We start from the raw sequence: 60,948 nt of genomic DNA, 5'->3' as shown, positions 1-60,948 counted from the left end.
TAGTGTATAGTGTAGTGTGTAATGTAGTATATAGTGTGGTGTATAATGTAGTGTACAATGTAGTGTATAGTGTAGTGTGTAATGTAGTGTATAGTGTAGTGTATAGTGTATAATGTAGTGTATAATGTAGTGTAGTGTACAATGTAGTGTATAATGTAGTGTACAATGTAGTGTATAATGTAGTGTATAATGTAGTGTATAATGTAGTGTAGTGTACAATGTAGTATATAATGTAGTGTATAATGTAGTGTAGTCATACAAGGGAGTTGACAGTTTTTGCCTTCTATGCAAAATTCGACGGCGACGAAAAACTGCCAACCGACCAATGGGATGGCGGCATTTCGCGCCCTGAAAACGCCGCCTCCGCCCCATTGATCGGCCAAAGTTTTTGTTCTCACCGAAGGAACGTTTCGAAGCGCTCCTCGTAAACAATAAAGATGCTGCTGCTGATGCTGCTGCTTGTGCTGCCGACGATGTTGCTTCTCCCGTGGGCATCTGCGACCGATGCTCAGGAAGGGAATCGTGGCCGAGGTGAGTGAAAGGTTGAAAAACCACGAAGCCGGGTAGGGGGGGGGGGGGTTGTGTTGCGGGGATTGGAGAGCCGAAGCCGGCAGCGCGGCTAGGAAAATCGTAAGGCTTCGTGACAAGGCCTACCCGGTGTTCTCGTTGAAATTGTATTTGTCTAAGTCAATGGGAACCTTTGGTGAAACCAAAAAATAAAGTCGATTGCTTCGGAGATAGCCAAACGTTAAACATCGAAAAAGGAGCAGATTTCAGCTTATTGAATGCGATAAAAAAGACTTAATATTAAAGTTACGGCTAAAGGGTTTTTTTTCCCGTGTGCCATGCGTACGTTTTACGGTTCTTAACTTTCCACACTTGCGCCTGCAACGCGTTTAACATCGTCGCATCGATCCGTTTAATTATTCTTCGATTTTCTGAGGTTTTACTTTAACCCGGGGCGTAAGGCCTCATCGAGCTGCCGAGGTTTAAATCTCCTTTTTACCGCAGCGCAAATGATCGGGCTCAAGGAAGTTGGCTTTTATCATCATCATGTGGAAATGTTTAGCAGTTAAATAAATAAATCTTAAAACGCGTGATGTTGATTGTAAATTTGAGAGAGACCTCTTGCATACCAGGCGAGGTAGTCAACATCTCTCAACTGTGATGATGATGAGAGAGAGACACGCAAACTCCAAATATACAGCAGCAGGCATCGTCAGGGTCGGGATCGAACCCACGACCTCCTGTACACCAGGCGATGTAGTCAACATCTCTCAACTGTGATAATGATGATGAGAGAGAAACACCACCAACTCTAAATATACAGCAACAGCATCGTCAAGGTCGGGATCGAACCCACGACCTCCTGTGTACCAGGCGATGTAGTCAACATCTCTCAACTGTGATGATGATGATGAGAGAGAAACACCACCAACTCTAAATATACAGCAACAGCATCGTCAAGGTCGGGATCGAACCCACGACCTCCTGTACACCAGGCGATGTAGTCAACATCTCTCAACTGTGATAATGATGATGAGAGAGAAACACCACCAACTCTAAATATACAGCAACAGCATCGTCAGGGTCGGGATCGAACCCACGACCTCCTGCATACCAGGCGAGGTAGTCAACATCTCCTAGCCACCGTGATGATGATGATGAGAGAGAAACACCACCAACTCTAAATATACAGCAGCAGGCATCGTCAGGGTCAGAATCGAACCCACGACCTCTTGTACACCAGGCGAGGTAGTTGACATCTCTCAACTGTGGTGATGATGAGAGAGAAACACCGCAAACTACAAATATACAGCAGCAGGCATCGTCATGGATCGAGATCGAACCCATGACTTTCCTGTATACCAGGCGAGGTAGTTAACATCTCGCAACTTTGATGATGAGAGAGAAACACCACCAACTCTAAATCTACAGCAGCAGCAGGCATCGTCAGGGTCGTAATCGAACCCACGACCTCCTGTATACCAGGCGAGGTAGTCAACATCTCGCAACTGTGGTTGCGTGCACCCCCTGGTAAAGAAACCACGGCCCCAGAGGGAGCTCTATAGAGAGAGCCCCTCGGGAGAGATCGATAGGCAATGCGTGTTCGTTGGAAAGGTGCAGGCACACCTCGCTTAACGAGCGAGAAGCGTTCCGCAACAGTAATGAGTGCCATCGGTGGCTAGGAGATGTTAACCACCTCGCCCGGTGTACAAGAGGTCGTGGGTTCGATCCCGACCCTGACGATGCCTGCTGTATATTTGGAGTTTGTGGTGTCTCTCTCTCATCATCATCATCACAGTTGCGAGATGTTGACTACCTCGCCTGGTATACAGGAGGTCGTGGGTTCGATCCCGACCCTTGACGCCTGCGGTATATTTGGAGTTTGCGTGTCTCTCTCTCATCATCATCACGGTGGCTAGGAGATGTTAACCGCCTTGCCCGGTATGCAGGAGGTCGTGGGTTCGATCCCGACCCTGACGATGCCTGTTGTATATTTGGTGTTTGCGGTGTTTCTCTCGTCATCATCACACTTGCGAGATGTTAACTACCTCACCTGGTATGCAGGAGGTCGTAGGTTCGATCCCGACCCTGACGATGCCTGCTGCTGTATATTTGGAGTTTGCGTGTCTCTCTCTCATCATCACGGTGGCTAGGAGATGTTAACTACCTCGCCCGGTGTACAGGAGGTCATGGGTTCGATTCCGACCCTGACGATGCCTGCTGTATATTTGGAGTTTGCGGTGTCTCTCTCTCTCTCTCCATGCTTACATGAATTTTTCTCCTGGCATCGTAAGATCGAAATGTCGTAAGTCGGACCATCGTAACTCGGGGACTACCTGCATATGCTCGACGGCGTGTGCGCTAACTGTCCACCGCAGTTTCCGCTGCTGGACAGCAGTCGGCGCTGTTTCACTACACACGTGTATGTGTGTACTGCGTCTTCTTGGTTCTTTCGGTAAAGTCACGTAGAAGGGAAATAATAAAATAATCAAAATCAAACATAATAAAATAATTCTACGTGACTTTACCGAAAGAACCAAGAAGATGAATCCCTGCAGTCACAAAAGCTTTAAATCGAAAAATATGTACTGTGTGTTGAACTTCTTTCGCACCGTACGTGGCCAAGCGTGCTAATCGGAGGTGCGTGAGAAGGACAACAACAGTCATTACTATTTATATGGTAGAGTTTTCTCCGGTAATCGCGCATGCCTTCCCCCGTGTATTTATTTTACAGAACCTCTGTCAATCCACTGCTGGATGAAAGCCTCCCCCACACCACACTTAATTGTCACTTGACCATTCTTCACCTCGCTGGGCAGTGCGGGTTGGTGAAGGTGAGGAAGCATTGCGGTGCAGTGCAATGTTGTGGTCTTTGCTGCACAGCCGGTCTGCTGACCGCCTGTCCCCACGGTGGCCTGTGACACCGTCTTTGTGTGTATCGTGGCGTGTCCAGGCTCAACCGCCTTGCATGGCTTCTGAGATCTGACCATCGTATCAGGGGCATTCTAGGCTGATGGATTTCTAGTTTTATATAAAAACAAAAAACTATCGCTTGCACGTGGAATGAGGTCAACGATTTGGAAACGTTCTCGAACTTCGAAGCTCCATCACCGGAATGGTGATGGAGCTTTGGTCTTGTGTGGAAAGCCCAAGCATGATCACGCGCGTATCTTTTAAAGTGTCGGATTTGTATGTTCACTGAATCGTGGCTCCGGCACTGTTTGTTAAAGGTTCTTAAATAGGAAAAATGCTGCTTTTCGTTTTACTTCTTGTATGCCAAGATGGAAAACTCATTTGTTTAGAACTGCTTTTTGTGTTTAATTTGTTGTGTCCTCGCCCCCGAACCTTTAGATCGGCACGGTTGGCAGATACGGTGCGAAAGACGTTCAAAATACATACAGTCGTGAGTGTAGTTGTAGTGTAGTAGTGGATGTAGTATAGTAGTGGATGTAGTGTAGTAGTGTAATAGTGAGTGTAGTGTAGTAGTGAGTGTAGTGTAATAGTGTAATAGTGAGTGTGTAGTGTAATAGTGAGTGTAGTAGTGAGTGTAGTTGTAGTGAATGTAGTGGAGTAGTGGATATAGTGTAGTAGTGAGTGGTGTAATAGTGAGTGTAGTTGTAGTATAGTAGTGGATGTAGTGTAGTAGTGAGTGTGGTGTAGTAGTGGATGTAGTGTAGTAGTGAGTGTGGTGTAGTAGTGAGTGTAGTAGTGAATGTAGTATAGTAGTGAGTGTAGTTGTAGTGTAGTAGTGGATGTAGTGTAGTAGTGAGTGTAGTTGTAGTGTAGTAGTGGATGTGTAGTGTAATAGTGAGTGTAGTAGTGAGTGGAGTTGTAGTGTAGTAGTGAGTGTGGTGTAGTAGTGAGTGTGGTGTAGTAGTGAATGTGTAGTAGTGAATGAAGTATAGTAGTGAGTGTGTAGGAGCGAGTAGTGGTGAATGTGTAGTTGTAGTGTAGTAGTGAGTGTAGTAGTGAGTGTAGTTGTAGTGTAGTAGTGGATGTAGTGTAATAGTGAGTGTGGTGTAGTAGTGAGTGTGGTGTAGTAATGAATGTGTAGTGTAGTAGTGAGTGTAGTTGTAGTATAGTAGTGGATGTAGTGTAGTAGTGAGTGTGGTGTAGTAATGAATGTGTAGTAGTGAATGTGTAGTGTAGTAGTGAGTGTGTAGGAGCGAGTAGTGGTGAGTGTGGTGTAGTAGTGAATGTGTAGTGTAGTAGTGAGTGTGTAGGAGCGCGTAGTGGTGAGTGTCTAGTAGATTCAAAACTCGTTTCTTTTAGAGCTGCCCTTTTGTCCTTTTCGCCGCACCTTCCGATCACCACGGTTGGCTACGTAGGGCGCGAAATAAGTTGAACGTACGCACAAAGTTGGCAGCTATGATGTGCAAAAGAATGCCGGTTGTACACGTGGCTTCTCGATCAACCTGTTTTGACACGACACAGAAAGTGAGTCGGTGTTCTCCAACAGATCTGTCGGTTCAGAAGGGTGGGACTCGGAGCCAGGTGAGCCAGACCAAGGCACCTTGGTAATTCCTTAGTCTCCGTTGTTAATGTTTGAGACACATCCAAGCCAAACTAAAGCGTACCTCTTCTTGGTTCTTTCGGTAAAGTCACAATAAAAATATTATGTTTTATTTTAATTATTTTATTATTTCCCTTCTACGTGACTTTACCGAAAGAACCAAGAAGATGAATCCCTGCAGTCACGAAAGCTTTAAATCGAAATTTAAAGCGTACCTGTCAACTCAAACGGTTTGCCCCGTATTCTTGTGCAGGGAAATTGAGTTGTCGGGTCCATACGTCGTACAGCCGTTTCAATGCGGGCAACATTTTTTTTCGTCTATTTTTTGTGTTTCTCCCTTGCGATGGGACTTTGTAGCATGAATGTTGAGATGTATAAGGGCACGGGGTGACCAGTTCCGTCTTAATTGGTCTGTAAAAAATTAACCCGTAAAAAAAAGTTTTTCACTATAATTCCTTTATATGCGTGGCATCGGTTTTATTTTATTATTAATTTCTGTTTTTCTTTAGTAAGAGTTTCATTTTTATCACATTGGTATTTTAAATTAAATATGAAAAAAAATTCTTAAAAAGTGGAAAATTTTGGAAAAACATTTTCACGAAAATAAATTGTCACGCACCACGAGTCTGTGTGCAAAATGTCAGCTCGATTGGATCACGGGAAGTGGGTTACGAAACGACCGAAAGATTTGCACGGTCGTAAGCGCGCAAGCAAGCAAGTGAACTTAATATAAAGGATTTAAAAAGTTATACTAAAGCCTCCTTAGGAATCATTAGGCTGAGTTGTTAATAATGCCAGACTGACACCGTTGTTTAATGTTCGAGATTCAGAGAGCCAGGCTAAGGAGTCGTTAGGATTAATTGATAATTTACAAGGTCCAGAGAGCCAAGCTAAGGGCAGCACCTTTAGGATTAATTGATAATATCCAAGGTAGATATTGGCCTAAGAAAACCTATTACCGTAAACGAATACTATGCTATTAAACACGTGAAAATCATCTCATCGCTTTATCTCCCGTGCATAACGAGTGAACACTCCTCTCTTTTCACTATTAATGCCTTGACGATCGTAATCGCGATAAGGCCCCTTAAGGATTCTTAGCATCCTACATTGACAAACTTTCAATCGGGAAGACCGTGGCACAATTGGGCATCTTAAGGATTCAGAGTTTTATTTTCGTTTTCTGAGGCTCAAGAGAGGCAGATGAACGCACCCCTAAGTGGTCACCCCTCCCTCCCCCTCCCCGGCTCACCGGATGGACCCACGTGCTGACGTTGACGCTGATGTGGCTGTGTCGCCGCAGGATTTGGGGAGCACATCAACTGGCGGCCGTACGATGACGCACTCAAGGAGGCGAAGGCCAGGTGAAGCACACGAACACACGGAGGGTGCTTCCGTGTGCACCGTCACGCGTGTGCGGTTACCAGCGGGACATCCATGCATAGCATGTATGTCCCGCGGTTGGGTGTGTAAGAAGTTCAACATACCATTGGAACCTCATTTGTCAGAAGAAAAAAATATGATAATTGGTTTTTTACCCTTTTATCTGGAAACAAAACTGACACCTTTTTTTACAAGGAGTCATGTTTGCATAGACCACAATACCTGCGGTCGTAATGCAAACAAAACACATAACTCTGATTAATGTGCCCTGTCCTTGAAGTTGATTGGTCCACACCCGAGACAGCTTTCCTTAGAGCCTAGTCTCACATGGGTTGGACCAGATGACACCAAAAGGCGCACAACTCAAAGACAATGCACCATCAGAGTATGAGAGCTCGGGGTAAGCATTTACACCATTGGAACCTCATTTGCCAGTAAAATAATGATAATTGTTTTTTTTACCCTTTTATCTGGAAACAAAACTGACACCTTTTTTTACAATGAGTCATGTTTGCATTGACCACAATACCTGCGGTCGTAATGCAAACAAAACACATAACTCTGATAATGTATGCACTGTCCTTGAAGTTGAGGTCATATTTTTCTTCTGGCAAATGAGGTTCCAATGGTGTAAATTCTTACCCCGAGTTCTCATACTCTGGATGGTGCATTGTCTTTGAGTTGTGCGCCTTTTGGCGTCATCTGGTCCAACACCATGTGAGACTAGGCTCTAAGGAAAGCTGTCTCCGGTGTGGACCAATCAACTTCAAGGACAGTGCATACATTATCAGTTATATTTTGTGTTTGCATTACGACTGCAGGTATTGTGGTCTATGCAAACATGACTCCTTGTAAAAAAAGGTGTCAGTTTTGTTGCCAGATAAAAGGGTAAAAAAAAACAATTATCAAGTTCAACATAGATGCATACATAGCACGGTTGACAATGTACGGTGCGAAAAAAAGTTCAACATACATAGGGGCTGTATTTACACTCACATAGGAACCTGTAACTTACATACTCATGCAGCTCAGCACATGCATAATATTAATAAACGAATGATTAGCTATATGAATATGAAGAAAACCTATTACCCTAAAAGAATACGTAAATATGCTATTAAACACGTGAAAATTATCTGATCACTTTGTCTCTCGTGCATAACGAGTGAATACACTCTCTTTTAATTATTAATGCCTGGCGATCGGAATCGCAATAAGGCCCCTTAAGGATTCTTAGTATCCTACATTGACAAACTTTTACGGTAATAGGCTATATGAATAGCTAATCGATGAATGAATAGCTACAAGAATAATTTTGTCCTTCCCCTGCACCTCCGTTTAGCATGGTTGACTACGTACGGTGTGAAAGAAGTTCAACATCTACACACACACGGTCCAATTACTATTAAAACATTTCTACTGGAAAGTCCTCTATTGGGTTTTTATATCAAGAAACCCGAGCACCCGGAGAAAAACCCACACACTATCCCATCAGAGTGAAACGGATGATATTCACCACACTTGCTACAACGCTGAGCACATGCGTATCACACCGACCATTCGTGATTACTTCCACTGGCTAGCGATAAAACAGAGGGTTGATTTACAAGCTGTGTGCCCTTCGTGTACAAGTGTCTACACCAATCTGTTCCACTCGATCTGATGGACACGTGGTGTGTGTGCTAGTACATCCACTCACCCACCCACTCATCCAGTCATCCACCCACTCATCCAGTCATCCACCCACCCACTCACCCACCCACTCAGCCACCCACACACTCACCCACCCACCCACTCAGCCACCCACCCACTCAGCCACCCACCCACTCAGCCACCCACCCACTCAGCCACCCACCCACTCATCCAGTCATCCACCCATCCACTCACTTACCCACCCACTCAGTCATCCACCCACTCATCCAGTCATCCACTCACCCACCCACTCAGCCACCCACCCACTCAGCCACCCACCCACTCAGCCACCCACCCACTCAGCCACCCACCCACCCACTTATCCAGTCATCCACCCATCCAGTCATCCACCCATCCAGTCATCCACCCACCCACTCAGCCACCCACCCACTCAGCCACCCACCCACTCAGCCACCCACCCACTCAGCCACCCACCCACTCAGCCACCCACCCACTCACCTACCCACCCACTCACCTACTCAGCGGGCTATCGGCGTGGAACTCTTCCCTGCTGCATTATGTTTGAGACTCTTTACAGACGGACATTTAGCCGGTTCAGTAAACCTTTAAACCAGTTCAGTAGAAAATGCACGACAGAGCTGCTTAATGGAGCTTACGATGTATGAACAGTGCACACATGCGACCACCTAGGTGATAAGAGTTGCGCATTTCAACATTCACTTACTTCGATACCCAACCGGAAGGATGTTTTGCAACATTCGTGTGATCCAGCAACCCTCGCCTCCGCAGCGACGGCTTAAAGGCCGCGTGCATAGCCACCACCGCCCGGCATATCGCTCGAAGAGACACCACCATCAAGCAGTCGAAGGGGACAGGAGAATGATGACGTGCGATGTCCCGTATGCAACAGTGTAACATGCGCCCCCCCCCCTCCACCCCTTCTCTCTGACAGCGGACTGCCCATCATGCTCATCGTGCACAAGTCCTGGTGTGGAGCGTGCAAAGGTAACCGCCCGCACGCCTCGCCATTCACCGACATTGGGGCGCCGTGGTGGCTAGGAGATGTTAACTACCTCGCCTGGTACGCAGGAGGTCGTGGGTTCCATCCCGACCCTCGACGCCTGCTGTATATGTGGAGTTTGCGTGTCTCTCTCTCTCTCATCATCATCACGGTGGCTAGGAGATGTTAACTACCTCGCCTGGTGTGCAGGAGGACGTGGGTTCCATCCCGACCCCGACGCCTGCTGCTTTATATGTGGAGTTGGCGTCTCTCTCTCATCATCATGACGGTGGCTAGGAGATGTTAGCTACCTCGCCTGGTGTGCAGGAGGTCGTGGGTTCCATCTCGACCCTGACGCCTGCTGTATATTTGGAGTTTGCATGTCTCTCTCTCATCATCATCACGGTGGCTAGGATATGTTAACTACCTCGCCTGGTGTACAGGAGGTCGTGGGTTTGATCCCGACCCCTGACGCTAGGTTCCAGAGGTGTTTGTTCGTAAGGGGCCGTCCATAAATGACGTCACGCACTTCGGGGGGGGGGGGGGGGGGTCAGACATTTGTGACGATGTGTGACGAGGGGTGGGGGGGGGTTGAGAAATGTGACGTCACATCAAAATGCGCAACTTTAAATAAATATAGACAACACGTTCTACTTAATTAAATAGACTTTGTAATAAATGTTTTCTCCTACAACATCGGAGTGCGGCGCCACATTAAATACGCACTACAATGACAATAGTTTAAAGCAATTTTAAGCATGTTTTATTTTCAAAATGCAAATATGGTTTTGGGGGGGCGGTGGGGGGGGGCAGCGATAACTTTCAACGGCGGTGGCGGCCCAGGCAGAAACGCAACTGTGGGCGGCTTTGGGTCGTAACTATGACGGTTCGTGGGTGGAGGAGCCTCCTGTGCTTTGAGAAGCAGTAAAACCAGATCGGGGACCTCCTTAGGGTTTTGCATAGGGAAGCGATCATTTGGGTTTGTATAGCCCAGGGAATCGGCAAAACCTTCACGGGACTGCCTAATGGCGTTTATTTATCAAGGGACACCCGCCACCTTTCTGCGTATTCTTGAAATATTGACGGGTTTTTTTAAATCCTTTATATTAAGTTCACTTGCTTGCGCGGTTACGACCGTGCAAATCTTTCGGTCGTTTTTTAACCCACTTCCCGTGATCCAATCGAGCTGACATTTTGCACACAGACTCGTTGTGCGTGACAATTTATTTTCGTGAAAAAAAATTCCTAAATTTTACACTTTTTAGGTAAAAAAAAATATATTTAATTACCAATTGCTTAATGGTGGCAGGCAATCACCTGACCCATAGGTGGCAGCCATCTCAAGCCAGAGGACGAGAGGACTCTAGCCGCCACGCATATAAAGGATTTATAGTGAAAAACTTTGTTTTTACGGGTTAATTTTTTTGTTACCGAATTCGAACAAAAAAAATGGCCGTCCTCTTTGTTATTTTGGTTTCCGACCGCTGGTATCGCCTCATTTACATCTGGTTTGCATTTTCCGCCGATTTGTTTTAGCCGGGTCTATTTCCACCCCCTCTCTCACCACCCCTCCCCCCAGAGACCGCTCCTAGTGGCCTGTCCTGTATTTCTGCATGCCTGAAAGCTGTTGCGTGTGTGGTTTTTGTTTTTACTGTGCCGTGAGTCACAATGGCAATTAAAAATTAGTTTAGTCGACGTACAGATGAAGGTTACGCGCGCGCACAAAGACAAAGATCCCCCGTGTAGCCTTAACAGACTGTAGGGGCAAGTGCTGTCACAGCGAGCACCTATGAAGGCCGACACGGCACACGAGGGGGTGGGTGGCCAGCACCACGCCCGGCCGCCTTTATCTCTCCAGTGGCGATGTTTACTACACACCGTTCCAGGTACTCATTTGAGGCCGAGTCGACCTAGGGGAGGCCCAGGACCGGTTCAGATAATCGTCACTGATGGTGTTGGCCGTGAGCGGGAATCGAACTCGTGTCACCAGGTTCGTAGCGCAGCGTAGCGCTACCCGCTACACTACACACCCACGCGTTACGCACGACGCATCAATCTATTGGGGAGCGGTAGTGTCACTGATTGGCTCGCTGCCTCTAGCACCGGTGACGATTGTCTGAAACATCAGCCCCTGTGATCCAGCTGATAATGTCGATGGTGGTGATTATTGCGACGGTGATTATGACGACGCCAATGGTGAGAGCAATTCCAAAAATGATGATGCCATTGATGATGACGATTATTGTGATGCCGTTGGAGATGAATGTCGATGACGATAATGACGATGATAATTACGACGTTGGTGCCGATCACAACGATGTCTGTGGTGCCGATGATAATAATTAATGATGATGAAGATAATGGCAATGAATATATTTAATGCTGGAAGTGTCAATTATTTAGAACTCATACTCTTAGTTCTTTCGGTAAAGTCACGTAGGAAAAAAATGAAATTAAAATTATTAAAAAATAAAATGATAAAATCACGACGTTTCGGAGGCAACACAAGTCTCCGTCATCAGGTGGGACCGTCACAGCCAGATTTGCTGCATTTAATTTTTATTAATTTTAATTTCATTTTTTACCTACGTGACTTTACCGAAAGAACTAAGAGTATGAATCTTTGCAGTCACGAAAGCTTCAAATCTAGAATTATTTAGAACTCCTTTTTGCGTTTAGTTTGTCGTCCTTCCCCCGCACCTCCGATGGGCACGGTCGGCTACGCGCGGTACGAAAGAAGTTCAACGTATCTACAATTCGGCCTGACGATGATGATCTACAATGATTTTGCCGGTGTTATTGACGACGACGTCAATCACGACAGCGATGATGACGATGACGACGACGATGCCACCACCTCTGCTGTGTGCAGCTCTGAAGCCGAAGTTTGCGCTGTCGAAGGAGATCGCCGAGCTGAGCCACAACTTTGTGATGGTGAACGTGGAGGTGAGTTGCTGGGTGGCTGGGACCAGCGCTGTGTCAATGATAACCCTCGGGGGTAGATAAAATCAACCCGTAAAAACAAAGTTTTTCACTATAAATCCTTGATATGCGTGGCATCGGTTTTATTTTATTATTCATTTATGTTTTTCTTGAGTAAGAGTTTCATTTTTATCACATTGGTCTTTGAAATTAAATATGAAAATGTTTTTTTCCTAAAAAGTGGAAAATTATGGAAAAAAATTTTCACGAAAATAAATTGTCACGCACAACGAGTCTGTGCGCAAAATGTCAGCTCGATTGGATCACGGAAAGTGGGTTAAAAAACGACCGAAAGATTTGCACGGTCGTAAGCGCGCAAGCAAGCAAGCGATCTTAATATAAAGGATTTAAAAACGAGTACCACTTTGTGAGCGTCGCACCTCCGCCCTCCACCGTTGTTGGAGGGCGACTGCGTCCAACCGACCCAGTAGCGCCCGTCACGAGCTTCCTCCACAGAGGCCGATCTTGACACCGACAACAGCCACAACAGCCGTCATTCGCCACTTAGTGGCGGTGACGTCACCCGCGGCGCTTGTGCCGGGCTATGTGCACTTTAAGGCCACGTGGCAGAAGGTCACGGGACAAATCTAGGTGCCATGTGTTGACCGACTGAGACGACTGGCAGATGCACCACTTGTGCGTTGTAGCCGCCCGGCCCTCCGCTCGTTGTTGTGAGCATCGCTCCTCCGCCCTCCATTGTTGCTGGAGGGCAAAGACGAGGGACAGAGATCCCCCGTATAGCTGAACAGAATGTTGGGGCAAGTGCTGTTGGCGATCGGCACCTATGCAGGCCGGCACGGCACATAACGACTAACAACGCTGATGTCACCACGGCGCTTGTGCCAGGCCATGTGTACACTTTAAGGCCACGTGAAGTGTGGAACGCCGGCTGGCAGGAGGTCACGGGAACACGCCCAGGTGCCGTGTGTTGACCGACTGAGATGACTGGCCGATGCACCACCTGTGCCCCCCCCCCCCCCTACTACGCCAACTTGCTGTGCTCTGGCCGCTCCGCTCGTTGACTGACGCTGCTTCTTTGCTGCCCCAACCCCCGCGACCCGCCAACCCACCCACCCGCCCACCCACCGTGTGTCGTCCGTGCAGGATGAGGACGAACCAGAGGCACCGGAGTTCAGTCCGGACGGCGGCTACATCCCCCGAATCCTCTTCCTCGGTGAGACGTCGCCCGTCACCACTCCCCACCCCCCCCCTCTCTTCCCCCAGCCACCCGCACCCACTGCTCGTGTTGAAGCTGACGATGATTGGGGGGGGGGGTCTCGGAAGAAGAAAATAAGTTGATAACCCACAACAACAACCGCCGCCATCCGCCACTAACACTCGGCTTCGCCACTTTCCGACGACACGTCTATTCGCGCCACTGCGAGCGCGTTAAACAAGGGACACTCGCCGTACAGACACACGCTGGGCTTTAACACAGGTAGGAACAACAGGTTCCACACTGCCCACCAGGGATTATTTGTCTGTCTGTCTGTCTGTCGTGCGTGTCCGGAATTCCGCCCACCCATGCACCTCCCCACCGAACACCGAGCAACGCCGCGATTGGTTGATGATGTCGGAGAGGGTGGGGGGGGAAGGGTCAACACGCCCACTCACCCGTACCCGATACCTGGCTACCCGTACCCGGCCGAGCATCGGGTAGGGTACGGGTACCTGATTGTGACCTCTGGGATGAAGCCATGTTGCAGGCGCGGGTGGGTTGATTCTAGGAACTTGAATTGTGAGAAGAGACAAGACGTTGGGAAATGAGTGACAAACGGTGACTCACGGCCTACCCATACCCGGCCGCACCAGGGTCGCAAACGGGTACCCGTACCCGTACTCGGCCGGGTACGAGTAGCCGGGTATCAGGTAGGGTACGGGTATCGGGTACCCGGTTGCGACCTCTGCTACCTGCCCACGTGTTCCCTGTTTCGTACGGGGAGAGGCAGTCGGTCAAAGGCAGAGTGGATGATTAGCCAGCAGAGGGCGGCACATACCCACCGACGCTGCCGAGGAAAGAAATAATGTTTGTTTAAGCAAGTGATTCTTAACCTTTACTGCAGCCTTGCACCCAGAGGTCCCAACCGGGTACCCGATACCCTACCCGATACCCGGCTACCCGTACCCGGCCGGGTACGGGTACGGGTAGGCGGTGAGTCACTGGTGAGTAACTGTTTGTCACTCATTTCCCAACGTCTTGTCTCTTCTCACAATTCAAGTTCCTAGAATCAACCCACCCACGCCTGCAACATGGCTTCATCCCAGAGGTCGCAATTGGGTACTCGATACCTGTACCCTACCCGATACCCGGCCGGGTACGGGTAGCCGGGTATCGGGTACGGGTACCCGATTGCGACCCTGGTGCGGCCGGGTACGGGTAAGGAATCAAAACCCGTTTGCGACCTCTGCTTGCACCCCTTTGCTTCTTAATCGTTAAAAAAAAATGTAAATAAATACATCGGTTTGATGACACAAAGTGGTTATCACTTACGTGCCCATGCTTATTTTGTATTTTCGATGCTTTACCTTCTGAATAAATGTGGCCATGTCTCGCACCCCCAGAAAGGGCATCTCGGACCCCCAGGGGGGGGTGTGTGTGTGTGTGTCCCCGGGTTAAGAACCACTGGTCTAAGCCAACAGTTGGAATTCGCAAACCGAGCATTTGGCCACATTTAAGCGCAGAAGAACATTTTTTCACGTCACTCACATCCGTTGCGCGTGCGACTGGGCTTGAGACCGTGACACGACTGCACTTGACGCGCCGGTTCAATCGCAAGCTCGCTCCCGTCGCTCACAAACTATTTCCATCGCTCTCTTACGTAAACTGCTGAATCTCGTAAACTACTCCCGTCGCCCGCTGTGAACTGCTCCATCTCACCCCTTCTTGGTTCTTTCGGTAAAGTCACGTAGAAGGGAAGTAATAAAATAATAAAAATAAAACATGATAAAACAATTCTCACGACGTTTCAGCCACAACGCAAGCAGCCGTCCTCAGGTGAAGACCAGGTCATTCAGACGCTGTCTCCCCGACAGACCTGATCTTCACCTGCGGACGGCTGCTTGCGTTGTGGCCGAAACGTCGTGAGAATTGTTGAACTGCTCCATCTCACCCCTTCTTGGTTCTTTCGGTAAAGTCACGTAGAAGGGAAATAATAAAGTAATAATTATTTCGTCAAGGAGCATAAAGTATCACGTGACCTCCAAATCTTGACAGCGGCTTTTGGCAAGCCGAAAGAACCAAGAATATGAATCCCTGCAGTCATCGAAAGCTTTAAATCGAAATACTAACTTTTTATTCCTTTTTATATTTGACCAGGTAAGGCCCACTTACTTGGTAAAATAGAAATACGGCCACAAATGATAGGCCAATAAAAAGTGGCTTATAGCGTGGAAATTTATATCAGCAGCCAGTTGCTCTGAATGCATGTTGACGCTTAAATGTGGGGGGGAAAACCGGAAGACCAAGAGAAAAACCCATGCGATCAAGGGTCGGAAGAGAACCCACGACCTCCTGCATACCAGGCGAGGTAGTTAACATCTCATAGCCACCGTGATGATGATGAGAGTCGGGATCGAACCCACGACCTCCTCCATACCAGGCGAGGTAGTTAACATCTCATATCCAACGTGATGATGAGAGAGAGAGACACAAACTCCAAATATACAGCAGCAGGCATCGTCAGGGTCGGGATCGAACCCACGACCTCCTGTACACCAGGCGAGGTAGTTAACATCTCGCCGCGGCGCCGTCCAAAGCTCCGGGTTTCACAGCATCCCACGCCTCTTGACTGCCGTGTGGCCGATCAGGCTGAGCGTCTGTGTCTCTCTGTGTCTCTCTGTGTCTCTCTGTGTCTCTCTGTGTCTCTCTGTGTCTCTCTGTGTCTCTCTGTGTCTGCGTGCGTGCGTTGTCTTTGTGCCCTCGCAGACATGGACGGCAAGGTGCACCCGGAGATTATTAACGAGGACGGCAACCCCAAGTACAAGTACTTCTACAGCTCGCCCAGCCAGGGTGAGCGGGCGCCCACACACACACGTACACACACACACACTAACACACACACGTACACACACTAACACACACACGCACTAACCCCCTACATATACACACACACACTAACCCCTACACACACACACTAACACACACACACACACTAACCCCTACACACACAAACACCCTACACACACACACTAACCCCTACACACACACACACTAACCCCTACACACACACACACACTAACCCCTACACATACACGTACACACACACTAACCCCTACACATACACGTACACACACACTAACCCTACATATACACACACACACTAACCCCTACATATACACACACACACTAACCCCTACACACACACACTAACCCCTACACACACACACTAACCCCTACACACACACACACTAACCCCCACACACACACACTAACCCCTACATATACACACACACACTAACCCCTACACACACACACTAACCCTACATACACCACTAACCCCTACACATACACACACTAACCCCTACACACACACACTAACCCCTACACACACACACACTAACCCCTACACACACACACACACTAACCCCTACACACACACACACTAACCCCTACACGTACACACACACACTAACCCCTACACGTACACACACACACTAACCCCTACACGTACACACACGTACACACACACACGTACACACACGTACACACACGTACACACACGTACACACACGTACACACACGTACACACACGTACATAAAGATCCACCACCACCACCCCCGAGAATAGCCTTAGCAGACTGTTGTTGGTGGCAGTGAGCGGGAATCGAACTGGGGTCGCCGGGTTCGTAGCGGAGGCGCGATTATCACCACACTACCGCTCCCACACAAAGACAAAGATCCCCCGTGTAGCCCAAACAGACTGTCGGGGCAAGTGCCGTTAACAAGTAGCGCCTATGAAGGCCGGCACGGTGGCACACGAGGGGGTGGGTGACCAGCACCACACCCGACCACCTTTGTCTCCCTAGTAGCGATGTTTACACACCGCACCAGCTACTCGTTTGAGGCTGAGCCGACCTAGGGGAGGCCTGGGACCAGTTTAGATATTCGTCACTGGCCGTGAGCGCAAATCGAACTCGGGCCGCCGGGTTTTGTTGCACGGCCGCGCTAATCGTAACACGACCGCTCCGCATGTACACACACGCACACACACACACAAGGATAGACAAAGATCTCCCATATAGCCTTAACAGGCTGTAGGGGCAGGTGCTGTTAGCGAGCACCTATGAAGGCCGGAACGGCACACAAGGGGGTGGGTGGCCAGCACCACGCCCGACCGCCTTTGTCACCCCAGTGGCGATGTTTACTAATCGCACCGGGGTACTAATTTAAGGCTGAGTCGATCTAGGGGAGGCCCGGGACCGGTTCAGATAATCGTCACCGGTGTTGGCCATGAGCGGGAATCGAACCCGGGTCGCCGGGTTCATAGCGCAGCGCGTTAACCGCTACACCACCGCTCCCCCAACACGCACACACACGCACGCACACACGCACGCACACACGCACACACGCACAACGCACACACACACACGCACACACACGCACGCACACGCACACACACGCACACACACACACGCACACACACGCACACACACGCACACACGCACACACACACACGCACGCACACACACGCACACACACACACGCACACACACGCACACACACGCACACACGCACACACACACACGCACGCACACACAAGCACGCACACGCACGCACACACACGCACACACACGCACGCACACGCACACGCACACGGACCCATACACCCCGCTCTCTCTCACACACTCGCCCTCGCACACCCGAAGCGACGTCTCGCCTCCCTCCCTCCCTCCCCCCCGCCCTCCCTCCCCCCCGCCCTCCCTCCCTCCCTCCCCCCCGCCCCCAGTGCTGGCATCCATGGCGGAGGCCGAGAAGAAGCTCACGGGCGACGTGACGGGGCGCGACGAGCTCTGACACCAACGCAGCGGAGAGGGGGGCTGAGCCTGCACGCACGCGTACACACGTACACACGTAAACACATACACACGCGTACACCTTCACATATAAACAAACACACACACATACACCTTCACATATAAACACACACACGCGCGTACACACGCGTTCATATATATACACGTATATACACATATATACACATATATACACACACACGTACACACACACGTACACACGCGTACACCTTCACACATAAACTCATGCACAGATGCACACTTGTACACGTACACATCCACATATAAAGCCACACACACACACATAGACATAAACCCATACACACGCACAAATACAAGTACAAAGATCCCCCGTGTAGCCTTAACAGACTGTTGGGGCAAGTGCTGTTAGCGAACACCTCGGAAGGCCGGAACGGCACACGAGGGGGTGAGTGGCCAGCACCACGCCCGACCGCCTTTGTCTCCCTATTGGCGATGTTTACACACACCGCGCACCAGGTAATCATTTGAGGCCGAGTTGACCTAGGGGAGGCCCCGGTTCAGATAATCGTCACCGGTGTTGGCCGCCAGCGGGAATCGAACTCGGGTCGCCGGTTTCGTAGCACAGCGCGTTCACCGCTACACTCCGACGTACACACACACGCACACACGCACACACACATGCACTAGGCATGTAACGATTCATCCCCGCGCCCCCCCCTCCCCCCCCCAAAATATTTCGACAAATCGTCACGATGCAAACTCTTGATCAGATCCCAGATTCTAATCGATATTTCGCTCTGGTCTCGATTCTCACCGTCTTTCATTTGTATCGTTTGTCCTCTCTCTCTCTCGTCCATGCGCCCACCGTGACATGTGCCCCCCCCCCCGTGGCAAATCCACCACCACGGCAATTTGTTTGGACATACTTCACCGCGCCGGTGAACGGAGACGGGCGCTTCCCCGCCCCCCACCCGCCAGAGGTCGCAAACGGGTTTTGATTCCTTACCCGTACCCGGCCGCACCAGGATCGCAATCGGGTACCCGTACCCGATACCCGGCTACCCGTACCCGGCTGGGTAGGGTACGGGTATCGGGTACCCAATTGCGACCTCTGGGATGAAGCCACGTTGCAGGCGCGGGTGGGTTGATTCTAGGAACTTGAATTGTGAGAAGAGACAAGACGTTGGGAAATGAGTGACAAACGGTGACTCACCAGTGACTCACGGCCTACCCGTACCCGTACCCGGCCGGGTACGGGTAGCCGGGTATCGGGTAGGGTACGGGTATCGGGTACCCGGTTGCGACCTCTGCCACCCGCCCATTCCCGGCCGTGAAATTCACGGTGCGTGGATATTGGCACCTCCGATTGGCGGTGCGATGGAGGTTGGGGGTCGAACGTGCGGAGAGCATTTCCCCCTGTGGCACCCATTACGCCGTCAAATAGTCTGCGCGATGTCGTTTAAGATTGGTCGTAAAAAAGATTTGTTAGCGTGACGTGTTTTTAAAAAATATATATTTTTACGATCAAACTTAAATAACGTGCGTATTTCAATGTAAAACTGATTGTATATTTTACGTGTAAATATATACTCGATCTTAGATTGCGTGCAGTGGCGAGCGCACAGAGCTACTATCCCAACCATGTAGCTATTTATATATTTATATATCGATATCCTTATATAAATATATATTTACAGAAATAAATATATAAAAATATACGTTTTCTATATAATTACCTAGATATAAATGTGAGCTATTTTGTATCCATGAATGGCTGCATCGTTACATGCCTAATCACACGCACACACGCACGCACACGCGTAGACCTATAACAAAGACAAAGGAGCCTGCCAACAGCCATACGGACTGCCTGGGGCAAGTGCAGATTAGCGAGCGGCTTTTGTCGAGGCTCTGCACATTGGCCAGCCACACCGCACTAAGCTGCCTATGCCGCTCTTACCGGCTACTCGTTCATTCGGGGCAGCTTTGGGGAAGTTTGGTGGCCGTTCAAAATGATCGCCGGCGTTGTTATCCACGTCCGGGAATCAAACCGAGGGCTATGGGATCGTAACGTCGTGCACTGCACCACCGCTCCTCACGTGATGTACAGCGAGGGAAAAAAATTAACCCGTAAAAACAAAGTTTTTCACTATAAATCCTTTATATGCGTGTTCAATGGGCCACAACCCAGCCCACATTGGTCTTTGAAACGGGCGGCTAGAGTCCTCTCGTCCTCTGGCTTGAGATGGCTGCCACCTATGGGTCAGATGATTGCCTGCCACCATTAAGCAAATGGTAATTAAATATAATTTTTTTTACCTAAAAAGTGTAAAATTTTGGGGAAAATGTTTTCGCGAAAATACATTGTCATGCACAACGAGTCTGTGTGCAAAATGTCAGCTCGATTGGATCACGGGAAGTGGGTTAAAAAACGACCGAAAGATTTGCACGGTTGTAAGCGCGCAAGCAAGCAAACAAGCAAGTGAACTTAATATAAAGGATTTAAAAAGTATTTGATCCCCTGCTGATTTTGTACGTTTGCCCACTGACAATAAAATGATCATTCTATAATTTTCATGGTAGGTTTATTTGAACGGTGAGAGACAGAATAACAGCAAAAAAATCCCGAAAAACGCATGTCAAAAATGTTATAAATTGATTTGCATTTTAATGAGGGAAATAAGTATTTGACCCCTCTGCAAAACATGACTTAGTACTTGGTGGCAAAACCCTTGTTGGCAATCACAGTGGTCAGACGTTTCTTGTAGTTGGACACCAGGTTTGCACACATCTCAGGAGGGATTTTGTCCCACTCTGCAGATCTTCTCCAAGTCATAAAGGTTTCGAGGCTGACGTTTGGCAACTCGAACCTTCAGCTCCCTCCACAGATTTTCTATGGGATTAAGGTCTGGAGACTGGCTAGGCCACTCAAGGACCTTGATGTGCTTCTTCTTGGGCCACTCCTTTGTTGCCTTGGTCGTGTGTTTTGGGTCATTGTCATGCTGGAATACCCATCCACGACCCATTTTCAATGCCCTGGCTGAGGGAAGGAGGTTCTCACCCAAGATTTGACGGTACATGGCCCCGTCCATCGTCCCTTTGATGCGGTGAAGTTGTCCTGTCCCCTTAGCAGAAAAACACCCCCAAAGCATAATGTTTCCACCTCCATGTTTGACGGTGGGGATGGTGTTCTTGGGGTCATAGGCAGCATTCCTCCTCCAAACACGGCGAGTTGAGTTGATGCCAAAGAGCTCCATTTTGGTCTCATCTGACCACAACACTTTCACCCAGTTGTCCTCTAAATAATTCAGATGTCCATTGCCAAACTTCAGACGGGCATGTATATGTGCTTTCTTGAGCAGGGGGACCTTGCGTGCGCTGCAGGATTTCAGTCCTTCACGGCGTAGTGTGTTACCAATTGTTTTCTTGGTGACTATGGTCCCAGCTGCCTTGAGATCATTGACAAGATCCTCCCGTGTAGTTCTGGGCTGATTCCTCACCGTTCTCATGATCATTGCAACTCCACGAGGTGAGATCTTGCATGGAGCCCCAGGCCGAGGGAGATTGATAGTTCTTTTGTGTTTCTTCCATTTGCGAATAATCGCACCAACTGTTGTCACCTTCTCACCAAGCTGCTTGGCGATGGTCTTGTAGCCCATTCCAGCCTTGTGTAGGTCTACAATCTTGTCCCTGACATCCTTGGAGAGCTTTTTGGTCTTGGCCATGGTGGAGAGTTTGGAATCTGATTGATTGATTGCGTCTGTGAACAGGTGTCTTTAATACAGGTAACAAGCTGAGATTAGGAGCACTCCCTTTAAGAGTGTGCTCCTAATCTCAGCTCGTTACCTGTATTAAAGACACCTGGGAGCCAGAAATCTTTCTGATTGAGAGGGGGTCAAATACTTATTTCCCTCATTAAAATGCAAATCAATTTATAACATTTTTGACATGCGTTTTCTGGATTTTTGTTGTTATTCTGTCTCTCACTGTTCAAATAAACCTACCATTAAATTATAGACCGATCATTTCTTTGTCAGTGGGCAAAGTACAAAATCAGCAGGGGATCAAATACTTTTTTTCCCTCATTGTACATCTGCAGAACGTGACGAACCAGTGGCATCTACATCTGCAGAACATAAAGAACCAGTGGCATCTACATCTGCAGAACGTGACGAACCAGTGGCATCTACATCTGCAGAACATGAAGAACCAGTGGCATCTACATCTACATAACGTGAAGAACCAGTGGCATCTACATCTGCAGAACGTGAAGAACTAGTGGCATCTACATCTGCAGAACGTGAAGAACCAGTGGCATCTACATCTACAGAACGTGGAGAACCAGTGGCATCTACATCTGCAGAACGTGACGAACCAGTGGCATCTACATCTGCAGAACGTGACGAACCAGTGGCATCTACATCTGCAGAACATGAAGAACCAGTGGCATCTACATCTGCAGAACGTGACGAACCAGTGGCATCTACATCTGCAGAACATGAAGAACCAGTGGCATCTACATCTACATAACGTGAAGAACCAGTGGCATCTACATCTGCAGAACGTGAAGAACCAGTGGCATCTACATCTGCAAAACGTGAAGAACCAGTGGCATATACATCTGCAGAACGTGGAGAACCAGTGGCATCTACATCTGCAGAGTGTGAAGAACCAGTGGCATCTACATCTGCAGAACGTGAAGAACCAGTGGCATCTACATCTGCAGAACGTGAAGAACCAGTGGCATCTACATCTGCAGAACGTGAAGAACCAGTGGCATCTACATCTGCAGAACGTGAAGAACCAGTGGCATCTACATCTGCAGAATGTGAAGAACCAGTGGCACCTACATCTGCAGAACGTGAAGAACCAGTGGCATCTACATCTGCAGAACGTGAAGAACCAGTGGCATTTAAATCTACAGAACGTGAAGAACCAGTGGCATCAACATCTGCAAAACGTGAAGAACCAGTGGCATCTACATCTGCAGAACGTGAAAAACCAGTGGCACCTACATCTGCAGAACGTGAAGAACCAGTGGCATCTACATCTGCAGAATGTGAAGAACCAGTGGCATCTACATCTACAGAACGTGAAGAACCAGTGGCATCTACATCTGCAGAACGTGAAGAACCAGTGGCGTCTACATCTGCAGAACGTGAAGAACCAGTGGCATCTACATCTACAGAACGTGAAGAACCAGTGGCATCTACATCTGCAGAACGTGAAGAACCAGTGGCACCTACATCTACAGAACGTGAAGAACCAGTGGCATCTACATCTACAGAACGTGAAGAACCAGTGGCATATGCACCTGCAGAACGTTTATTGTAAATGCCGTACAACGTGTTTGAAATCGACGTCTGGAACTTAACTCTTTCATAAGTAAAGGAGTATTTGTGTATATCCAGGAGATAGATGCCAGAGTCGAGGTCAGCCAGCCACTTGAGGACTTCAGGAGAGAGAGAGAGAGTTCGTGTAGATTTGGCAATTCCCCCCCCCTCTGTCGAGGGAGCTCCAACCACAGTGGGTTCACCGTACAGTCGATAGTTTGAGTTTCACGGCCACAATTGCAGTGCTCTTGACACTCGCCCTGCCTGAATGAAACCAACCAGAGACCAGCACTAGCCACGCCCTCCCCACACTAACCACGCCCCCCCCACACTAGCCACGCCCTCCCCACACTACCACGCCCCCCCCCCCACACTAACCACGCCCCCCCACACTAACCACGCCCCCCCACACTAACCACGCCCCCCCACACTAACCACGCCCCCCCACACTAACCACGCCCCCCCCCACACTAACCACGCCCCCCCACACTACCACGCCCCCCCACACTAACCACGCCCTCCCCACACTAACCACGCCCCCCCCACACTAACCACGCCCCCCCACACTAACCACGCCCCCCCCACACTAACCACCGTCCCCCACACTAACCACGCCCCCCCACACTAACCACGCCCCCCCACACTAACCACGCCCCCCCACACTAACCACGCCCCCCCACACTAACCACGCCCTCCCCCACTAACCACGCCCCCCCCACACTAACCACGCCCCCCCACACTAACCACGCCCCCCCCACACTAGCCACGCCCCCCCCCCCACACTAACCACCCCCCCCCACACTAACCACCCCCCCCCCACACTAACCACCCCCCCCCCACACTAACCACCCCCCCCCACACTAACCACCCCCCCCCCACACTAACCACGCCCCCCCCACACTAACCACGCCCCCCCCACACTAACCACCCCCCCCCACACTAACCACCCCCCCCCACACTAACCACGCCCCCCCCCCACACTAACCACGCCCCCCCCACACTAACCACGCCCCCCCCACACTAACCACGCCCCCCCACACTAACCACGCCCCCCCCACACTAACCACGCCCCCCCCACACTAACCACGCCCCCCCACACACTAACCACGCCCCCCCACACTAACCACGCCCCCCACACACACTAACCACGCCCCCCCACACTAACCACGCCCCCCCACACACTAACCACGCCCCCCCCACACTAACCACGCCCCCCCCACACACTAACCACGCCCCCCCCCACACTAACCACGCCCCCCCCCCACACTAACCACGCCCCCCCCACACTAACCACGCCCCCCCCCCCCCCCACACACTAACCACGCCCCCCCCCCACACTAACCACGCCCCCCCACACACTAACCACGCCCCCCCCACACTAACCACGCCCCCCCCACACTAACCACGCCCCCCTCACACTAACCACGCCCCCCCACACACACTAACCACGCCCCCCCACACACTAACCACGCCCCCCCACACTAACCACGCCCCCCCCCCACACTAACCACGCCCCCCCACACTAACCACGCCCCCCCACACACTAACCACGCCCCCCCCCCCACACTAACCACGCCCCCCCACACTAACCACGCCCCCCCACACTAACCACGCCCCCCCCACACTAACCACGCCCCCCCACACACTAACCACGCCCCCCACACTAACCACGCCCCCCCCACACTAACCACACCCCCCCACACAAACCACGCCCCCTCCACACAAACCACGCCCCCCCATACTAACCACGCCCCCCCACACTAACCACGCCCCCCCCACACTAACCACGCCCTCCCCACACTAACCACGCCCCCCCCCACACTAACCACGCCCCCCCCCCACACTAACCACGCCCCCCCCCCCACTAACCACGCCCCCCCACACTAACCACGCCCCCCCACACTAACCACGCCCCCCCCACACACTAACCACTCCCCCCCACACTAACCACGCCCCCCCCACTAACCACGCCCCCCCCCACACTAACCACGCCCTCCCCCACACTAACCACGCCCCCCCCACACTAACCACGCCCCCCCCACACTAACCACGCCCCCCCCACACTAACCACGGCCCCCCCCACACTAACCACGCCCCCCCACACTAACCACGCCCCCCCCACACTAACCACGCCCTCCCCCCCACACTAACCACGCCCCCCCCCACACAAGCCACGCCCCCCTCCACACTAACCACGCCCCCCCCCACACTAACCACGCCCTCCCTAGCCCCTCCTTACCCTCCCCACCCAGCCCCTCCCCACACAGCCCTACCCCTCCCACCCCCCACCCAGCCCCTCCCCACCCAGCCCCTCCCCACCCAGCCCCACCCAGCCCCTCCCCACCCTCCCCTCTCCACCCAGCCCCTCCCCACACAGCCCCTCCCCACCCAGCCCCTCCCCACCCTTCCCTCTCCACCCAGCCCCACCCCTCCCATTTTTGGATGCACGACGGACGGACGGACACAACAATCCCCTGTGGGCTGGTGTAACCAGGTGGTTCCTACCAGTATAAGGCTTGCGACTCTCCGCACTTGCCCCAACGAGGCGTTGCGTGTCGCTGGCTTGCCACGTGTGGATCTCGTGTCGTCGTCTTTGCCTCCGCCTGGCTCAACGAGCCGGCAGCCTGCAGGCGAGGCGGGCGAGTGAGGGGGGCGAAACGCCCCCCCCCCCCTCTCTCTACGGATTCCTGACATCGGCGCTTGGCACGACCGCTTGATTGAAAGTTCACAAAGGGGGACTTTTTTTTAAAATCCTTTATATTAAGTTCGCTTGCTTGCTTGCGCGCTTACGACCGTGCAAATTTTTCGGTCGTTTTTTAACCCACTTCCCGTGATCCAATCGAGCTGACATTTTGCACACAGACTCGTTGTGCGAGACAATTAATTTTCGTGAAAAAAATTGCTACATTTTACACTGTTTAGGGAAAACAAATTAAATATTTAATTACCAATTGCTTAATGGTGGCAGACAATCATCTGACCCATAGGTGGCAGCCGTCTCAAGCCAGAGGACGAGAGGACTCTAGCCGCCACGCATATAAAGGATTTATAGTGAAAAACTTTGTTTTTACGGGTTTACTTGTTTAATCCTTTATATTAAGTTCGCTTGCTTGCTTGCTTACGACCGTGCAAACCTTTCGGTCGTTTTTTAACCCACTTCTCGTGATCCAATCGAGCTGACATTTTGCACACAGACTCGTTGTGCGAGACAATTAATGTTCGTGAAAAATTTTTTCCAAAATTTTACACTGTTTAGGGAAAACAAATTAAATATTTAATCACCAATTGTTTAATACTGGCAGACAATCATCTGACCCATAGGTGGCAGCCATCTCAAGCCAGAGGACGAGAGGACTCTAGCCGCCACGCATATAAAGGATTTAGAGTGAAAAACTTTGTTTTTACGGTTTTTACTTATTCTCCTGGCCACGTCGGCAACTTGACCACTAGTCGAGTCGGCACAATGGCACCTCCATCACCACCACGCCCCTCGCCTGTCCGTCTGGCGAGATGTCGACTACCTCGCCTGGTGTACAGGAGGTGTCGTGGGTTCGATCCCGACCCTGAAGACGCTGTTTCTGCTGTATATTTGGAGTTTGCGTGTCTCTCTCTCTCTCTCATCATCATCACGGTGGCTAGGAGATGTTAACTACCTCGCCTGGTGTACAGGAGGTCGTGAGTTCGATCCCGACCCTGACGCCTGCTGCTGTATATTTGGAGTTTGCGTGTCTCTCTCATCATCATCATCAAGATGGCTAGGAGATGTTAACTACCTTGCCTGGTGTACAGGAGGTCGTGGGTTCGATCCCGACCCTGACGCCTGCTGTATATTTGGAGTTTGCGTGTCTCTCTCTCATCATCATCACGGTGGCTAGGAGATGTTAATTACCTTGCCAGGTGTACAGGAGGTCGTGGGTTCGGTCCCGACCCTGAAGACGCCTGCTGCTGCTGCTGTATATTTGGAGTTTGTGTGTCTCTCTCTTAGCATCATCATCATCACAGTGGCTATGAGATGTTAACTATCTCGCCTGGTATGCAGGAGGTCGTGGGTTCGATCCCGACCCTGAAGACTGCTGTATATTTGGAGTTTGCATGTCTCTCTCATCATCACGGTGGCTAGGAGATGTTAACTACCTCGCCTGGTATGCAGGAGGTCGTGGGTTCGATTCCGACCCTGAAGACGCCTGCTGCTGTTGTATATTTAGAGTTTGCGTGTCTCTCTCTCAGCATCATCATCATCACGGTGGCTAGGATATGTTAACTACCTCGCCTGGTGTACAGGAGGTTGTGGGTTCGATTCCGACCCTGACGCCTGCTGCTGTATATTTGGAGTTTGCGTCTCTCTCTCATCATCATCATCATAATCACGGTGGCTCGGAGATGTTAACTACCTCGCCTGGTATACAGGAGGTCGTGGGCTCGATCCCGACCCTGAAGACGCCTGCTGCTGTATATTTGGAGATTGCGTGTCTCTCATCATCAAGGTGGCTAGGAGATGTTGACTACCTCGCCTGGTATGCAGGAGGTCGTGGGTTCGATCCCGACCCTGACGCCTGCTGTATATTTGGAGTCTGCGTGGCTTTCTATCATCATCATCACGGTGGCTAGGATATGGTAACTACCTCGCCTGGTATACAGGAGGTCGTGGGTTCGATCCTGACCTTGACGATGCCTGCTGCTGTATATTTGGAGTTTGCGTGTCTCTCTCTCAGCATCATCATCATCACCACGGTGGCTGGGAGATGTTAACTACCTCGCCTGGTACACAGGAGGTCGTGGGTTCGATCCCGATCCTGACGCCTGCTGCTGTATATTTGGACTTTGCGTGTCTCTCATCATCATCACGGTGGCTAGGAGATGTCAACTACCTCGCCTGGTGTACAGGAGGTCGTGGGTTCGGTCCCGACCCTGACGCCTGCTGCTGTATATTTGGAGTTTGCGTGTCTCTCTCATCGTCATCACGGTGGCTAGGAGATTATCTGAACCGGTCTTGGGACTCCACCCTAGGTCAACTCAGCCTCAAATGAGTACCCGGTGCGGTGTGTGGTAAACATCGCCGCCGGGGGAGACAAAGGCGGCCGGGCGTAGTGCTGGCCCATCGGCACTTGCCTGCACAAGTCTTGTAAAAGGGCTATACGGGGGATCTTTGTCTCTGTCCTGCCTCTCCGTGGACACAATTGCCTCTCCAACCCCGTCTGGTCTGGATACAAAAGCTCCCCTCCTTGTTAATCCACACCGGTAGGATGGGAGGGGTAGCTTAATTAGGACTTAGATGAGATCAAAATAAGTCATGTTTAAAAATAGTTTTTGTTTTTAAACCACGCTTTAATTAAATGTACCGTACTGGTAATGGCAGAACTCCACGACTCCAGGAAGTGGCCCCGAAGCTTGCCACAACGTAAGGGTGCCGTGGTGATTTCCAGCCAACGTCAGTTGAGCGTGGACAATTAGACCCGAGCCGAAACGTAACATATAAAAATATTGTTTGAAAATATAGTTTTTATTTCTAATGATATAATACAGTATTGTCATCAGTAAGACATATGTATACCAAGTTTGCAGTCGATACCGCATTGGGAAGTGGGTTAAAATTGAGTTACAAGATTTGAGGATACAACAACGACACACAGAGTTCATAGAAAGCGTGTAAAAAGATTGTTTCAATTTTTTTTTATTTTTTATGATAGAATATAGTATTGTCATCAGTAAGACATAAGTATACCAAGTTTGCAGTCAATACCACATTGGTAAGTGGGTTAAAATTGAGTTACAAGATTTGAGGATACAACAACAACAAACAGAGTGAGTTAAATGAAAGCGTGTAAAAAGATTTTTAAAATTTTTATTTTATTTTTAATGATAGAATATAGTATTGTCATCAGTAAGACATAAGTATACCAAGTTTGCAGTCAATACCGCATTGGGAAGTGAGTTAAAATTGAGTTACAAGATTTGAGGATACGACAACAACAGGCAGAGTGAGTTAAATGAAAGCGTGTAAATAGAAATGTACCAGGCCCCGTACCCACCACATATCAACAGAGGAATTTAGCATATTTATGGAAAATGCAGAGATGGGATTAGTCACTACTTGTGGAATGTGTAGGTGGTGGGGGGGGGGGGGTCCACAAGTAGTGACTAATCCCATATCTGCATCTTCCATAAATATGTTAAATTCCTCTGTTGATATGTAAATTCCTTTGTCAAGGCGCCCTTCCTCCCCTAACCCAGCTTAAATATACGCTGCCAAGCCTGGTGGTGTTCATTCGAAAGCTGTCTTTCCGACAGCCCTGTTCTTCACCCGAGGACGGCTGCTTGCGTTGTGGCCGAAACGTCGTGAGAATTGTATTTTATTATGTTAAATTTATTATTATTTTATTATTTCCCCTCTACGCGACTTTACCGAAAGAATCAAGAAGATGAATTGTATTTCATTAAGTTTAATTTTTATTATTTTATTATTTCCCCTCTACGCGACTTTACCGAAAGAACCAAGAAGATCTTTCGGCAAAGTCACGTGGGTAGAAACATAAAATAAATCACCGACAGAAACAAAGAGGCCAGTTCTAAAGACACGAATTGAGGATACCCACCTATTATGTTCGGTGGTCACTCATCCAAAGCCCCGTCAAAGTCCACGCCCGCTGAGCTTCCAGTGAATTGTGCCATCGGCCACACGCGCGCTCTGCATCGACACCTACTTCGCAAAGACAAAGATCCCCCGTGTAGCCTGAACGGACTGTTGGGGCAAGTGCTGTTAGGGGCAACACCACACCCGGCCGCCTTTGTCTCCCCCAGTGACGATGTTTACTACACACCGCACCAAGTACTTATTCGAGACCGAGTCGACCTAGGGGAGGCCCAGGACCGGTTCAGATAATCGGTGTTGGCTGTGAGCGGGAATCGAACCCGGGTCAACCGGGTTTCTATCCCAGCGCGCTAATCACTGCGCCACCGCTCCCCACGGAGTATCCCACCACCGCCCCATTCACCAACCAACCCGTACTGACCGGCGTGGTGAAGTATGGTTAAAAAACATTAAAATAAAAACCGTCAACGCACACGAACTGCATGGCTTAGGCCTTAGGGACACGCTTTCATACAGCAGTGGATTTTATTTTTGTTAAAGGGGCTATCTTTGCACGCGTACCAACCAACTTAACATTCCTTCGGTTTCACGTCTCAAACGAAACCTGCCCGGCAGGTTTTAAACATTCCAGCGATGCTGTCAGCAGCGATGGTTCAGACACGTTTTCCTAATTCAGCAGTACGAGCTGCTTTAAAAAAAAAGAAGAAACCCACACAACCGCACCCACAACTCAGCTTCACCATGATTAGGAATTGTCAGTATTTTCTGGAGCCGTACATAATCGTTGTCACCTAACCATCATCCGTTGTGCCCTTGCCTAGATTTGCACAACATAGATTATCTCCCCCCCCCCCCCCACTACTTAGAAATTATTAAAAAGTAAACTATTGTTTTATTTTACCGGGTAAGGGGCCGTCCTTAAATGACGTCACGCACCTAGGGGGGGGTTGGGGGTCAGATATTTGTGACGATGTGTGACGATGGGAGGGGAGAAATGTGACGTCGTCACATCAATATGCGAACTTTTGATAAATATAGACAACACGTTCTACTTAATGAAATACTTTTAATTAATTAATGTTTTCTCCTACAACATCAGAGTGCAGCGCCACATTAAATACGCACTACAATGACGCAATAGTTTAAAGCGATTTGAAGCATGTTTTATTTTTTTTGGGGGGGGAGCTTTGTGACGTCATTTGAGGGGGGGGGGGTCTGACTTTTTGTGACGCTGTGTGACGATGGGGGGGGGGGGGGGTCAAAAATCGTCCAAAATCGCGTGACGTCATTTATGGACGGCCCTTTAAGACCGACCGAGCGACATAGCTGGCCACAAATGAAAGCTCAACAGAGTCGAAATGTACAACAGGAGCCAAAAGCACAAAAGGCGTGGATGTCAATTCTAATTGTGGAGGGAGGAAAAACCGGAGTAACCGGAGAAAAATCCACGCGACCACGGGGAGAGAGAGAGAGAGACATACAGACACCAAATATACAGCAGCAGCAGCAACAGGCGTCGTCAGGGTCAGGATCGAACCCACGACCTCCTGTATACCAGGCGAGGGAGTTAACATCTCTCAACTGTGATGATGATGATGATGAGAGAGAAACACCGCAAACTCCAAATATACAGCAGCAGGCATCGTCAGGGTCAGGATCGAACCCACGACCTCCTGTACACCGGGCGAGGTAGTTAACATCTCGTCATTGTGATGATGATGATGAGAGACACCATGAACTCCAAATATACAGCAGCAGCAGGCATCGTCAAGGGTCAGGATCGAACCCATGGCCTCCTGTATACCTGGCGAGGTAGTTAACATCTCGCAACTGAGATGATGATGATGAGAGAGAAACACCGCAAACTCCAAATATACAGCAGCAGGCATCGTCAGGGTCAGGATCGAACCCACGACCTCCTGTATACCAGGCGAGGTAGTTAACATCTCCTAGCCACCGTGATGATGATGAGAGACACCGCAAACTCCAAATATACAGCAGCAGCAGGCATCGTCATGATCAGGATCGAACCCACGACCTCCTGCACACCAGGCGAGGTAGTTAACATCTCCTAGCCACCGTGATGATGATGATGAGAGACACCGCAAACTCCAAATATACAGCAGCAGCAGGCATCGTCATGATCAGGATCGAACCCACGACCTCCTGCACACCAGGCGAGGTAGTTAACATCTCCTAGCCACCGTGATGATGATGATGAGAGACACCGCAAACTCCAAATATACGGCAGCAGCAGGCATCGTCATGATCAGGATCGAACCCACGACCTCCTGCACACCAGGCGAGGTAGTTAACATCTCCTAGCCACCGTGATGATAATGATGAGAGACACCGCAAACTCCAAATATACAGCAGCAGCAGGCATCGTCATGATCAGGATCGAACCCACGACCTCCTGCACACCAGGCGAGGTAGTTAACATCTCCTAGCCACCGTGATGATGATGATGAGAGACACCGCAAACTCCAAATATACAGCAGCAGCAGGCATCGTCATGATCAGGATCGAACCCACGACCTCCTGCACACCAGGCGAGGTAGTTAACATCTCCTAGCCACCGTGATGATGATGATGAGAGACACCGCAAACTCCAAATATACAGCAGCAGCAGGCATCGTCATGATCAGGATCGAACCCACGACCTCCTGCACACCAGGCGAGGTAGTTAACATCTCCTAGCCACCGTGATGATGATGATGAGAGACACCGCAAACTCCAAATATACAGCAGCAGCAGGCATCGTCATGATCAGGATCGAACCCACGACCTCCTGCACACCAGGCGAGGTAGTTAACATCTCCTAGCCACCGTGATGATGATGATGAGAGACACCGCAAACTCCAAATATACAGCAGCAGCAGGCATCGTCATGATCAGGATCGAACCCACGACCTCCTGCACACCAATCGAGGTAGTTAACATCTCGCAATTGTGGCTTTCCTTAAGCAGGTAGGGCCCCGTCTTAAGACACTAAGCCAGGCATGTTACCAAACCCACCAACCAAACTCATTTTACACGCTTTCTATTAACTCACTCTGTCTGTTGTTGTTGTCGTTGTATTTTCAAATCTTGTAACTCAAATTTAACCCACTTCCCAATGTGGTATCGATTGCAAACTTGGTAAACTTACGTCATACTGATGACAATACCATATTCTATCATAAAAAATATTTTTTAATATTTTTTAGATGTTATGTTTCGGCTTGGATCTAATTGTCCACGCTCAACTGACGTTGGCTGTAGTTGGCCACGGCCCCTTACGTTACGGCAAGCTTCGGGGTCACTTCCTGGAGTCGTGGAGTTCTGCCATTACGAGTAGGGTACATTTCATACTGGTAGGAACCACCTGGTTCCACCAGCCCACAGGGGATTATTGTGTCCGTCCGTCCGTCGTGCATCCAAAAATGGGAGGGGTGGGGCTGGGTGGAGAGGGGAGGGTGGGGAGGGGCTGGGTGGGGGGGGTGGGGAGGGGCTGGGTGGGGAGGGGCTGGGTGGGGAGGAGAGGGTGGGGGAGGGGCTGGGTGGGGAGGGTGGGGAGGGGCTGGGTGGGGAGGGTGGGGCTGGGTGGGGAGGGTGGGGCTGGGTGGGGGGTGGGAGGGGTGGGCTGGGTGGGGAGGGGCTGGTCACCCCGTGGTGCCCTTAAACGTTTAACCTACTCACGCCGGCTTGTGCTCGCCCTCACAGTCGGCCATATTTGCGGAATACACCACGCCGCCGTTGACCCTGGCCATTGACCGAGCAACCCAGCGTTCCTACCAGCTCCCTCCGCAGGAATGTGTTAAAAGCGTGTTTACAATTTTTTTTTATAATAAATATTACTTATTTTCATTATGGGGCCTTTTTGACCAGTGTCAGAGCTTGATTTGTTTGCATGTTCACCACACGTACCGAGCGTGGTTACTGCGGTAATTTAATTCCTCGCAAAAGAGGTCATCTATTTGTCGTTTGAACATCTTAGCACAACTCCTGTTTCATTGGCAGCTGGATTCCAACCAACGGTGAGGGTCTTTGGCGTCAGATGGAGCAACCCACCGGCCAAAGTATTTCTGTGTCGCATCTATGGCAACGTTTCATTGGCAGCAAAGGATAAAAAACTAAAATATTCTTGTTTTTGGATTTAAAGCTTTCGTGACTGCATGGATTCATCTTCTTGGTTCTTTCGGTAAAGTCACGTAGAAGGGAAGTAATAAAATACTACAAATAATATTTTTATTAAATAATAAAAATAATATTTTTATTATTTTATTACTTCCCTTCTACGTGACTTTACCGAAAGAACCAAGAGGATATTCTTGTTTTTTCCCTACTCATTTATTTCATTGCTAACCGTTCCATTATTTTTGGCTCCGCGTGTCGGGATGGATTTTTGATGTTCGTATTCATCCAGGAGAGCGCACACACCCCGCTACTAAACCCCACACACCGCTACTAAACCCCACACCCCGCTACTAAACCCCACACAATGCTAAGTCGTATGGTCTCTCTGTTTTCTTTTCATCACGAGAGGCCTGCTTTGGCTTTTACATTTAAGCTGCTTTCAGACAATTAATGTTGGGGGCCGTCCATAAATGACGTCACGCACCTAGAGGGGGGGTGGGGGGGGAGTCAGACATTTGTGACGATGTGTGACGATGGGGGGGGGGGGGTTAGAAATGTGACGTCACATCAAAATGCGCAACTTTAAATAAATGTAGACAACACGTTCTACTTAATTAAATAGACTTTGTAATAAATGTTTTCTCCTACAACATCAGAGTGCAGCGCCACATTAAATACGCACTACAATGACAATAGTTTAAAGCGATTTGAAGCATGTTTTATTTTTTTTGGGGGGTGGGGGCAGAGCTTTGTGACGTCATATTTGAGGGGGGGGGTCTGACTTTTTGTGACGCCGTGTGACGATGGGGGGTCAAAAATCGTCCAAAATCGCGTGACGTCATTTATGGACGGCCCCCTTGAGTGTTCCATCACGCGCGCGACAGCATGGGTCTATGGGTCTCTGTGTGAGTCTATGGGTCTCTGTGTGAGTCTATGGGTCTCTATGTGAGTCTATGGGTCTCTGTGTGAGTCTATGGGTCTCTGTGTGAGTCTACGGGTCTCTGTGTGAGTCTATGGGTCCCTGTGTGAGTCTATGGGTCTCTGTGTGAGGTCTATGGGTCTCTGTGTGAGTCTATGAGTCTCTGTGTGAGTCTATGGATCTCTGTGTGAGTCTATGGGTCTCTGTGTGAGTCTATGAGTCTCTGTGTGAGTCTATAGGTCTCTGTTGTGAGTCTAGGGTCTCTGTGTGAGTCTATGGGTCCCTGTGTGAGTCTATGGGTTCTCTGTGTGAGCTATGGTCTCTGTGAGCTATGGGTCTCTGTGTGAGTCTATGGGTCCCTGTGTGAGTCTATGGGTCTCTGTGTGAGTCTATGGGTCTCTGTGTGAGTCTATGAGTCTCTGTGTGAGTCTATGGATCTCTGTGTGAGTCTATGGGTCTCTGTGTGAGTCTATGGGTCTCTGTGTGAGTCTATGGGTCCCTGTGTGAGTCTATGGGTCTCTGTGTGAGTCTATGGGTCTCTGTGTGAGTCTATGGGTCTCTGTGTGAGTCTATGGATCTCTGTGTGAGTCTATGGGTCTCTGTGTGAGTCTACGGGTCTCTGTGTGGTCTATGGGTCCCTGTGTGAGTCTATGGGTCTCTGTGTGAGTCTATGGGTCTCTGTATGAGTCTATGGGTCTCTGTGTGAGTCTATGAGTCTCTGTGTGAGTCTATGGATCTCTGTGTGAGTCTACTGGTTCTCTGTGTGAGTCTATGGGTCTCTGTGTGAGTCTAATGGGTCTCTGTGTGAGTCTATGAGTCCTGTGTGAGTCTATGGGTCTCTGTGTGAGTCTATGGGTCTCTGTGTGAGTCTATGGGTCTCTGTGTGAGTCTATGAGTCTCTGTGTGAGTCTATTGGATCTCTGTGTGAGGTCTACGGGTCTCTGTGTGAGTCTATGGGTCCTCTGTGGAGTCTATGGGCTCTGTGTGAGTCTATGAAGTCTCTGTGTGATTCTATGGGTCTCTGTGTGAGTCTACGGGTCTCTGTGTGAGTCTAGCGGTCTCTATGTGAGTCTACGGGTCTCTGTGTGAGTCTACTGGTCTCTGTGTTAGTCTATGGATCTCTAAGTGAGTCTACTGGTCTCTGTGTTAGTCTATGGATCTCTAAGTGAGTCTACTGGTCTCTGTGTTAGTCTATGGATCTCTAAGCGAGTCTACTGGTCTCTGTGTTAGTCTATGGATCTCTAAGCGAGTCTACTGGTCTCTGTGGTAGTCTATGGATCTCTAAGCGAGTCTACTGGTCTCTGTGTTAGTCTATGGATCTCTGTGTGAGTCTATGGGTCTCTGTGTGAGTCTACGGGTCTCTATGTGTGAGTCTACGGGTCTCATGTTGAGGTATACGGGTTCCTGTGTGAGTCTAGGTCTCTGTGTGGAGTCATGGGTTCTATGTGAGTCTACGGTGTCTCGTGTGAGGTTATGGGTTCTCTGTGTGAGTCTATGGGGTCTCTGTGTGAGTCTATGAATCTGTGTGAGTTTATGGGTCTCTGGTGGCGTCTACGGTCTCTGTGTGACGTCTATGGGTCTCTATGTGAGTCTATGAATCTGTGTGAGTCTATGGTCTCTGTGTGGTCTACGGGTCTCTGTGTGAGTTATGGGGTATCTGTGTGAGTCTATGGGTCTCTGGGTGAGTCTATGGGTCTCTGTGAGTGCAATGAATCTGTGTGAGTCTACGGGTGCTCTGTGTGAGTCATGGGTCTCTATGTGAGCTATGGGTCTATTGTGCGTCTATGGGTCTCGGTGAGTCTATGGATCTCTGTGTGAGTTCTAGGGTCTCTGTGTTAGTCTATGAATCTCTGTTGGTCTGTGGGGCTCTGTGGTTTGTCTATGGAATCTCTATGTGAAGTTATGGGTCTCTGTGTGAGTCAGGGTCTCTGTGTGAGTCTATGGATCTCTGTGTGAGTCTAGGGTCTCTGTGTTAGTCTATGAATCTCTGTGTGAGTCTGTGGGTCTCTGTGTGTGTCTATGAATCTCTGTGTGATTTTATGGGTCTCTGTGTGAGTCTACGGGTCTCTGTGTGAGTTCTACGGATCTCTATGTGAGTCTACGGGTCTCTGTGTGAGTCTATGGGTCCTCTGTGTGAGTCTATGGGTCTCTGTGTGAGTCTACGGATCTCTATGTGAGTCTATGGGTCTCTGTGTGAGTCTATGGGTCTCTGTGTGAGTCTATGGGTCTCTATGTGAGTCTACGGGTCTCTGTGTGAGTCTATGGGTCTCTGTGTGAGTCTATGGGTCTCTGTGTGAGTCTACGGGTCTCTATGTGAGTCTATGGGTCTCTGTGTGAGTCTATGGGTCTCTGTGTGAGTCTACGGGTCTCTATGTGAGTCTACGGGCCTCTGTGTGAGGTCTATGGTCTCTGTGTGAGTCTTACGGGTCTCTATGTGAGGTCTACGGGTCTCTGTGTGAGTCTATGGGTCTCTGTGTGAGTCTATGGTCTGTGTGAGTCTATGGGTCTCTGTGTGAGTCTATGGGTCTCTGTGTGAGTCTATGGGTCCTTGTGAGTCTATGGGTCTGTGTGAGTCTATGGTCTCTGTGTGAGTCTAGGGTCTCTGTGTGAGTCTATGGGTCTCTGTGTGAGTCTATGGGTCTCTGTGTGAGTCTATGGGTCTCTGTGTGAGTCATGAATCTGTGTGAGTCTACGGGTCTCTGTGTGAGTCTATGGGTCTCTATGTGAGTCTAAGGGTCTCTGTGTGAGTCTATGGGTCTCTTTGTGATTCTATGGGTCTCTGTGTGAGTCTATGGGTCTATGTGTGAGTTAATGTATGTGTGTTGAACTTCTTTCGCACCGTATGTAGCCAACCGTGCTAATCGCAGGCGCGGGCAAATGAGGTTCCAATGGTGTAAATGCTTACCCCGAGCTCTCATACTCTGATGGTGCATTGTCTTTGAGTTGTACGCCTTATGGCGTCATCTGTTCCAACACCATGTGAGACTAGGCTCTAAGGAAAGCTGTCTCGGGTGTGGACCAATCACTTTCAAGGACAGTGCATATATTATCAGAGTTGTGTTTTTTGTTTGCATTCCGACCGCAGGTATTGTGGTCAATGTAAACATGACTCCTTGTAAATAAAAGGTGTCCGTTTTGTTGCCAGATAAAAGGGTAAAAAAAACAATTATCATATTTTTCTACTGGCAAAGGAGGTTCCAATGGTGTGAAGTCTTATTTATGTTTGTATTTTATTAAAGGGGGGCCACGGTATGCAGGAGGCTCGTGGGTTCGACCCCGACCCTGACGCCTGTTGTAGATTTGGAGTTTAATACTGGTAGGAACCTCTGGTTACACCAGCCCACAGGGGATTATTGTGTCTGTCCGTCGTGCAGGGAGGGGCTGGGTGGGGAGGGAGGGGCAGGGTGGGGAGGGGCTGGGTGGGGAGGATGGGGCTGGGTGGAGAGGGGAGGGTGGGGAGGGGCTGGGTGGGGAGGGTGTGGTGGGGCTGGGTGGGGGGTGGGAGGGGTGGGGCTGGGTGGGGAGGGGCTGGTCACCCCGTGGTGCCCTTATAAAACTCAACGTTTAACCTACTCACGCCGGCTTGTGCCCGCCCTCACAGTCGGGCATATTTGCGGAATGCACCACGCCGCCGTTGACCCTGGCCATTGACCGAGCAACCCAACGTTCCTACCAGCTCCCTCCGCAGGAATGTGTTTTTCTTGGTTCACTCTGGAGCCATCATAAGCTGCTACATTTGAAGGCTTGCCCTCACTTCTCTCTCCGCCTGATGGAGGCTGCACGTGTTGCGATCGAAACGTCGTGGGGTTTTTTTTTGCTTTTATTCAAGATTTTTTTAATTTCCTATCTACGTGACTTTACCGAAAGAACCAAAAATATGAATTCCTGCAGATACGAAAGTTCTAAGTCAAATTTTATTTGGAGTTTGCGTGTTCTCTCTCTCGCCGTGGTCGCGTGGATTTTTTTTCTCTAGGTCTTCAATTTCCCCCACATCCCACCCCACATGTATAAACACGCGTTTGGATGATATATTTTGCTGCGATAAATCTCCACCTGATGTGCCAGTTTGTTGAGCTATCATTTGTGGTCAGGTCGCTTATAAAAAAATAAGTTAGTACCCGAGTGCGCTTTGCCTGGGTAGGATGGGGATGATGCTCTTAGGTTTTTCGGTAAAGTCACGTAGGTAAAAATAAAAATAAACAATAAAAATAATAGAAATAATAATAGAAATAAAATAATAAATCACGACGTTTCGGAGGCAACACAAGCCTCCTTCATCAGGTGTAAAAAAGGCACGGCAAAATAACTAAGCTTCAAATCTATAAAAAGGATGGGGATGGTTTCGTTTTATATTTGTTTGTTGTTTGGGTGATGCGTTTACCTTTCTTGTGCTTTGCACGGCTGCCGTGTCGTTTCTCTTCTTGGTTCTTTCGGTAAAGTCACGTAGAAGGGAAATAATAAAATAATAAAAATTTAACATAATAAAATACAATTTTCACGACGTTTCGGCCACAACGCAAGCAGCCGTCCTCAGGTGAAGAACACGTCTGTCGGAAAGACAGCGTCTGATCAGACGCAGACCTGTTCTTGCCCTGAGGACGGCTGCTTGCGAAACAACCAAGAAGATGAATCCCTGCAGTCACGAAAGCTTTAAATCGAGACTGTCGTGTCGTTTGCGTCGTTTGTTGTTGTCACGTGCTGGATATCTGTGCAAAACAAAGAGCTTTGTAGTTCATCGGATTCCTCCTGCAGTATAAATACACATTATTGATTCTACTCCGTGTGGTTTGGTGATGCATCATCAACACGGAGAAATATATTGACAGCCCCAAGTCTTCTTGGTTCTTTCGGTAAAGTCACGTAGAAGGGAAGTAATAAAATAATAAAAAATAAAACTTAATAAAATAATTCTCACGACGTTTCGGCCACAACGCAAGCAGCCGTCCTCAGGTGAAACCAGGTCTGTCGAGGCGACAGCGTCTGAATGAAACAGCACACGTGCTTGGAGCATATATATAAGCTGGGTTGGAATGGGGGGGGGGAAGAGGGCGTCTTGACAAAATAATTTGCATATCAAGAGGAATTTAGCATATTTATGGGAAATGCAGGTATGTGATTAGTACTAATTATGTCCGTGCATTGTGCAGGATTAGCAGCATCTAAGGGAGGGGATATGGGAAATGCAGGTATGTGATTAGTACTACTTATGCCCGTGCATTATGCAGGATTAGCAGCATCAAAGGGAGGGGATATGGGAAATGCAGGTATGTGATTAGCGCTACTTTGCCCGTGCATGATGCAGGATTAGCAGCATCAAAGGGAGGGGATATGGGAAATGCAGGTATGTGATTAGCGCTACTTTGCCCGTGCATGATGCAGGATTAGCAGCATCAAAGGGAGGGGATATGGGAAATGCAGGTATGTGAATAGTACTAATTATGCCCGTGCATGATGCAGGATTAGCAGCATCACAGGGAGGGGATAGGGGTAGCATTAATAAAGGGAAGGAGTGTTAATAGTATGTAGCTGCAGTAACTAAAACCACCACGTAAACAACTAAAGTATAAACTACATAGTATCATCATTATACTAAATATACTCTACAATAAGCTGAGTTACTAACAGTGAGTAATACATTACAAATTGACAGCCCGGTTTATAGGGAATGCCTCATTTTGTTCACCGAAGAAATTCACTTCCACTTTCAACGTTTTATTTCTGCCGAAGCAGGCAATTGCTACGGCACTCATCTCCATTGGTGGCTCTGAGAGCCAGCGATGGGAATTCCACATTCGTATGACGGGGACCGGTCAACCGATCATCATCATCAATGATCAATCCGCTGTTGGATAAATGCTTCAGAAGCCTCAGTAATTTTACTAATTTTACTGAAAATTCTGAAGCCTCAGTAATTTTGCTGGAGCCTCAGTAATTTGACTAATTTTACAGAAAATTCCGAAGCCTCAGTAATTTTGCTGGAGCAGTCAACATCTGATGATGGTTGCTTGTGTTGCTTCCGAAACGTCGTTATTTAATTTATTTGTTTTATTTTTCTACCTACGTGACTTTCCCGAGAAAAACAAAGAGTATGGATCCTTGCAGTCACGAAAACTTCAAATCTAGAATCACGTAGATGGGTTTTTGTTATTTTCTTTGAACCCATCTACGTGACTTTACCGAAATAACCAAGGAATAGGAAAACCACAGTTGACTTCCCACAAAGTGGTACTAATTTTATGGACCCCCTCCCCCCCGTAGAGTGATGGTTCGGGGGTCAATAGGCGCCTCTCCACGTTACCATGGCGGTGGCCAGTTCATCCAAAGAACCACTGTTGATTTCGATGTAAAGCTTTCGTGACTGCAGGGATTCATCGTTTTGGTTCTTTCGGTAAAGTCACAGACCTGGTCTTCACCTGAGGACGGCTGCTTGCGTTGTGGTGCCGAAACGTCGTGAGAATTGTATTTTATTATGTTTTATTTTTATTATTTTATTACTTCCCTTCTACGTGACTTTACCGAAAGAACCAAGAAGATGAACCAGTGTTGATTTTCCACAAAAGTGGTAACTCGTTTAATGACGGTGTTGAGTCGGACCAAGATTGTTTTGCCCCGATGGTTTTGGACACTGCCCCAATTGAGATCAGTCAATCTCCACCTTAAAAATCTCAATTAAAAACTCATCTCTACTCTCCCACTTTGTTGTATTTTCCGTCACTCCAAGGCTCTTTGATGCTGCTCTCATGTTTAATACATATGCCATTGTTATGTTCATGTTATAGTTGTTTAGTTTTAGGATGTCTAACTTACCTGTCAAGCCATAGCGGTGTTCACTCCTCGTATTCTTGTCCAGGGAAATTGAGTTTTCAGGTCCATACAGCGTACGGCCGTTATCAATACGGGCAAAATAGTCGTGTCTATTCGTTTGTGTTTCTCCCTCCTGGTGATGGGACTTTGTAGGATGAACTTTGAGATTTGTAAGAGGCACGGGGTGATCAATACAGTCTGAGTTGATCAGTAATAAGGGAGGGCACTGATAAGGGATTCACAGGTATTTAGTAGTGTATAGTGTAGTGTATAGTGTAGTGTATAGTGTAGTATATAGTGTAGTGTATAGTGTAGTGTATAGTGTAGTGTATAGTGTAGTATATAGTGTAGTGTATAGTGTAGTGTATAGTGTAGTATATAGAATGAACGTTGACACTTGTAAGAGGCACGGGGTGATCAATAAAGTCTGAATTGATCAGTAATAAGGGAGGGTATTGATAAAGGATTCACAGGTATGGCTTTAACATTGAATAGTTTTAGTTTTAATGCCCAGCGCTTTGAGCGTGGGAAAATCGCTATGTAAATAAAATGCATCATCATCATCATTATTAATTTTTGTCCCTGGCCTCAGCAAGGGGTTGGGCAATCTCCACGTTTCTATGGCGGGGACCGGTCCGTCCACGGATTCTCGTTGTATTGACCGCAATGGATGCTTTTGCTTTCTTTCTTCACATGCACGGAAGACGTTCTGACAATCAGTGGGCAGACAAAGGCGACGGAGAACGACCACAATAAATGGATCAACTCCTTCAAAAGACAACTCATTCAATGACCTCATTCTATCAGCATTAAAAAAGAAACCCAAGAATCCCGCGCGATTAAAGAATCGATTCGAGAATCGAGGCGCGCGATTCTCCGCCACTTCTCACCCACCAGCACCACCAACAACCGTCAATTCCAACGCAACGTGAATCGATACTCAACGACACTTAAAGGAATCGGTATCGAAAATACCCCCCCCCCCACGTGCCCCCCCCCCAATCCTTGTCAACGTCATCACCGGCTTGAGGTGGGGGGAGGAGCTGAGGGGGGGTGACGTCACCCAACAAGCCCCCCCTCCCCCTCCCCCCGCACCAACGGTCACGCCCCCTCGTCAGCTCGACCAATCGGACGTCGCGTACCATCGCCGACCCGCACTGCGGAACTCTCCCATTGGCTCCGTGCGACCCCCCCCGCCCCCCCCCCACCGCCACGGAGAGACGCGCGCTGCGATTGGTGCGAGAGCGCGCGCTCGGCTCGAGGGTGGGGGGGGAGGGGGCGTGGCGATGAAGTGGGTGACGCCCCTTTGGGCGAAGTAAGCCCCGCCCCTCGTCCTCATGGCCACGCCCACCGTCACAAATCCTTTGGCTTAAATCAAGGCAGCAGCTGTTTAATGCATTGACGGGATTTAAAGCATCGGGAAAGGTAAGAGCCGCTACGTGGATGTTATTTCTTCTTGTTGTTATTGTGTTATTTTTATTTTTCTTAAAATAACACAATCACACACGCGCGCGTGTCAAAAAGCTGCAGTGAAATAGAACGATTTTTTTGAATGGCATTTCAATCGTAGGTGGTGGTGGGGTGGGGGGGGCTTTTTAATTGACACCAATTGAATGTCCGTCCGTCCGTCCGTGTGTCTGTCTGTCTGTCTGTGGGGAGCGGTGGTGCAGCGGTTAGCGCTACGCTGCGCTGTGAACCTGGCGACCCGGGTTCGATTCCCGCTCACGGCCAACAACACCGGTGACGATTATCTGAACCGGTCCTGGGCCCTCCCCTAGGTCGACTCAGCCTTAAATGAGTACCCCGGTGCGGTGTGTGTAAACATCGCCACTGGGGGAGACAAAGGCGGTCGGGCGTGGTTGCTGGCCACCCACCCCCTCGTGTACCGTTCCGGCCTTCATAGGTGCTCGCTAACAGCACTTGCCCCTACAGTCTGTTAAGGCTACACGGGGGATCTTTGTCTCTTTTGTCTGTCTTTGTACGTGTGTAATTGTGTGTTCGCGATAACCGCATTGCCATCGAACACGACATCGTTACAATGAGCCCCGCGTTGCACTAAGCCGTGCGCGGTCGCGCAAATGATGAAAATTCGGTATCACAATTTCCATCATTTGTGCGACGTCGCATAACGATTCAAACCCTTTGAGCCAGAGTGGTGAAGTATGGTCAAAATAACAACCCACCCCCCTCCCACCACCACCACCTTAATCCAGCAGTGAATCGATCATGATCGATGGTGAATTCGCACGAATGTGGCAGGGTGCTGGAGTGATCAGCTCTTGCGCTACGAACCCGGCGACCTGATGTCGATTTCCCCACCACCCCCCACCCACCTCCCCCTCTCACGGCCACCAACACCACCGGTGACGATTATCATCCGAACAGGTCCTGGGCCGCCTCCTCCCCTAGGTCGACTCGGCCTCAAATGAGTGTGGAGTAAACATCGTCACTGGGGAGGGAGACAAAGGCGGCCGGGCTTGGTTGCTGGCCACCCTCGCTCGCTAAACAGCACTTGCCCCAAGCGGTGTTAGAGGCTACACGGGGGATCTGCGTCTTTGTTGTGGTTGTTGTGGTTGTTGTTGTTGTTGTACCCCATTGATAGAATTATCCAATGCCAACGACGGCTGTAATGACGCAGAGACGATTTCGATGTAAAGCTTTCGTGACTGCAGGGATTCATCTTGTTGGTTCTTTCGGTAAAGTCACGTAGAAGGGAAATAATAAAATGAAAAAAATAAAACATAAAATAATTCTCACGACGTTTCGGCCACAACGCAAGCAGCCGTCCTCAGGTGGAGAACATGTCTGTCGGGGAGACAGCGTCTGAACGTGTTGTGGCCGAAACGTCGTGAGAATTATTTTATGTTTTATTTTTATTATTTTATTATTTCCCTTCTACGTGACTTTACCGAAAGAAGCAAGAAGACGCAGATACGCATTGTGTACGGGGAAAATTATATATAGAGATCTAAAAAACAATCGTATGGGATCAAATCAATCATATCAATCAACAAGGGACCTTTTTTGTTGTTGTCAATTATCAAAGTATGAAAAAAAAATCAAGATTGAAACCACCTCTACGGTGGAGGGTTTTCCACGCATCTGTTTAGGGTTCTAGATTTGAAGCTTTCGTGACTGCAAGGATTCATATGCTCAGGGTTTTTTCGGTAAAGTCACGTAGGTAAAAAATTAAAATTAATAAAAATAAAATAAAAGAAAAATTAATAAAAGTAAAATACAAATAAAATAATAAAATAAAATTGTATAATATAATAAAATCATCTGTTCATAATAAAACATCTGTTAGGGCTTTTAACAGACTACGTAGGACACAAGAATGCTCACATGATGGAGTCTCTCACCTTTACCTCGGTGACTTTAGCGAAAGAACCAAAGAGTATGGAAACAAAGAACAATCGGTGTTTTACCCTTCGCTAGCAATCGCACAGGAGGTGCTTAAGATTTTCAAACACCAAATAGAAACATTTCTCAAGGGATGATGCATTAACCACACACACACTGCTTGTGTTGAACATGCAAACAGAACATGCTCTCTGATAATTTTATATGGCTTTGTCTTTGAAACTGCTTTCTATTTGTGTTTGAACATCTTCTCACACACACACACACCTCCTGTTTTATTGCCAGCAAAGGGTAAAAAACAATTCTTATGATAATTGGTTTTTTTACCCTTCTATCTGGCAACAAAACTGACACCTTTTTACAAGGAGTCATGTTTGCATAGACCACAATACATGCAGTCATAATGCAAACAAAAAAACTATTCTTATTTATACTCTTTGGTTTTATCGGTAAAGTCACGTAGGTAAAACAATCTAAAATAAATGAAAACAACTCAATTAAATCACGACGTTTCGGAGGCAACACAAGCATCTTTCATCAGGTGTAAAAGAAAAGAGCACAGCAAAATAATCACAAACAACTCTCGCTACTGTTATTTTTGCTGTGCCCTTTTTTTTACACCTGATGAAGGAGGCTTGTGTCGCGGCCGAAACGTCGTGATTTAATTGAGTTGTTTTCTTTTTGATTCAAAGCTTTCGTGACTGCAGGGATTCATATTCTTGGTTTTTTTCGGTAAAGTCACGTAGAAGGGAAATGATAAAATAATACAAATATAAAACAATAAAATGCTCACGACGTTTCGACTGCAACACAAGCAATCGTCATCAGGTGTGAAATCAACAGCAAGAAAATTTTCTAATAATATCAATGTAAAACAATAAAAAAAATATTGCTGTGGATTTCACACCTGATGATGATTGCTTGTGTTGCAGTCGAAACGTCGTGAGAATTTGTATTGTTTAATATTTATATTATTTTATTATTTCCCTTCTAGGTGACTTTACCGAAAGAACCAAGAATATGAATTGTTTTCATTTATTTGATTTCATTGATTGTTTCACCTACGTGACTTTACCGAAAAAACCAAAGCGTATGAATCCTTGCAGTCACGAAAACTTCAAATCTAGAATCAATTCTTTTTTGTTGCCAAGAAAAGGTGCCCTTTGCTGGAGCCGCTCACCCCGATCTCGACAAACGATGCCCCTGATGGTGGCATTGCCATCGTTTTGGTCGCCTTGTGGCGTTCTCCGGCCTGACACTCGTGGCACGAAGCCCCTAAAGAACGCCGCTGTCTGAATGGTGGAGACCAATCGGTTTCAAAGACAATGATCCGACTTAGGACATTTCGATCTTACGATGGAGATAGCGTTCCCACAAAATTGTTAAAATATTTTAAATTTCGCGCGGCAGCCAAACGCACGTGGTACGATTAATGCATACGTAAATACATACGGTATGTAGTTTATACAGTACGGTATTGTAAATTGCTGTTTTGCTAAATTATCACCATTCTTTAAGACTCCTGGGTAGGCTAGGCCATCTTCGACTTACGATATTTTTGACTTACGATGGGGTCGTTGTAACGCATCTCCGTCGTAAGTCGAGGACTGCCTGTATTGGTTTTTTTTTTTGCATGTTCATCGCGAGTACGTGCGGATTAATGATTCGTTGCAAAAAAACAATTCTTATTCGGTGTTAGAACATCTTATAACACCTCCTGTTTTATTACAACATCATCATCATCAAAATAATTTACAAACAGCATAACAAACATCACGTCATCACAATGAGCATCATTGACATCGTAATCATTCACATCAACATCACCACAAACATCACACCTATTTACATCATTGACATCGTCACAATCATCATCACCACCACCACCACCGCATCTGGTCAAATGCTATAAACAACAGCGTTGGGATAAATCCTGAGTTTGGAAATCTCCTAGGTCGACTCGGCCCAAAACAAGATGGCAGCCCCCCGTGGTTATTATTGTTGTTGTTGGGTGTTTGATAGCTGTGAGGATGACACGTGAGTGGAATAGGAGCTCGCAAACCCACCCCTCCTCACCCCCTATTCACCCCCACCCACCACCAGATCGATGGAGCCCCCCCACCCTATTCAACCCTACCCCCCACCAGATCAATGGAGCCCCCCCCCCACCCTATTCAACCCTACCCACCACCAGATCAATGGAGCCCCCCCCACCCTATTCAACCCTACCCACCACCAGATCGATGGAGCCCCCCACCCTATTCAACCCTACCCACCACCAGATCGATGGAGCCCCCCACCCTATTCAACCCTACCCACCACAAGATCGATGGAACCCCCCACCCTATTCAACCCTACCCACCACCAGATCGATGGACCCCCCCCCACCCTATTCAACCCTACCCACCACCAGATCGATGGACCCCCCCCCCACCCTATTCAACCCTACCCACCACCAGATCAATGGACCCCCCCCCCACCCTATTCAACCCTACCCACCACCAGATCGATGGAGCCCCCCCCCCCACCCTATTCAACCCTACCCATCACCAGATCAATGGACCCCCCCCCCACCCTATTCAACCCTACCCACCACCAGATCGATAGAGCCCCCCCCACCCTATTCAACCCTACCCACCACCAGATCAATGGACCCCCCCCCCACCCTATTCAACCCTACCCACCACCAGATCGATAGAGCCCCCCACCCTATTCAACCCTACCCATCACCAGATCGATGGAACCCCCCACCCTATTCAACCCTACCCACCACCAGATCGATAGAGCCCCCCCCACCCTATTCAACCCTACCCATCACCAGATCGATGGAACCCCCCACCCTATTCAACCCTACCCACCACCAGATCGATGGAGCCCCCCATCCTATTCATCCCTACCCACCACCAGATCGATGGAGCCCCCCACCCTATTCAACCCTACCCACCACCAGATCGATGGAGCCCCCCATCCTATTCATCCCTACCCACCACCAGATCGATAGAGCCCCCCCCACCCTATTCAACCCTACCCACCACCAGATCGATAGAGCCCCCCACCCTATTCAACCCTACCCATCACCAGATCGATGGAACCCCCCACCCTATTCAACCCTACCCACCACCAGATCGATAGAGCCCCCCCCACCCTATTCAACCCTACCCATCACCAGATCGATGGAACCCCCCACCCTATTCAACCCTACCCACCACCAGATCGATGGAGCCCTCCATCCTATTCATCCCTACCCACCACCAGATCGATGGAGCCCCCCACCCTATTCAACCCTCCCCACCACCAGATCGATGGAGCCCCCCATCCTATTCATCCCTACCCACCACCAGATCGATAGAGCCCCCCCCACCCTATTCAACCCTACCCACCACCAGATCGATAGAGCCCCCCATCCTATTCATCCCTACCCACCACCAGATCAATGGACCCCCCCCCACCCTATTCAACCCTACCCACCACCAGATCGATAGAGCCCCCCACCCTATTCAACCCTACCCATCACCAGATCGATGGAACCCCCCACCCTATTCAACCCTACCCACCACCAGATCGATAGAGCCCCCCCCACCCTATTCAACCCTACCCACCACCAGATCGATGGAGCCCCCCCCCCCACCCTATTCAACCCTACCCACCACCAGATCGATGGAGCCTCCCTCCCACCCTATTCATCCCTACCCACCACCAGATCGATGGAGCCCCCCCCCACCCTATTCAACCCTACCCACCACCAGATCGATTAAGCCCCCCCCCACCACCACCTATTCATCCCTACCCACCACCAGATCGATGGAGCCCCCCCCCCACCCTATTCAACCCTACCCACCACCAGATCAATGGACCCCCACCCTATTCAACCCTACCCACCACCAAATCGATGGAGCCCCCCCCCCACCCACCCTATTCAACCCTACCCACCACCAGATCGATTAAGCCCCCCCCCACCCTATTCAACCCTACCCACCACCAGATCGATGGAGCCTCCCCCCACCCTATTCAACCCTACCCACCACCAGATCGATGGAGCCCCCCATCCTATTCATCCCTACCCACCACCAGATCGATGGAGCCCCCCCCCCCACCCTATTCAACCCTACCCACCACCAGATCAATGGAGCCCCCCATCCTATTCATCCCTACCCACCACCAGATCGATGGAGCCCCCCCCCACCCTATTCAACCCTACCCACCACCAGATCAATGGAGCCCCCCATCCTATTCATCCCTACCCACCACCAGATCGATAGAGCCCCCCCCCACCCTATTCAACCCTACCCACCACCAGATCGATGGACCCCCCCCCCCCACCCTATTCATCCCTACCCACCACCAGATCGATGGAGCCCCCCATCCTATTCATCCCTACCCACCACCAGATCGATGGACCCCCCCCCCCACCCTATTCATCCCTACCCACCACCAGATCGATAGAGCCCCCCATCCTATTCATCCCTACCCACCAACAACAACAACAACGTGTGTCGGTGGATGTTTGTAAAATGGCCACCGCGTGTGTTGGATGAATGAACACGAGTAGCGTGCACCGGCAAGGCTCTCTCGCTCTCTCTGTGTCCGTGTGTGTGTCTGTGTGTGTGTGTCTCTGTGTGTGTCTCTGTACGTATGTGTCTGTGTGTGTGTGTACGTGTGTGTCTGTGTGTGTGTGTCTCTGTGTGTCTGTGTGTGTGTGTCTCTGTGTGTGTGTGTGTGTGTACCTGTGTGTGTTTATCTCTGTGTGTGTGTCTCTGTGTGTGTACGTGTGTGTGTGTCTGTGTGTGTGTGTCTCTGTGTGTGTCTCTGTACGTATGTGTCTGTGTGTGTGTGTACGTGTGTGTGTCTGTGTGTGTGTGTCTCTGTGTGTCTGTGTGTGTGTGTCTCTGTGTGTGTGTGTGTGTACCTGTGTGTGTTTATCTCTGTGTGTCTGTCTCTGTGTGTGTACGTGTGTGTGTGTCTCTGTGTGTGTGTGTCTCTGTGTGTGTACGTGTGTACCTGTGTGTGTGTAGCTGTGTGTGTTTATCTCTGTGTGTCTCTCTCTGTGTGTGTGTACGTGTGTTTATCTCTGTGTTTATCTCTGTGTATGTATCTGTGTGTTTACGTGTGTACGTGTGTTTATCTCTGTGTGTGTGTGTGTACATGTGTACGTGTACACGTGTACGTGTGTTTATCTTTGTGTGTACGTGTGTGTGTACGTGTGTTTATCTCTGTGTATGTCTCTGTGTGTTTACGTGTTTACGTTTGTTTATCTCTGTGTGTGTCCGGTGTCTTTATCTCTGTGTATGTCCGGTGTGTTTATCTCTGTGTGTACGTGTGTTTATCTCTGTGTGTGTACGTGTGTTTATCTCTGTGTGTGTCTGTGTGTGTACGTGTGTTTATCTCTGTGTGTGTCTGTGTGTGTACGTGTATACATCTTTGTGTGTACGTGTGTGTACGTGTGTACATGTATACGTGTGTGTACATGTGTGTGTACGTGTGTATGTGTACATGTATACGTGTGTGTACATGTGTGTTCGTGTGTGTACATGTGTGTGTACATGTGTACGTGTGTGTACATGTGTACGTGTGTGTACGTGTACATGTGTTCGTGTGTGCATGTGTGCATGTCTCTGTCCGTTGCGTTGGTGTCTGTGCATTTTCTGTGGATGCATCTGAAACGGTCCTGAGCCTCCCTAGGTCGACTCAGCCTCAAATGGGTAGCCTGGTTGTGATGCGTGTGTGTTTCACCACTTGGGAGACAAAGGCGGCCGGGCGTGGTGCTGGCCACCCACCCCCTCGTGTGCCGTGCCGGCTTTCACAGGGGATCTTTGTATTGAGTGTGTGGTAGTGAGTGTGTGTATTGAGTGTGTGTAGTGTGTGGTAGTGAGTGTATATTGAGTGTGTGGTAGTGAGTGTGTGTAGTGTGTGTGTGTAGTGTGTGTAGTGTGTGGTAGTGAGTGTGTGTAGTGTGTGTAGTGTGTGGTAGTGAGTGTATATTGAGTGTGTGGTAGTGAGTGTGTGTAGTGTGTGTGTGTAGTGTGTGGTAGTGAGTGTGTGTAGTGTGTGTAGTGTGTGGTAGTGAGTGTGTGTAGTGTGTGGTAGTGAGTGTGTGTAGTGTTGGTAGTGTGTGGTAGTGAGTGTGTGTAGTGTGTGGTAGTGTGTGTGTGTAGTGTGTGTAGTGTGTGGTAGTGAGTGTGTGTAGTGTGTGGTAGTGAGTGTGGTAGTGTGTGTGTGTAGTGTGTGGAGTGTGTAGTGTGTGTTAGTGAGTGTGTGTAGTGTGTGTGTGTAGTGTGTGGAGTGTGTAGTGTGTGGTAGTGAGTGTGTGTAGTGTGTGTAGTGTGTGGTAGTGAGTGTATATTGAGTGTGTGGTAGTGAGTGTGTGTAGTGTGTGTGTGTAGTGTGTGTAGTGTGTGGTAGTGAGTGTGTGTAGTGTGTGGTAGTGAGGTGGGGTGTGTAGTGTGGTTGTAGTGTGTGTATTGTGTGGTAGTGAGTGTGTGTAGTGTGTGGTAGTGAGTGTGTGTAGTGTGTGTGTGTAGTGTTGGTAGTGTGTGGTAGTGAGTGTGTGTAGTGTGTGGTAGTGAGTGTGTGTAGTGTGTGTGTGTAGTGTGTGTAGTGTGTGGTAGTGAGTGTGTGTAGTGTGTGGTAGTGAGTGTGTGTAGTGTGTGTGTGTAGTGTGTGTAGTGTGTGGTAGTGAGTGTATATTGAGTGTGTGGTAGTGAGTGTGTGTAGTGTGTGTGTGTAGTGTGTGTAGTGTGTGGTAGTGAGTGTGTGTAGTGTGTGGTAGTGAGTGTGTGTAGTGTGTGTGTGTAGTGTGTGTAGTGTGTGGTAGTGAGTGTGTGTAGTGTGTGGTAGTGAGTGTGTGTAGTGTGTGTGTGTAGTGTGTGTAGTGTGTGGTAGTGAGTGTATATTGAGTGTGTGGTAGTGAGTGTGTGTAGTGTGTGTGTGTAGTGTGTGTAGTGTGTGGTAGTGAGTGTGTGTAGTGTGTGGTAGTGAGTGTGTGTAGTGTGTGTGTAGTGTGTGGTAGTGAGTGTGTGTAGTGTGTGGTAGTGAGTGTGTGGTAGTGAGTGTGTGTAGTGTGTGTGTGTAGTGTGTGGAGTGTGTAGTGTGTGGTAGTGAGTGTGTGGTAGTGAGTGTGTGTAGTGTGTGTGTGTAGTGTGTGTAGTGTGTGGTAGTGAGTGTGTGTAGTGTGTGGTAGTGAGTGTGTTGTAGTGTGTGTGTGTAGTACAATGAAAACTAATTTATTTAGAACAGCCCTTTGTGTGTCGTTTGTTACACCTCAGATTAGCACGGTTGGCTACGTACGGTGCGAAAAAAGTCGTGCGTGGTGCTATCCACCCCCCCCCCCCCTTTCATGTGCCGTGCCGGCCTTCATAGGTGCTCGCTAACAGCACTTGCCCCATCGATCTGTTGAAGGCTACACGGGGCATCTTTGTCTTTGTCTCAGAATTTGTGATGCGGGCTATGTTACTGTCGAGGTTGTGGGGGTTAGGGTGTAGGGTTAAGTGTTCGGGTTAGAATTCGTGGTAGGGTTGAGGTTGGGGTTGTAGGGTTGGTAGTAGGGTTAGGGTTTAGGATGTGTGTGTGGTGTTAGGGTTGGGATCATGGTTGAGTTATAGGGTTGGTGGTAGGGTTAGGGTTTAGGGTTGGCATTGAGGATGTGTGTGTGGTGTTAGGTTTGGGATTATGGTTGAGTTGTAGGATTGGTGGTAGGGTTAGGGTTTAGGGTTGACATTGAGGATGTGTGTGTGGTGTTAGGGTTGGGATCATGGTTGAGTTGTAGGGTTGGTGGTAGGGTTAGGGTTTAGGGTTGGCATTGAGGGTGTGTGTGTGGTGTTAGGGTTGGGATTATGGTTGAGTTGTAGGGTTGGTGGTAGGGTTAGGGTTTAGGGTTGGTATTGAGGTTGTGTGTGTGTGGTGTTAGGGTTGGGATTATGGTTGAGTTGTAGGGTTGGTGGTAGGGTTAGGATTTAGGGTTGGCATTGAGGTTGTGTGTGTGGTGTTAGGGTTGGGATTATGGTTGAGTTGTAGGGTTGGTGGTATGGTTAGGGTTTAGGGTTGGCATTGAGGATGTGTGTGTGTGGTTTTAGGGTTGGGAGTATGGTTGAGTTGTAGGGTTGGTGGTAGGGTTAGGGTTTAGGGTTGGCATTGGGGATGTGTGTGTGGTGTTAGGGTTGGGATAATGGTTGAGGTTGGGGTTGTAGGGTTGGTGACAGGGTTCGGATTTAGGATGTGTGTGGTGTTAGGGTTGGGATTATGGTTGAGGTTGGGGGTGTAAGGTCGGTGGCAGGGTTAGGGTTTAGGGTTGGTATTGAGGTTATGTGTGTGGTGTTAGGGTTGGGATTATGGTTGAGGTTGGGTCGTAGGGTTGGTGGTAGGGTTAGGGTTTAGGGTTGGCATTGAGGATGTGTGTGTGTGGTGTTAGGGTTGGGATTATGGTTGAGTTGTGGGGTTGGTGGTAGGGTTAGGGTTTAGGGTTGACATTGGGGGTGTGTGTGTGGTGTTAGGGTTAGGATTATGGTTGAGTTGTAGGGTTGGTGGTAGGGTTAGAATTTAGGGTTGGAATTGAGGTTGTGTGTGTGGTGTTAGGGTTAGGATTATGATTGAGTTGTAGGGTTGGTGGTAGGGTTAGGGGTTAGGGTTGGCATTGAGGTTGTGTGTGTGGTGTTAAGGTTGGGATTATGGTTGAGTTGTAGGGTTGGTGGCAGGGTTAGGGTTTAGGGTTGGCATTGAGGTTGTGTGTGTGTGGTGTTAGGGTTGGGATTATGGTTGAGGTTGGGTCGTAGGGTTGGTGGTAGGGTTAGGATTTAGGGTTGGAATTGGGGATGTGTGTGTGGTGTTAGGGTTAGGATTATGATTGAGTTGTAGGGTTGGTGGCAGGGTTAGGATTTAGGGTTGGAATTGGGGATGTGTGTGTGGTGTTAGGGGTGGGATTATGGTTGAGTTGTAGGCTTGGTGGTAGGGTTAGGGTTTAGGGTCGGCATTGAGGTTGTGTGTGTGGTGTTAGGGTTGGGATTTGGTTGAGTTGTAGGGTTGGTGATAGGGTTAGGGTTTAGGGTTGGCATTGAGGTTGTGTGTGTGTGGTGTTAGTGTTGGGATTATGGTTGAGTTGTAGGATTGGTGGCAGGGTTAGGGTTTAGGGTTGGCATTGAGGATGTGTGTGTGTGGTGTTAGGGTTGGGATTTGGTTGAGTTGTAGGGTTGGTGGTAGGGTTAGGAGGGTTTAGGGTTGGGATTGAGGATGTGTGTGTGTGGTGTTAGGGTTTGGGATTATGGTTGAGGTTGGCTTGTAGGGTTGGTGTTAGGGTTAGGATTATGGTTGAGTTGTAGGGTTGGTGGTAGGGTTAGGGTTTAGGGTTGGCATTGAGGATGTGTGTGTGTTGTTAGGGTTTGGATTATGGTTGAGTTGTAGGGTTGGTGGTAGGGTTAGGGTTGGCATTGAGGATGTGTGTGTGTGGTGTTAGGGTTGGGATTATGGTTGAGTTGTAGGATTGGTGGCAGGGTTAGGGTTTAGGGTTGGCATTGAGGATGTGTGTGTGGTGTTAGGGTTGGGATTATGGTTGAGGTTGGGGTTGTAGGGTTGGTGGTAGGGTTAGGGTTTAGGGTTGGCATTGAGGATGTGTGTGTGGTGTTAGGGTTGGGATTATGGTTGAGGTTGGGGTTGTAGGGTTGGTGGTAGGGTTAGGAGGGTTTAGGGTTGGCATTGAGGATGTGTGTGTGGTGTTAGGGTTGGGATTTTGGTTGAGGTTTGGGTTGGTGCTTTATATCTGATTAGCCGTGTGTAGGGTCCGTGCTGCATGGTTAGGATCAGGGTTGTTGTTAATAGTTGGGGATGAGTGATGACATTGGTGATGGTGATAGCGATGGGGTTCGTGTGATTGTGATGTGTGTGATGATGATGGTGATGGCGATGGCGTGATTGCGATGTGTGTGATGATGATGGTGATGGCGTTAGTGTGATGGTGATTGTGATGTGTGTGTTGATGATGGTGATTGCGATGTAGGTTGGTGATGGTGATTGTGATGGTGTTGGTGATGTGGTTGGTAGTGGTGTTGGCGATTGTGATGTCATTGGTGATGGTGATGATGGTGAATGATGGTGATTGCGGGGAACGGCAAAACCGTTCCTGGGCCTCCCCTAGGTCGACTCAGCCACAAATGAGTACCTGGTGTAGCGGTGCGTAGTAAACGTCGCCACGGGGGGGGGGTGAGGGGGGAGGGGGAGGAGATACAAAGACGGTCGGGCGTGGTCTCTGGCCACCCCACCCCCCCCACGTGTGTGCCACGGTGCCGGCCTTCATAGGTGCTCGCTGACTCGCCGACAGCACTTGCCCCATCAGTGTGGCTGGAGGCTATACGGGGGATCTTTGTCTGTGCGGATGGTGAGGTTGGGTGTATCCCAGGGTGTGACCCCCCCCCTACCCACCACTATCCCCCCCCCCACCTTCAGCTGTGGGTGACGTGGAACAAAGTGAATGGGTGTGAGCCTGAGAGAGAACGAGAGAACGTGTACAAGGTGAGCGTGTGTACAGGTGAGCGTGTGTGTGTACACGTGTACAGGTGTGTGTACTGGTGAGCATGTGTGTGTACAGGTGAGCGTGTGGATACGTGTACACGTGTACAGGTGAGTGTGTGTGTACAGTTGAGCGTGTGTGTACAGTTGAGCGTGTGTGTGTACAGGTGAGCGTGTGTGTACAGGTGAGCGTGTGGATACGTGTACACGTGTACAGGTGAGTGTGTGTGTACAGTTGAGCGTGTGTGTACAGTTGAGCGTGTGTGTGTACAGGTGAGCGTGTGTGTGTTACAGGTGAGCGTGTGGATACGTGTACACGTGTACAGGTGAGCGTGTGTGTACAGGTGAGCGTGTGTGTACAGGTGAGCGTGTGGATACGTGTACACGTGTACAGGTGTGTGTGTACAGGTGAGCGTGTGTGTACAGGTGAGCGTGTGGATACGTGTACACGTGTACAGGTGTGTGTACTGGTGAGCATGTGTGTGTACAGGTGAGCGTGTGTGTGTACAGGTGAGCGTGTGTGTGTACAGGTGAGTGTGTGTGTGTACAGGTGAGCGTGTGTGTGTACAGGTGAGCGTGTGTGTGTACAGGTGAGTGTGTGTGTGTACAGGTGAGCGTGTGTGTGTACAGGTGAGCGTGTTGTGTGTACAGGTGAGTGTGTGTGTGTGTACAGGTGAGTGTGTGTGTGTGTACAGGTGAGCGTGTGAGCGTGTGTGTACAGGTGAGCGTGTGTGTGTACAGGTGAGCGTGTGTGTGTACAGGTGAGCGTGTGTGTGTACAGGTGAGTGTGTGTACAGGTGAGCGTGTGAGCGTTGTGTGTACAGGTGAGCGTGTGTACAGGTGAGCGTGCGGATACATGTACACGTGTACAAGATGAGTGTGTGTACAGGTGAGAGTGTGTACAGGTGAGAGTGTGTACAGGTGAGAGTGTGTACAGGTGAGAGTGTGTACAGGTGAGAGTGTGTACAGGTGAGCGTGTGTCCAGGTGAGCGTGTGGATACGTGTACACGTGTACAAGGTGAGTGTGTGTGTGTACAGGTGAGCGTGTGGATACGTGTGGATACGTGGTAAGTGTACAGCAGGGTGTGGGTGTGTGTGTGTGAAATGACTCTGGCTCAAATGAGTAGCTGGTGCGGTGTGTAGTGAACATCGCCACTAGGGAGACAAAGGCGGTCGGGCGTGGTGCTGGCTTTCCCACCCCCTCGTGTGCCACCGTGCCGGCCTTCATAGGTGCTACTTGTTAACAGCACTTGCCCCGACAGTCTGTTCGGGCTATACGGGTGATCTTTGTTACAGTGTGTACAGGTGTGTTGGTATGTGTGGGGAGCGGTGGTGCAGCGGTTAGCGCACTGCCGATACGAACCCAGCGACCCGAGTTCGATTCCCGCTCACTACCACCAACACCCGCGACGATTATCTGAACCGGTCCTGGGCCTCCCCTAGGTCGACTCGGCCTCAAAGGAGTGTCCGGTGTGGTGTGTAGTAAACATCGCCACTGGGGAGACAAAGGCGGCCGGGCGTGGTGCTGGCCACCCACCCCCTCGTGTGCCGCAGTGCCGGCCTTCACAGGTGCTGTTACTCGCTAACAGCACTTGCCCCAACAGTCTGTTACAGGCTACACGGGGGATCTTTGTCTTTGTTGCGATGTGCACCGTCAGTCAGCTGGGTGTGTTCCGTGACTTCCTGCCGGCAGGCCTTCCTTCTCCACGCCACGTGGCCTCATGGAACCTAGCCTGGCACAGGCGCCGTGGTGACGTCGCCGCCAGTTAGTGGCGAACGTGGGGAGCGGTGGTGCAGCGGTTAGCGCTACGCTGCGCTATGAACCTGGCGACCCGGGTTCGATTCCCGCTCACGGCTAACACCAGTGACGATTATCTGAACCGGTCCTGGGCCTCCCCTAGGTCGACTCGGCCTTAAATGAGTACCTGGTGCGGTGTGTAAACATCGCCACTAGGGAGACAAAGGCGGTCGGGCGTGGTGTTGGCCACCCACCTCCCTCGTGTGCCGTGCCGGCCTTCACAGGTTCTGCTCGCTAACAGCACTTGCCCCTACAGTCTGTTACAGGCTATACGGGGGATCTTTGTCTTTGTATATACGTGTACAGGAGTGTACACCATTAATGGTGTTGGTCCCTGTGTGATTCTCAACAGAGTTGTCAGCTCGTTAAATAAAGAACGGTGGTCATAGGCACTAGCACAGGTGTACTGTACCGCAGTGTCTCTCCCCTAGGTTGACTCGGCCCGAACTTTTTGTGCAAGGCCATCGCCGGGGGGGGCGGGGGCGGGGGGCTCTGGTGACCTTTAGCGCGTGCCACTGACTCCATCATCATCATCATTCTTTGGTTCTTTCGGTAAAGTGACGTATAAAGATAAAATAATAAATTAAATACTAGCATACGACGTTTCGATTGCAACACAAGCAATCGTCGTCAGGTATAAATTAAATAGAAACACAAATCTAGTAAACTTAGAAATGTAATGTAATACAACAGAGAGTCGGATAACATAACAGTCAACACCCTAACTGGTTGATAATTGTTTTTTTACCCTTCTATCTGACAACAAAACTGACACCTTTTTACAAGGAGTCATGTTTGCATAGACCGCAATACCTGCAGTCATAATACAAACAAAAGACATAACTCTGATAATGTGCACTGTCCTTGAAGTTGATTGGTCCACACCCGAGACAGCTTTCCTTAGAGCCTAGTCTCACATGGGTTGGACCAGATGATGCACATTATCAGAGTTATGTCTTTTGTTTGTATTATAACTGCAGGTATTGTGGTCTATGTAAACATGCCTCCTTGTAAAAAGGTGTCAGTTTTGTTGCCAGATAGAAGGGTAAAAAAACCAATTATCATATTTTTACTGGCAAATGAGGTTCCCATGGTGTAGACCCTAACTGGTTGATTACGTTCTTCCTATCTGTCTGCTTATATGTCTGTCTATATGTCTCTGGTTCTGTGTTTTATCTCTCTCTCAAATGTAGCATTCTCAGGAAGAACGTAATCAACCAGGTAAGGTGTTGACTGTTATGTTATCCGACTCTCTGTTGTATTACATTACATTTCTAAGTATACTAGATTTGCGTTTCTATTTAATTTATACCTGATGACGATTGCTTGTGTTGCAATCGAAACGTCGTATGCTGGTATTAAATTTAATTTATTATTTTATCTTTATACGTGACTTTACCGAAAGAACCAAAGAAAAATTCCTGCAGTCATGAAAGCTCCAAATTAAGTTTTCATCATCGTCATCATCATCACCGTGCTGTCAATCAAACCCAACAGTCCATAATGTACAAAACTGACACCTTTACACAAGGCATCATGTTTGCAATAACCACAACACAAGCAGTCAAAATGCAAACAAAAAGAAACAAGTCTGATGGTGATGATGATAATGATATGCACTGCCCTTGAAGTTGATTGGTCCACACCCGAGACAGCTTTTCTTAGAGCCTAGTCTCCATTGGTGTTGGACCAGATGACGCCAAAAGGCGTACAACTAAAAAAACAGCGCACTATCAGAGTATTGAGAGCTCGGGGTAAGCATTTATACTATGAGACATCTCCTTTACCAGTGGCGAAATATAGTAATAGGTTTTTACCCTTTCAACTGGTACAAAAACTGACACCTTTATACAAGGCATCATGTTTGCAATAAGCACAAGACAAGCAGTCAAAATGCAAACAAAAATAAACAACTCTGATGATGATAATGATAATGATATGCACTGTCCTTGAAGTTGATTGGTCCACACCCGAGACAGCTTTTCTTAGAGCCTAGTCTCACATGGTGTTGGACCAGATGACGCCAAAAGGCGTACAACTCAAAAATAGCGCACTATCAGAGTATTGAGGTGGTTATTGTTGTGGTTATTGCAAACATGATATGATGCCTTGTAAAAATGTCGATTTAAAGCTTTCGTAACTGCAGGGATTCATCTTCTTGGTTCTTTCGGTAAAGTCACGTAGAAGGGAAATAATAAAATAATAAAAATAAAACATAATAAAATTAGTTTATTAGGTTTTATTTTTATTATAATAACATTTTATTAGGTTTTATTTTTATTATTTTATTATTTCCATTCTACGTGACTTTACCGAAATAATAAAATAATAAAAATAAACCATTCTAAAATAATTTTATTATGTTTTTTATTATTATTTTATTATTTCCATTCTACGTGACTTTACCGAAAGAACCAAGAAGTTGTATAAAGGTGTCAGTTTTTGTACCAGTTTAAAGGGTGAAAACCTACTAATATATTTTGCCATTGGTAAAGGAGGTCTCATAGTATAAATGCGTCGTTAGACCCGCCGCCAGCCGACGCAGCCAATTGTTGAGGTTTGTCACGTAAACAGAACGTGGCCAATTCGCTACGAGTACAGCAACACCGGGTGCGTTGGAGAGCAAATCCACAACATTTTTAAATCCTTTATATTAAGTTCACTTGCTTGCTTGCTTGCGCGCTTACGACCGTGCAAATTTTTCGGTCGTTTTTGAACCCACTTCCCGTGATCCAATCGAGCTGACATTTTGCACACAGACTCGTTGTGCGTGACAATTAATTTTCGTGAAAAAAAAATCCAAAATGTTACACTGTTTAGCGAAAAACAATTCAATATTTATTTACCAATTGGTTAATGCTGGCAGACAATCATCTGACCCATAGGTGGCAGCCATCTCAAGCCAGAGGACGAGAGGACTCTAGCCGCCCCGATGCCACGCATATAAAGGATTTATAGTGAAAAACTTTGTTTTTACGGGTTAATTTTTTATTTGATCAGGTTAAGACGCATTGAGCCATAAAGCTCTTCTTCAGAAGCAACCTTTGCCATGTGACGGCTGAACGAGGTGGCTTCATCACCATGTGGAAATCTATAGCAACCGAATACTGTGAACGCACGCCGATTTCTAAATGGGGAGGGGGGGAAAACCCGGAGAACACGGGGGAAAAATTCACGCCAGCACGGTGAGAGAATGAGAGAGAGAACGAGAGAGACACCGCAAACTCCAAATATACAGCAGCAGGCATCGTCAGGGTCAGGATCGAACCCACGACCTCCTGCATACCAGGCGAGGTAGTCAACATCTCGCAACTGTGATGGTGATGATGATGAGAGAAACACTGCAAACTCTAAATATACAACAGCAGGCATCGTCAGGATCAGGATCGAACCCAGGCGAGGTAGTTAACATCTCGTCATTGTGATGATGGTGATGATGATGAGAGAAACACTGAAAACTCCAAATATACAGCAGCAGGCATCGTCAGGGTCAGGATCGA

The 60,948-nt window shown here is 48.9% G+C and overlaps 2 protein-coding genes across 4 annotated transcripts in view; both read left to right on the top strand.

The window, feature by feature from the left end:
* The first annotated feature begins 352 nt into the window (after window positions 1-352).
* On the top strand, window positions 353-20,603 carry LOC133359115 (thioredoxin domain-containing protein 12-like). Its single transcript, XM_061577511.1, has 7 exons — window positions 353-531; window positions 6,324-6,384; window positions 9,009-9,061; window positions 11,929-12,002; window positions 13,143-13,212; window positions 15,964-16,047; window positions 17,984-20,603. Exons 1-7 carry the CDS (start codon window positions 438-440, stop codon window positions 18,049-18,051), a joined length of 504 nt encoding a protein of 167 aa, XP_061433495.1. The 5' UTR covers window positions 353-437; the 3' UTR covers window positions 18,052-20,603.
* A 22,493-nt stretch (window positions 20,604-43,096) lies between these two features.
* The window catches only part of LOC133359196 (ras-related protein Rab-3C-like), a 45,053-nt gene continuing 27,201 nt past the window's right edge, over window positions 43,097-60,948 (top strand). Inside the window, exon 1 of one of the 3 annotated variants that reach the window (XM_061577621.1) lies at window positions 43,097-43,221. Coding sequence is in view for 1 of the 3 variants with exons in the window: in XM_061577620.1 (XP_061433604.1) it covers window positions 55,613-55,653 (41 nt within the window). In the remaining 2 variants the exon portion in view is untranslated. Of the gene's footprint in view, window positions 43,222-55,568; window positions 55,670-60,948 lie in introns of those variants that run through there. The other 2 variants (XM_061577620.1, XM_061577622.1) reach the window with 2 other exon arrangements.

The sequence above is a fragment of the Lethenteron reissneri genome, chromosome 64 (genome assembly GCF_015708825.2).
Source record: "Lethenteron reissneri isolate LAM-NWPU_2019-01 chromosome 64, ASM1570882v1, whole genome shotgun sequence".
Taxonomy (NCBI): Eukaryota; Metazoa; Chordata; class Hyperoartia; order Petromyzontiformes; family Petromyzontidae; genus Lethenteron; species Lethenteron reissneri.
Note: the sequence above shows the minus strand (reverse complement) of the source record. Positions and strands in the feature narration are given on the sequence as shown.

Coding starts and splice junctions, on each gene's coding strand:
- LOC133359115 (XM_061577511.1), top strand. CDS start 438: ATGCTGCTGCTGATGCTGCTGCTTGTGCTGCCGACGATGTTGCTTCTC. Junction 6,385..9,008: donor CTCAAGGAGGCGAAGGCCAG/GTGAAGCACACG, acceptor TCTCTCTGACAG/CGGACTGCCCATCATGCTCA. Junction 12,003..13,142: donor TTGTGATGGTGAACGTGGAG/GTGAGTTGCTGG, acceptor TCGTCCGTGCAG/GATGAGGACGAACCAGAGGC.